Source organism: Scomber japonicus, chromosome 23 (assembly GCF_027409825.1).
Source record: "Scomber japonicus isolate fScoJap1 chromosome 23, fScoJap1.pri, whole genome shotgun sequence".
NCBI lineage: Eukaryota > Metazoa > Chordata > Actinopteri > Scombriformes > Scombridae > Scomber > Scomber japonicus.
Window position 1 is genome coordinate 13118638 of NC_070600.1, and position 72089 is coordinate 13190726.

At 39.7% G+C, this 72089-nt stretch overlaps 1 protein-coding gene across 1 annotated transcript; it reads left to right on the plus strand.

Moving 5' to 3' along the window:
- Positions 1–23124: 23124 nt before the first annotated feature.
- gpr37b (G protein-coupled receptor 37b) lies at positions 23125–36173 on the plus strand. Its single transcript, XM_053314001.1, has 2 exons — positions 23125–24322; positions 35358–36173. The coding sequence occupies exons 1-2, from the start codon at positions 23273–23275 to the stop codon at positions 36171–36173; spliced, it is 1866 nt and encodes a 621-aa protein (XP_053169976.1). The 5' UTR covers positions 23125–23272.
- The last annotated feature ends 35916 nt before the right edge of the window (positions 36174–72089 follow it).

Sequence of the window (72089 nt, forward strand, 5' to 3'; positions counted from 1 at the left end):
AAGGAGAGGGGATAATCATTCAGTATGATGACTGCTAAGGCCCATACATCAAACTCACGTGCAGCCGTCCTCTCAGGAGGATTTGAGTCAGTTAGGCTGCAACGTTTTCTCCCTCACATCTATTTCTAGAGCTCTTGTAGAGAATGACAAATGGTAATGTGTGATAAAAGCTACACTAAATGCTCATCTTGCTGACATTGCTCCATTATCTCTGTGGCAGACAGGGTTAAATGTTGGATGACAACACCTCTGAATGCCCTCAAGGCAGCAAAGCCCTGAACTAGCTCTACCCACTTACCCCTAAATGTCCAACCACGAATCTGACCTTTTAGAAAACCATTTCACAACCCTGTACCAGATGTTACGAGCCACTCTCACATTTTCTCAATGTCTGAGAATGATGATGTCCCTATCATCTTGTTTCTTACTCTAATTGCCCCCCTTTTTCGTGTCTTATCATCACCTATCCTGTTTGTCTGTTGTCTGTGATTCCATCCACTTTTTCTCCTTCATTTTTCTCCACCACCTCAATCTTTCCTTGTCTTTTCCCTTTCTTTCTTCACTTCAAATGCCTCAAGCATCTTCTTTTCATTTTACTGACATCCAATTGTCTGACGAGGACTTGTTCAAAATGGCCAATTTCACCTTATTTTGGCTTAAAGGAGGAAATGGCTTACTCAGTTACTCCTGTCTCTTTTCCTTCTCCTGTGTCTGTGTGTGTGTAGTTGTAAAAACTGCTGTTTTACAAGGCAGAGGTACACTTTACCCTGTCATTCCAACACATATGCAAAGCAGAAATCTAACTTTCGGCTGCTGTTCCTCTCAAACTCCAGCAAATATGGCTGGGCATTTAATGTTGAGTATTGATTTGCTCATAGAAAGGTGTGAAAAGTTTCTGATATACAGAAACTATTTAAAATACTAGTGGAGTTGCTGGATTACTGAGCAAGCCATGGCCTTATGATGATACTATTGGCAGTTTACCCTCAGCAGATACTATATGAGACAGGTTTTGCCAGAGGGTATCTGCTCTCTGCTTGGATGAGAGTAGGATTTAAAGGCACCTTAAAGGAAAGTTAAGTTATGGCTAGAGAAGTTTTAGCATATTTTAATGTATATTGATAACTGTAAGGATGTAAATTAGACTGCATGGTCCAGAAAACCACACATGCAACAACCTTATATCAAAAAGGGTTCCAGTGTTATTAAATACTCATTGTTCTGGTCATAATGTTCAACAGATATACAGAATGTGCTAATGTCTAGTTTCAACAAAAGCCTTTCACTATCTTTCACTTTGAACCCACACACTAATACTCTAATCAACAAATGCACATTACACTCCTTTTTCTTCTTCTTTCTTTCTCTTTCCTCATCCTTTCTTCTTCAATGCAGACTTAATTCTCTTTGTGAATTAATAGGTCAGATTCCATGAAACCTTTTTCGCCCTGTCATTTCTGTTTCAGTGTTGCTCTTTCTTTTGCTTGACACCTAACCCAGACCTTTGATCCATTTCAGAACTTAGCTCAGTAAAAGCTATAGAGCTTTAACCTCTTTCCTCCATCTCCTCTACCCTCTTCTTTTTATGTATTTTCATCTCCTGACCCTTAAACCTGACCTCTGCGATGTATAAAACACGTTACCGTTGTGGCCGATGAAAGCTCTTCACCTTTCCGTCCATCTCCCTCTCATCCTTCTCTCTCTCTCTCATTCTGTCTTTTGTCCCTTTCCACAATGCTCCTTTCATGTTCAGACCAGTAAACCTGACCTCTACTCCATTTTAAATGTGTATGTTCGCATTTTGTCTTTATGAAAGTGCTTCATTCTTGACTTCCCTTTACTCTCTCTCTCATCCTTTCACTCCCCTACCGCCTACACTGAGCTTTTTTCCTGACAATCTCACGCTGTGTTTCCTCACGTATATCTCCCTCCCCATCTATCTTCTTGCAGTGTACTCCTTATATTTCCTGGCCTCAGATACTGATATTTTCACTGATATTTTGTATTTCATGGCCTTAGATATTGTCTATAGGCTTCCCACCTCTGCACCTCAGTTTTTACGCTATTTATCTCAACAAAATAAATTCTCTCCACATAGAGACAAAAAAAAAAAATCATTTTGCCTTCCAACAGCCGCTGCAATGCGGTAACAGATGTTTCACAGAGGAGTGAAGGTTACCTACAGCCGAAGCACATTCAGTTATTCTGACTGGTGTGTATGTGTGTGGGTTGGTTGGATGCTGGGGATTAACAAAGTGACTAAGTGCCCAGTGTCTTGTTTTACTAAATATTTGAATAGCAGCCAAGCTTTCCACAGGGCTGTTTTTTTAGGGGGGACATTTTAAGAGCTTGATTGTCTTTTTTTTCTCTTTCCTCACACTCACATTCATTCTTCTTTTAACTCTTTTAACATGACAGACATTTATTTTTTTTCCTGTTTTATCTAATTATCACATTCCACCATGTCTGAATGTCCTCTCTCCCCCTATCTCACTGCCTTCCTCTCTCATTACCAGATGGCCTGTACAGAGCAGCGTACCACTTGATAAGCGTTTCTGCAGACAGGGAGAATTGGGAATTTCAATACGGTGTAGTAAACAAAACACAAACTGGAACAAGGTAAAAAAAAAACTGTTTGTCAGAACGTACTTTTTGGATGTGATTAGGTAAAATGTAAACAATACTTTGTGCCATCAAAATTACAAGTCGGAGAGTTATGCATCCAACTTCCTGAAAAATGTACCCAGCTATCTATTAAAAAGTTGGTTGTTTAACAAAATCTACCACTGTTTGAAGTAGCAGAAACAATCTGGATAAAAATGTTTTTACCCATTTCCCAAGATGCACACACAAAGATGGTAACTGGAAATGACATATCTCCTTACTCAGTTTGTACAATATGAACAAAACATTTTTTTTTAATATTACAGAGTATTTGTGTATAGTTATTTGATGCTGTATAATATTTTTGTATTATCATTTCAGGTTACATGATAAGAAACACTCCTTGAGAAAAAGTAGTTGTATTTATTTATTTTTATTGTGCAGCAGATAGAATATATTTTTTTCTCCAGATGATCAGGAGTCTTTAAGAATTATGGAAATACCTTCAGAGTAGAGGTATGTGTTGTTAAACGACCTTTAAAAAATCAGACGCCCTGTGACTCAAATGTAATGCTAAACACTTGAGAGGCAAAAAGCTGGGACCAGTATTTGTAAATGTGTGTGCAGAAGGTTTTTGCATATTCACATGTAGCACGGTGTGTGTCAAAAGCAACTTGACCATTCATTCATCATTCCGCTGTTTCCCATCAGTCCACTACAATCATCAACCATTATACTGTAAGTGAAATCGCTCATGTTGGGTTCAGGACCCAATTTCTAAATTATTTAAGAAAAGTACTGTTTTGTTGTGCCTTCAGGCTATGATTCATGTCTAACCAGAAATGATTTGTTGATGTGTTTTTTCCTTTTTCTTTCTTTTAGTTTCAAATCGATCTCAAGCTCTGCAAGGAAGCAGCTTCACCAGGAGCCGATTTCCTAAGGCTTCAGCACAGAGAGATCGGTGATGTGACAGAGAGAGAGAGTGAAGCAAAGGGAGATAATGAGAAAAGTTTGGGGTAAAAAAAAAAAGATGAATAGAAATAGAATAGATGGAAGCATATATAACAAAAGATAAGAAAAAACTAATTAAAAGACAGGAGAGTCTCAGATGAGCAAGAAAAACAAAAACAAAGCAGCTAGGCTAGTTACTGTAGAACTGTACAATGGCTTTATCAGACAATGTGCACTTTCCTTATAATCTTATCTGTTTTATTTATGCACTCACAGAAAGTGTTAACAGTCCATTTAAAAATGGCTACAAACTTGTTGACATCAGTACAAACTCTAATCCTCATGCATACATTAAAAGAGTGTGCTACTACCCAAATTTCATTCATATTTCATTATCTTTGTTTCTCATTTCCCATGGAATACAGTACCAACCCTGAGCTCAAGTCTGGTCTCAGACAAAAGTTCATGTTTGTGTTGGGTTTTTTTTGACCACCTTAACTATATTTCACTATATTACATAGTAAAGTTGCCATGCACAAATGCAGTTTAGTTTAGTCACCATTTATCAACATGGGTCAGAGAAATTACACTCACAGACATGCAATCATTTCCCATTCAGGCTCTTTTTAACCCCTAACCCTAATCCTACTGAATGCGTGTTAGCTATACTGTATTACCAGACATCCCAACTCTGCCGGAAGTTCCAGGAGTCTTCCGCATATTGATAGTGGCTCCCTGATGCCCGCAAATGATTATGATTATGATTATAAATGCAGCGCGTGTGAGAGTAAAGCGTCCGTATAGCTCTGTGTTGCTGCTAGACCATCACCGATCACACCCCTCCCCTAGACAGACACCACGTGTAACAACCTCCACAACCCCCACCCCCCGGAACGAACCTCTCTGAAATGACTTTTTGCAGGTGGGATGTCTGTATTACAAACACTGCATACCTGCTGTCCATGAAGCTAAGTTGGGTCCTTCTCTTCCACAACACAGTCCTGTAACTTGTTCACTTTTGTCTTCTTAAAGACTTGATTTCTTCCGGTTTGGCAGCTTATAAAAACTTCTGGTTCTGGTTTCATCACCCTGTTGGTAGTGCATCCCACCATACAGCAGCTTTTTGCCATTTTTCTGTTTGCTAGCAGACAGAAGTGACAAGGAGGCACCTTCACGCAATACAAAGTTAATGGTGAGCAATAAATTGTTTTTCGCTCTGTGTCTATGGAAACATGTGAGCTGTCGGATCAGGTGCATTGTCAGACGATGGCTGAGGTTAGTGATGACTACTGGACAGGGTGGGAACAGTAGGGAAACAGCCTTAATCACTAGAGCTGGAAATAGGGCGAAGGAGAAGAGAAAATAGCTCTTTTTGACTAAATCTTCAGTCGCACTATTTAGAAGCCTCAAGAACTAAACATCAGGAGCATATTGGTTAAAAAATAGCCTGAGACATTTTATAACTACTCCTCTGATCTATTGCAAGCTATTATTTAATGATCTGTTGTTCTCACTTTACAATGTAGACACGTTTCAATTTAGACAATTAAACTTTTAAAGAAAGTCTAGATTTTATGATTGAGTAGGTAAAAAGAAAGATGTAGCAGGCATTTGTTGACAGGCATCGTGTGAAATGGGGAAAACATGAAGCAACCATGTGTTCAGATATGGATGAAAACTGACACCATTTTGTCTGTGAGTCTCACGAGGCAACGTTTCCTTTTTCTCCCATCTTTGAAAAGTGCCAAAAGAGCATACAATCATCTGAGGAGATCTTGACAGGTTGGAGCTGTGTTTGTGTGAGTTAACAGCCTGCAATGAGCACTTTTGTATGAAGTAAATAATTGGGTTTCCACTGTGGGAATTTGGATGTCATTATATCTTTTGAATTCTTGTCATAGCCTGTTTGCTTGCATGATTTGTGTGTGTGTGTGTGTCTTTTAAAGCATGTCTTTGTCACCATTCTTGAATATGTGTGCATTTATGCTTCTAGGTTATGCATGTGTATATGTGTCCAGTTATCATCTTAAAATACACTTAACACAGCATATAATCTCCTCTCTGTCATGAATACGATGGAGCTTTTGCCTCTGAGCAGCTTTTGTTCACCTATCAAATCTTATTCTTTGCTGACATGCATCTGCAAATTGCTGTGTAATATTAGCATGTGCAATTTATAGTGTGTGTGTGTGTGTGTGTGTGTGTGTGTGTGTGTGTGTGTGTGTGTGTGTGTGTATGCACGCATGTTTAAGAGAGTTTTGCCTTTTGTTGGTTTGTGCTTAATTCTGTTCATTTGTATATATATGCATTTTCAGTTACTTGCTTGCCCGATTATGATGTGCATGTGCGTTTCAGGACTCCCACGTTTTCTGTCTGTTTTTCCCACTTCTGCCCTCATTCCAACGCATTGACAAAATACAATCCATTCTCCTGAGCTGTGTGTTGACGTGTTTGTTGGTGGCAAATTGCTTTCTTACTGCGTTGCTCACAAGGTTTCTGTTGTGACAAATCTGACAATCTGACTGAACAGCTGAATGCTTTGCTGACTATTTGCCTGTCATTTGACTGGGTGACTGACTGATTCATGGAAGGCTGAATGTCTGGCTAGCTGCTAGATAGGTTGGCAGATGGATTGACGATCTGCTTTGTTGACAGAGTGATTGACTGGATGTAAATCTGACCGACTGTTGGTCTGTCTGAGTCACTATTGACTGGTTGTCTAGCAGGCTGAGTAACTTCCTGGTAAGTGGTAATTTTACAGAGTGGCTAGCTGGCTGTGTGACTCAACTGGTTTACCTGAAAGTGTATAACTGATTAGCTTGATTAACTATATATCCAACATTTTTTGTAATTGAATCAACTTATATATATATGTGTGTGTGGGATGTTTTGGATTATGGAGGTGAGCTTAATAAAATTGTAAAGGCAATAAGTAAGATCTGTCTGGAGTGTCATAATTTCTGAGAGTGAAAAAAGAAACCTGAAATACCAGCTCAAATCCAAGCATTATGTGAATAGCTCACAAAGACGGAGGTAAGTAAGTAAATGTTGATAGTATAAATTATAATATTAAATCTCAAATATGAAATAACCAAAACTAAGCAAATTTATCAAACTTTCTCAGAAGTTCACTCGGTTACAGCTTTTCAGCTTTGGCACATCAGGATGAGTTTGATTAAGTTTCCTTGTTGACCAGTACTGGATTTGTGTCAAACTATTGTCATAAATGTTAAATTTATACATGTTAATTTTGCCCTATAAGAATTCAAAATCTCAACAAAAGCCAGTGGTGTCTAAAAACAGTAGAAATTAACTGGGGCACTACAGCCACTGCAGCTGCAAGGTATGTCATTTTTGAGGGGTATAAGGCCAAACAGAGGGGGCACAGTGAACACTGACCTCCTAGCCTCTGTGAAATTCCTGCACTGGCAGGATCTCGTTATGCATAGTAAGAACCTGATTGAGACCAAGTGTGCTGTTGGTCTTTCTGTTTGTGGTTTGTGCTTGTGGTCTGTTTGGCCTGGCCTGATAATTTCTCTTAAGCAAGAGAACGAAAGCAATCAACCGCATCATCTCCTCTCACCTCTACAGTCAATGTCAAGGTGCTTCTCCCCAGCATCTCACCTCTTTATCCTTCCCTTCACTCATCCTGTTCTCCTCTCCTTCTTTCTATGCCATCCTAAAAAAGCCCTACCTTCCTGACTCTTTTTACAGCAACCCCCTCCCTATCCCTTATTTTTGTCTACACTTTGCCTCCTTTTAGACTACTGAATCTTTTATTTACACATCACTCCCTCTCTGTCAGTTTAATTAAATTCAGAAGGGCTTTACTGTCAATGGGAAATAAATGTTTACATTGCGAAACCAAGTGTGAAAAACCCAACAACTGTACATAATGTACATAAACAGAAGAACTCTGATTTTGCTGTTACAAATATATAATGATAATAAATATTGGTATGTAAAATAGAAAAATCTATAATTGCAGAAATATAAATACAAATGAGTGAAAACAATAAAGACTACAATGTTGTTCCTTTGACAGTTTTTCCTCAATTAGTTTGGCTCAAGGTGCATTTGTCAGAATAGCTTACGTAATACATCACAAATAAGTTAATGCCATCAAAATGAAAAGTTCTTTTGACAGTGGTGGTCAAAATGTTAAGATGTTTTGTCAGTATGACAATGAACTCTGGAGGTGTTCCTTAAATCCACATTTTATTAATTTCCCACGTTTTCATTGACCCTGAATGCTTACAGTGTACTGTTATAGAATGTCATTTCTATGTAGTGAACTGGATGTTGTATCAAACTGAATACAACTCTGAGAGCAATTTCAATACTACAAGGTTTTACATAGTTTCAATGTAGTTTATTTTAACTGTCAATGTCTTACAACACAGTAAGCAGAAACAGAACACTTACACAGCACAGTACAGCACAAAAATACATCAGAAAAAAATAAAATAAAAAAATGTTGTGCTGTGGAAACCCAAATATTATTGTACAGTTACACAGTAAAGCTGTAGTGCTACACTAAAGACTCCATTCATCTCACTGGATGTCCTGTCGCACCCGTTTTTCTGGCCGCAGATTTGCCGAATGTCTTCAGTATCACACCTATTTTCCTTTGCGATGCAATGGGAGAAAATCTTCTTGCATGCCACAACCACCCCCTTCAATCTTCTGCTGTGATGTCACAAGCAGCATCTATTACAGCAAGCAGAGACATCTCATCTTGGGGCTATTGATCATATACTTTCCACCTCCATGAAGAAATGAATTCCTCAGTTGGATGCAGGAATGGGGAATATGGTGGAATGAACTCCATCACCATCCATTGGTTGGCAAGCCATTCCCTGACGACATTTGAATGGTGTAAACCCCCACAATTACGAAATTTGGCAATATGTCTTATCAAACCTTATCATTTACAGGTATAGGATCTCTGTAGAGGAAGTCCAAGAAGGTCAGGAGATGCTGGGTGTTTCACGAGCCAATAATGGGAATATATGTACTTACACCATTCTCAGATATTGCAGCACACATTTTTTATTGCACCCGCCCCATGTTAACATGGCGTATCCATTCTGGCTCAGTGGACAATAATGTTTTGACCTTGACCATGTCTCCTACCTTTCATCAGACTCAAACCAGCCTCATCCATGACCACTTCCTTTCAGTTCCATTATTCTCTCTAACACAGTAAACAAAATACCAAATCAATTTTACTGTAGAATCATATAGCATACAGTTAATGTGTTCTGTGTTCTTCTCTGCATCATCAGTAAGTACATACATGCCTTTATACTGTAAATATATACAGACCATAATGAAGAAAAAACCCAAAACAGTACAATATACTACTGTGTAGTGCACACCACAGCTTTACTTGTACATACTGGTATGGCAGTTTTGTCACTCCATCACAGTTTCTCTCAAATGGTACTCTGTAGAGATATTTCATGGTCAACTGATGTCTTTTCAACACTCTGTCTTTTGTAGAGGTGCTGACAGAGTTGATATTATTTTTGTAAGACACCATTGTCCTTTGAAATTACACTGTGGATCTCTTTCAGTCTAATGGCATTATTTGCTGTCACCATGCTGCAGATCTCTTGCTCTTGCTGAGATAGAAGAACTCACCCACCAGTAGAGTTAGCTGTCTAGTTTAACATGTTAGAATTAAGAAATAGATCATATGTATATTTTACTGTAAAGCGCCGTACTGTGTGCCTCATGTATTTCTTACATCATGAGTTTCAGATATGCACTGACTTTTAGTTACTGTATTGCTGTAACTGGAATATTGTCACATGAATAACAGTATTGATTGAGTACATACCTGTTTTCTGTGCAGAATGTTTGGATAATTGAAGACACTGTAGACGGGTTAACAGCTGCACATGGGGATCAGCCTCTTCCATTGTAAGGTCACGGTTAATTACATGGTCCACCATCATGGCCCTTATTTAATCTGGGACAGCTCTATGGTTTTGTACTCTTCCGCCTCTTCCTCTGTTTTGCCCTCTTCCCCTCATTACTCCTCTTTCTCCTCCTCTTCCATGAACAGGCATTTGCCTCTGTTTGTTTACCTCAGCAGACTCCTTCTTGTTCAGAAATTGTAGTGACTGTTGCAGTAAAACTTTATAAATGTGTCTGACAATATCCATACTCATTAATAGCACTAACAGGATGTGTGATTGGTTGATGTTAGATTTTAGAAATTCCCCATTGTTAATGATGTTACTAACCCTAACCCTAACCCTAATCCAATTTACCAATTTAGCAGATGTTACAAAATTTCCATATTGATGCAAGTTGTAGAGTATTTTTTGAAAATGGAATGGACTATTATGCATGTGATGACTTACACATTGAAAAAACTCCTATTCAGCAACTATTCAACTAGAGAAGCAACATAATTAGTTTTGATCAGCAAGACATATGCATTTAGTAACTGGGCACATTTCTGAAAATAATGTACTTCATTCATTTGCATAGATGTACACATACATATAAGCAATTTGTCTAAAAGAAAGAGAAACTCAAATCTGTAAACAAGAGACAGCAGTGTGGAGGTTTTAACATGTTGCTGTGAAAATATTCATTATAATTTGATAATTGGGCCAAAGCAACTAAGAAAAACTGTAAATGAATGTATTTAAGGATATTTGTTCTGTGTGTATGTACAGTAAGTAGCCTATGTATCAGCATAGTGTAAATGTTCAGCGCAGGAGTACACAGGTTATTGACTTCATGGCAGTTATTTTCCATTGGAAGCCATTTTTCCGATCACAACAGCACACAACAAGCTGCTGTCTTTGGACATTGCTGTATTTGGCCCAGCAGATGGTGGTTATAATTTGTGGGAGGTATATGTCTCTGATGTCTTGGTACAGTTGGCAGGTGTGGAGCCAGGTCTGACTATGGTGGCCTCTCTTCATGGTGATGCTGTGCTCAGTGACTCTGTACAAGGTCGAGGATTTCCTTAGTTTTAGATCAGACACAGGTAATCAGGTAATCTGCCACTGAATATTGTGAATATGTTTAGGGCCAAGTAGCATTCCAGTTTGCTGTGGTTTTCAGTTGATTCTTTCTCTCTTTCTTTAGTTGATTTGTCAAATAATTTTCTTTTTGTTTTCTCACTATTGGGTTTAGTCTAATGGGGTTTCTGTCTGGGGTCTCTGCTTGTGAACAGAGCCTCAGAATCAGCTGGCTAAGGGTGCTTCTCTCAAGGGTCTCTCTGTGGTCGAGGTTTTTGTTATGGAGAATGTCAGTGTCACTTTCTTTTAGATGATTACAAAATGTCAATGCTCTCTTTTGAATTTCTATAATCAGTGGGTATCGTCCTAACTCTGCTCTGCATGCATTATTTGGAGTTTGCTGTTGGACACAGAGAACAGATTTGTAGAATTCTGCATTCAGAGTATCAATTTGGTGTTTTCCCATTTTGTAAAATCTTGGAGAGAAAGTGGACCCCAGACCTCACTATAATAAAGGGATATAGGTTCTGTAATAGAGTCCAACATTTTAAGCCAGATTTGAACTGGGAAGTCCACTTGACATTCCTTTTGATAGAATAAAAAGCCCTTGTTGAAGTTATCTGTGGTGCTGATGTTTAGGTCGAGATAGTTATATTATTTGTATGTTGTAGGGTCTCGAGACCAAGACCATTGGACCATTAAGGCCATTTTTTGAGGTTCTTGGTTTTGTCTCGGTCTCAGGTTTTTTTAACGAGACCGGTCAAGACCACCGCTGATGACTTACTGATAAGAGTGAAAAAGGACCCTCTCAAAAACAGCTGCTACCTGCCAGGTGTCAGTGTGTCATCATGTAGTTCTTACTGTAGCGAGTTCTTAAAGTCTTTTATGGGTGACTCGAAACATTGTAGTTAAACTTGTATGTGTTTTTGCACTTTATTATTCTCCAAAGATACCCATACATCTCCATTTGAGATGGGTGAATGTTTTTGTTTGCTTAGATTTTTTCCAGTTTTCCCAGAGGTGCTTTGTTTTTATGGATTCCTCAATTTCTATCTTCCCTCCTCACTCTCTCCCATTCCTACTCAATTTATTTATTTTTGGCCATCATCCTCCTCGTTTTCTCTCACTCTCTTATTCAGTAGGTTTTAGCGGAGGAGTGGGATAAGTAGAGAAGGTCACTGCGGAGATAAGTGCAGCTTGTATCAGTCTGGCATCTCCTCCCCTCCAGATTGGTTTCCTCCTGCCCTCCAGTCACACTGATGCATAATTTAACTCTCCCTTTGTCTTTAATTGTGGATTTTTCTTTTTTACCTCCATCCTTTCATCACTTAATCATGTTGACTGTCCTCTCTTTGTCTCATCCTTTCTTTTTGTGTGCCCCTCTCTCTTTCTGTCTATCTTAACTTCCTTTCTTCTATTTTTCTGGTTCTTTTTTCTTGCTCAGTGTGAAAAGTTGGGAAGTTGTGGTTTTGCTGATAACAAATGAGACAGTGAAGTGAATATGCAGTGCTTTCGGAGAGAGATGGTATTTGTGTGTTCTCTTTCTCAGCCTGAATGTGTGTTCTTTTGCAATAATGTCATGTCTGCATGTCTGTCTCCCATGTTTATGAATGCCTGCTTATTTTTCTTTTGTGTGCATTTGTCTTCTTGTGCATGCGTTTGTGTGTGTGTGTGTGTGTGGCCTATCCCTGGATGTATTCCACATTGCAACATCATCATCATAACTCTCATCTACTGTTAACGCCCTAATTTTAAGCTTGACTCTGTTAATTGCAACCTAATGTTGGTTTTGTCATAAAAAATGACACTAGCACTTTCCCATCTGCAAAAGAAACTCTCTCTGTAGTTGTACAGTACACTATCACACACACACACACACACAAACACACACTCTCTCTCTCACACACACACACATAAGTGTTTATCTCCTGAATTGCTCCTAACAAATGAGGGTAAATAAGGCCATTTAGGCACAAGTATGGTACTTCATCATTTCTGCTGCAATAATTTTTGGACTCTTGTCTTTTTTGTTTTATTTGGCTTATTTCCACTCAGTGCAGAAACTGGTTGAATTATGCATGTTTGTTTGTTGGTTTCATTACAAAAGCAGATGTCTCAGCTGGAATAATGGAGGATTTTAGAGTGTTATGTTGTTGTTGTTTTTTTATTATTTTCTCACACTCTCTTGTTGAAGAGATGATGAGCACTTTGGGGTCCTCTGCCTCAATATGAATGAAATCTTCAGACACTGCTGCACACATTTGATTACAGTTAAATCTAGCAAGCAGTAGTGAAGGGGTCAGGGATGGGTTTGTCGTTGTGCTTGCAAATATGAATCCAGCCTCATTTCCGTGTTCCTGCTCTCTATTTCTCTGTGTCATATCATCAGCGAGCTTTCAGCCGTAATGTTGTTTCATCCGGAATTTATTATCTCTATTGTAGTCGTTATTTCTTTCACACAGATAAAACATACTGTACATTATGCAGCTCTGAATCACATAGATGCACACTATTTCAGTCATTATAAAAACAAACTATCCTCACACACAAATCATACAACTGCACTTACTGTATATAATCTGCAGTGGAAATGGAGTTTTAGACTTTGTCACTTTTTACTACCCGCAAACAGATTTTTCTCAGTTCTGTCCAACTTCCACAATAAGGCCTCAGTGAACTTCTAAATCCCACTCTTACCCCTTTAAACCCTGTAAAACTGTGGTTGTGTTGGGTGTATTGTTGTTTGCCATTCACAGCCAGGCAATGGGGACATTTGTATATAGCACACATAAATGGTCACTACACTGAATGCACAAAATCTGATTACATTGAACTGCAGCCCTGCATGCACTGTCCACCACCCAATGGACAGAAAGGATACAAATCCATCTCTAACCTTTGTGTTGGCTTCTGTTATCTCCATCCACACTGTGGTGATACTAAGTTCTGTCTCACTCCTCCTGCTACCAAGTTGCCTCGAGGCTTAAAAGACCTTCCTCAACAGGTCTCCTTGATCATCATCACCTGCCCTCAGGCCAAACTAAAGCCTGAAAATATGTTTGGGTTTTGCTTTATGCTTGATAATGTTACAAGGCACGTAATTTTGTAAACATATGCTTTAAATTTTCTCCAATAGTTAATAGTTTGCTTTAGGCGGTGCCACTGCAGATGCCTGAGTGAACTAAAATGTCTGATTTCTAAGTGGTACACAAAATAGGTGCACTTTGACGCATAAAAATAAATACAAATGTCAATACCATTTGCAACTTCTTTTTATTTTAAAAAGAAAAGTAACTATTCTGTCTGTTTTCATATCTCATGCCTCATTTAGACCAAACTCTTAAAGATACAATTTCAAACTTTCTGCCTATGTTGCTTGTCACCATGATAATTCTGTACCTTGAAATGACATCTAGCCTAAAGTGAAAGTGATCCTTACAGATATCACAGGTGTTAAAGAGGTTGGACGATCAACGTAGCTAGTGTGCAATGAGTTTACTGGGTTTTTCCATAGGTTTTGCCTCTTTACTGTGGTTTGGTGTTTGACTGCATTCTTCTATCAAGTGAGTCAACTGAATTTCAGCATAACCTAAATCTAACAGTGTAATATCCTAGAAGATACTACTTAACACATGAGGGAAAGTCATTTCTAAGAGATGTATCTATCATTAGGTGAAGCTATGAGAGCTATATTTAAAATATACTGTGTTATAACTACCCCTCAAAGCCAGCGTGTGAACACAGAGTACAGTAGCTGTTTGAAGCTGTCAGGCAGTGGACAGTATGCCCAGTGGGACCCGGGCAGAGTTGGCTTCTCCTTCCCAGCATCTCCCTTCATGTCTGGGTCACGGACTTCTCCTCCTCCTTTTCTATCGTTGGAGGCCACGAGACTCCCTGGTGGTCTGTAATGAGCTGCGGAGTCAGCACCGACTGCACGCACGAGCACAGAAATGAGTACACACTTTGACACGCGCCCACGACAGGCATACATCAGCATGAAAAGACGTGCAACGCAATGTGTGTATGTATATGTTTGGGCACACACTTTAGGAAGAGCAGCCCTTTGGAAGCAGGATTAATGAAGCAGTAAACAAGGCCACACTGAGCCACAGCTTTTCTTCCCTTTTAACTTAGCTCGTTTCACCCTCTGTTACAGGAGCTGCTGTCAGACTGAAGTGGAAGGATTGTAGAGTGGATTGTTGGAGCTTTTCGTACAACAGTATCTCAGGAAACCCTGGACATTACAATATATTAAATTGATGGATGGATGGATGGATGGATGGATGGATGGATAGATGGATAGATGGATAGATAGATAGATAGATAGATAGATAGATAGATAGATAGATAGATAGATAGATAGATAGATAGATAGGTCTTTTCTTACTACATTTTCTCATAAACACAGTATAATTTAAGACTGCTGGTATCTGCTAATTAGCAGATTCCCTGTGGCCAAGATTAAACTTGAGGATATTAGGATTCCTTCCTCTAGACACTGGTAATTATGAAACTATAGGGAACACACACACATAGAGACACACAAGCACCCAGTCAGCACAGTGCAAGGATGAACATGAACAGAAACACAAAGGCGAGAATGGAAAACAAAAAACATATATGCACTGAGACACTTAGACAGGCAGCACATGATTGGAAATATTCAACAGTTTGTAAAATGGCAGCACATAATTAATCATTTCCTTTGTAGTCATGGCTGTATCTTCCATCACCTACAAGGGAAGACAGCAAAAATGAGCCGCCCACAATATCATTTAAAAAACATAAGTTAGTGTACAAAACCTGATAAATGACATTTTGTGCTGATTATGTAGAAAACAGATAACAAGGAAGCTGAAAATAATTGTGGTGCATCTCTCTCTCTCTCTCTCTCTCTCTCTCTCTCTCTCTCTCTCTCTCTCTCTCTCTCTCTCTCTCTCTCTCGCTCTCTCTCTCCCTCTGTGACACAGTGGCACCTGCTGACCAACTGAGGAACAGTTAAAGCAAACAGCACTCAAAGATAGACTAGTCTAGCAATTTCCTCACATGTAGATATACACATGAACACACATACCACACACACATACCTCACACTTCCTCAAAATGTCAACACCAATTCCAAGAAAAAAAAAAGTTAAATGCTGCAGACAAAAATTGGTTTGCTGTTGGTGCTTTTGTTTACTTTCTTCGCCTGAGCAGGAAATGGTACTCCCACTGTGTTTGAATAGTCAGAGCATGAAATCTCAACCATCTGTGTTTTATTGGATTATAACAGAAAAAGTGCTGTGCTCCGTCAGTGTGAAGCAGACCTGTGGGCGACGGTGCAGGGAGGATGAAAAAACAATGGATGGAGCATTAGGTGGGTGGCATGGTGCCTTAGTGACCTGAGGTGAATGAAATGTCACTTTAAAAACAGTGGTATTCATTGTAGAAAAGCACTAAATACTTTCATGCATATATATAAACACATGATATCATTCTGTCGTGAACCACACTCCACTTCTGATGGAGTAAGATTTGGCTTTCAAGGCAGATGTTACATAGAGCCACAGCTAAAAATAGCAGACACAAATGAATTGAAATGACAAGTGTAGCCCAGTGTTGTGATCATATCTTGGTCATCACAGGAATAAAGTCTGAGATCAAATAAGAATTTCAGTCTTGGGAAGAGATTTGCTATTTAAACAATATATATTCTGAGTTGTGAAAAAACCCTCAGCCCACACTGCCAGAAAGAGCAAGCATGGCTCAAACCAAACAACAGGGGGTGCTATTGCTCTTCTTTACTAGTAGGGAAACCTACAATATGCTGCTGTGGTGTGAAGTGCTTCATGCTTCTTACATGTTTTATACTCACTAATATTTAAAACTAATACTCTGGAAAAATGAGAATTAGAATTTAAAGCTACCCTTACCTTTGTTACATTTTTACACATTTTTTTGTTTAGGTTAAATTGCTATTAATAAGGTAATGGCACTCTAAAATATTCCACCAGGCCATAGAAACTCATCATTATTCCATTCTCATAATATTCTGTGAAAACTATCGTTCGGTCCGACACTAGCGACTGACAGTGATCGACAAAAGCCGCTCCCACAGGGAAAAAAAGAAACCACCACATAATCTTGCATTCACTGTATATGATGGTCAGCTGAAAACAATATTTGCATGTCTGTTCTTTTTGTTTTATGTGAAAATGGACAAAATGTTTACAAAAAAAGTGTCTTTGTTTCTGGGTCACTGCTAAATCGAGAAATCGTCAGTGGGAAGAAAATAAACCAATTCAGATACAGTTTAAATACTATTAAATGCAAACCAAATGAACCAAATGCAAATACTGCTACTCTGACTAAGTAATAATAATACAATAATAATATGGGACTGTTAAACTTCATAGTTAGATACAACATATTACATTTTAAAAAGACAACCAAAAAGAGAACGGAAAGTAGAAATAACTTTGCATCTAATTGAAATTTAGTTTTAACGTATTTCAACCACCTGTCACCAAACTTCTGTAGTTTACTTTCAAGAGACGATGGAGTGGTCTGTCTCCTACATTCACTTCTTACACAACACTTAGACTCTCCTTATGAACAGACCACTTTTTATTGATTTCAGCTCAGCTTTCAAATCAGGTCAGTGGCATCAGATGATAAAGAAGCCCCTTAAAGCACTTTAAAGTTCTCAGTAGTTTCCTTTAACAGACCTTTAAAGACTGATAACAGACTGTCAACCACCAGTGACACTGTCATTACTCAGAACTCTGCACCCAGCACATTTATTTTCACTCTCTACACAAAAGATCGTCACACTGCATTGAATACTTATCAACAGTCAATATCTTACTTTGTCAAATGTCAACGGTGCAATTTAGTTCTAACGTCAGTGTCTTCGCACTGCTTTCTTCATCGGTATACTTAACCAAACAAAACTCGGAAAAAGTTTGATCACAAACTTTTTTCTGTCTCTCGAGGCCCCACCTTAGATATGTTCAAGAAGCAACTCCTCCTGTGATCCTAGTTCACACCAACAACACTCTTAACCACGAGAAAACTAGTCACAAAAAAGTATGGTTTATATTAATCTTATTAGCTGTGGTCATAATCCATCCATTTATATTTCTATAATGCACAGATTCATCCAGGATGTATGACTGGAAGCAGGTAACTGAAAGCAAATTTCTCTCTCAAAAGTAAGAACATCTGCTAGAACAACAACTGCTGATGAGGCACCATCTCCAAGTCCTTTCCTCTCACGGACTGCCAAGATTGCAAACTGTCCTGACTCCACCATGTTGTCTTTTGGTTGTATTAGATTTTACTTGAGCTTAGATAAAAGGATGAGCTTAGGAGGACTAAAAATATTCTTGGCAGTATGTCTGTGCTGTACATACACAGTCTGTCACCCACTGCTTTACACTTCCACTAATATGTTACTATTGTTACTTAATTAGATAAATGTCAGGTTCAAAAAGTCAAGTGTTTCTGTGTCTGCACTCTCCAGGAGAATAATTCATCCACTTAAGCAAACCCCCATGAGACACATTTACTGTAATTGTGCCTCCTTCTAGGGTCATTGGCTGCAATGATATTGTCGTTTTAGTATAGATATAATGCAGCGGCATGCAGTGCAAAGAAAATATATACCCTCTTATACCACTGGATGACTTTCAATGATTCTAAGTTTTTTTTTTTCCTGTTTTCCCTCAACAGTGGAATGTGTCATTTACCAGTAGCATTCAAAGTACTGTACTGTACTTTACTGTATGTCGCCTTCATTTTTTGGTCAAATATTCACTTTGCATGCTAAATAAGATCACCTCCATACCTTTTGATCGAGGAGTAATTGAATTAATTATAAGTAGAATGAGAGAAGTGGGCAACAGGAGAGTAATCAAAAAGGTGAAAGCCGATTACAAAGAGTAAAGACATTAAGGTGAGTTTCTCAAAATAAGAAATGATATGTTAATTTGTCTGCTGCTGCCTTGGGAAAAGAGTATGTGTGGGAGATAAAGTTGGGGGTGGGGGGTGGGTAAGACAATATAAGCAGTGAGAAAGAGTAAAGGGAAAAGTGTGGGCAGACAAAAACTAAAACCTTCAGTTCATTAATAGATAGCTATTATGGATTTCTGCAGCTGTTTTATTTAACAGCAGTATAAAAGACATTCCAAAATAAATGATCCTCTGAGTCTCTACTTTCTTTACAGTACATTCTCATACAGTCAAATTAACAGATAGGAACTTGGCGTTTTTGATAATATCTAAACAATTATTTCTTCGTATTTCCTCTTCATCTTTGTTTGTGCATGTTTTCAAAATGGAATAAATGTGGATAAATGTGAGGTGATATTTTTTCCAAATCAAGTCTTTTGGGAGCTTTTTCAGATGTTGTTATTCCATAAAAACACCAGCAGATGGCGGCATGTACCCACTTTATGTGGACCTGAGTCCAGCCACATGAGTGATGTGTTTATCATGACTACAGCCAAGCAGAAATCGACACTAAGAGCCTCCGGGAGATGTGCTGACACTATTGAGAGATAATGTTATTCATTATAGAGGGCGCTTAAAGGACGGCAATGTCTCCAGTGAAAAGCTCTCAGAACAATAGCCCCATGTGTTAGATTATAAGCAGTTTGATAAAAGCCTTAAAGGATAGGTTGACATTGTTTGTAGTCTGTTTTAAAAGAATAGTCAGGTGCCCAAATGAATGTTGGAACAGGTTTTGCTGCAATTCATAGAAGATCTCCTCCAAACGCCCTTACAATGTAAATGATGGGGTACTTGTGTTGTATTTAAAATGCATTTAAAAGTTTATATAAAGACAATGTCAGGCTTCTACCATCTGGGTTAATTGAATAAAGTGGATATATCCCATAGTTACAGTCCTTTTTGTAAAACAAATCCCTTTTCGTGCCATGTGGACAGTATTTTCCTGTTCAGCTGCAGTGGAAAGATCATAATAAAAAGGGAATCTGACACTCGTAAGTCAGAAACTAAAGAATTAAAGATATTGACTTGATTTGACTAATCTGTACATCTAAAGCTTCAAAGCAGACTTGAAAAATTGTGAACCTTTCCAACGTGCTCTATAGTAAACAAGGTCATCTTATCCTACAACAGCAGGAACATAAATCTACCTACAATGTCAAATGCTGAAGAAACTTAATGGCTATGAAAATCTGAGTGTTTCTGATTGCCAGTAAATCACTCTTAACTCTCTCACACATATCACACATAGTTTATGAAGACAATTTCACAGTGACATGGTCTTACAAATTGCTGCTGCAAACTTACTGAGTAATACAAATTTACACCCCTTCATTTATTTATTTAGAAAAAATAACTTTTCCAAACAAGACCACAGGGAGGTGGAAGTGTAAATAATTTAGATGAGTAAAAAGATGAAAACTTCCCCCAACTGGAGCTTCCTGCACTGTAATCAAACTAAATCAAACTGAATGCTTCTACAGTATAATTAATTGAAGCCACCATGTACTGTAGGCTTGTGAGTGGGCCTGTTGTCTGTTTTTGTTCAGCATGTATGAATGCCTGAGTCGTGGGGTGCCTGTGCATATGTCTCTCTGCAGAGTTTGTGTGTGTATAATTTATTTTCATCACATCACATAAAAAGTGAAATCCATGAAATCTTCATGGCCCTGGCATGTTCTTTCCAACTGCATGTCCTACTAAACTCAACTTTTTACTCTGTCTGTGTGTGTGTGTGTGTGTGTGCACTTACCCCCTTATTTGTGATTCGTGCGTGCCCTTGATGTCCCTCTGTGTCTGAACCTTTAAGTGTTTCCATGCATGAGTACATCAGCGAGAGAACCTCTCTTCCTTTATCTACACCCACACATGCCGACTAACAGCGTCTCCGTGGACCACCCGCACAATAGACATGATAATTACATGTGAAGTGTTGCCCTGTGCCTTCCAGCTCATTAGAAATGGTACCGTGGGTTCTTCTGGTGGTATTTTCAAGGTCACACACAAACGGTGTAATGTGAAAGATTTAACCTGTGAAAGAAGTGAATTCACTAAGTGATTAGCTCTGGCAGCGTTTACTCTTATTTTGAGGATTTATTTTAAAATCAAAGGGTGATATCGAAGGTTACTGTGTGTGGAACTCTGCAAGGAAAAGTTTGGATGTAAAAAGTGAATCCTCTCTCCTCCTTCAGCAGCTACTGTATGCCTTTGAGCAAACCAAATCTCCAAATTGCTCCAATATATATTACCTTTCTTGCTAACAGCATCATTAAAGTTTCATTCATTCCAAAATACCCAAATAAATCAATAGACTTTTCTCGGTACCATTTTACATGTAGAACTTGTTTCTTTTAAGTCAGATCAAGGTCAGATCTAGATATTGGCGGGAGCAACTTGAGTAATCTTCAGTAGTTTCCTCCCTGTGTGAAACTTGGCTGTGCGAGCATGTGTGTGTGCTCCCCTGGTTAGAATTGGCTCCAATCACCTTTGATGTAGAAGGTCAGCAGCTACATGTCCACTGTGTCTGCCAATTCGCTCTCTCCTCTCCGTCTCTTCCAATACCTGCATATGTTTTTGAAAAACAAACCCACAAGTGAGCATGCCTGCAAATACCTTCTCTATAAAGTCACGTGTATAGACCCCCATTTGTGTTTGTCCAGTACATGTGCACATACCTCTATTTCTACAGTCTGTACATTTTGTCTGCATACCTGTGCACATTTCAACATGCATTGTGTGTGAACATTCTCATGTGTTCCTTTTTTTCCCAATGTGGTGAAGACTTCAGTTTGTGGAGACTTAGACTCAGTGTAAAAGCTCCACTTACAGTACTTAGAGCACTTGAGACATAATGTGCTCAATTCATTTAGGGGAATGTGAGAGTCTCTTGAATTATTGACTCAGCTTGACATGCAGTACTGTACTTAGTCACAGGTTGTGGGTTGGGTATGTACATGCAAAACAATGTATTTAATCATTGCAGCAACACATCATCAAATACCCTGGAGACTTAAGGTATATGCATGTCATTAGCTCAAACTGAAGAAATTACAGTAAGCTACTGAGACAGACTGACTGACAGACAGGTGAAGTCAACGTCTACTTAATGTGCATTACCACGTCAAGGGATTTCACTTTGAAATAATTAAAACCCACCCATAAGTGTTCCTCTAAGTTCAACCTTTCAGAAAATGATTACAGGTCTTACTAAAGCCTACAACATTTAATCAAATATTAAATGACCTCAAGCACCTTTTCTAATGGAAGAGCATTTTTTATGGATATATGTGGTGCAGTTATTGATGCACACAGCAGTAGAACACGCTGCAATCAATGTCCATATTCCTTACAGTTAGGTTAGATCAATCCAGAAACCAGATGAAGATCACTTTTCAGACTTGGTGATGTTTGCAGCCCTGCTTGTTACTGATGACCCCAAATGAGCAAGGTCCTTGGAGTGTGAATAATTCAGACAGAAAAGCTGACAGAACTGTTGTTGGGCTGTTTTATAGTGTTTACTACTTGCAGCAGTAAAATAATGAATACCATTAATTATGAATCTACATTTAGCTACTATCAAGGCTCTGAATCTGAAAATGTTGGTTTTCCTAATACAAATAAAAACATGCAAAGAGGAGGGGGGGGGGTGTAAATATCTTATTATGCAGTTTCACTTGTATTATCAGATTCCCTTCCAGATATGTTCAACTAGGCAGAATAATCACGCATCAGCACAGTTATCTTAGATGAAAACGATTTATTTTCAGAGTGTAGCTAACTATCTGGTTTATCATTATTTTATCAAAATCACATTCCAAGATTGATATGCATTTTAACTAAGTGCGCTGGTATCACAGCGCCGCCTGTGCGTAAAAATTAAAAACTGAGTAATATATTTATTAGCAGGTCTGTCGGGCGTGGCATGGCTTGTCTGCCGGGGGGCTGTAGCCGTATACTGCTCGGGGCTGCTGCTGAATGCTCCATGATGGATGAAGAGTGACAGATCGGGGTTAGCCGCCAGGGGAGTCCATTTTCTTCCAGTGCACTGTCCTACACGAGGAGAAAGCAGAGGAGGAGGAGAGACTCTGACTGGACGCAGGAGGAGGAAGGGACGAGAAACAGAGAGAGAGGAGCGACCGATTTCCACCCCTCCTCTCTTTCCTTCTCTCTCTCTCTCTCTCTCTCTCTCTCTCTCTCTTGTGCATCACAGCCTAGTGGGCTTTACCCGATCTGCACTGCATTGACGCTGCTGCTGCTGCTGCTGCCAGGCGACCCAACCCACTGAACTAACACACCAACACACACACATGCACACACACAAGGAGAGAACCGCTCCTTTTTGGTTGCTATTACACACAGCGGGGAAGTGACGGTTGTGCATATTCTGTGCGTATTGCATGGATATGCAACAAATCCCTCTCTACCTCTCTTTATCTCTCTCTCACTGGATTCGCTGTCCGGCTCGGTAATGTCAAGACTTTGGGAGCGGGAGTGACTCGGATAGGAGGTGGTGGCTTGGAGATTATTGCAGCTCTAGTACACCGTGCACAGCAAGAATTTTGGATACAAGTTTGCACGGCTCGCGTCATGAATGTAGCTGTTTGATTGAGACCGTGAGCTCCCACCTTCCTGTGCTGCGTCCAACATGGGTGTTGACTGAATGGAAGTGTCCCCACGCTGCCACAAAGGTATGAGGATGTACTTGTGAGGACTAAACGGCGCTCAGAGATTTTTGGACCATGCATATTCTGCAGCCTAGGACGTTATTCGTGTTACTGGCCCACGCACATGTATTGTTATCTTTGAGAAATAATGGAGAAGTACGAACTAAGGAGGTCAGCAACACAAGCGTGTACTCTGCCAGGACTTTCCATGGGTCACTCCGGGAGAGTCATCAAAACAAAGCCCGAGACCGTGCGCTCTCGGCTGGATACGCCACAGGTGCGTCCTCGGCGGAGCGCGCAATTGTCAGGGGGACTATTAACTCCACTCACCCTTGGAAGAGGGTAATTGCAGGAGGAACGAGGCGATTTGGACACAACAAACGCGACATCAATAGGACAGTGACACCCGTGGAGGACCCTAACGCTGTCTCACATTGGGACCCGACGCGCCACCATAATAGGAGGATAAAGTTGAATGGCGGTCTTAGTAGTACGGGGACGCCAGCAGGTGGACACTACAATGCGGCTAAGCCCTCTTCAATGGGCCGGGGAGACGGAGGAGGGGGACTCGAGGAGGGTGACAGGCACAAGAGAGGCACAAAAGACGAGCAGAAGAAAGCGTGGAAGAGGGGGAGAAACAGGCTGAACAAAAGCGCAGGGGTTTTGGCTCAGCCTCACGCGTCACCGTGGGAACCCATCCCGAAGCCGGTGGCCCTCACCTCCACCGACCTGCCCTTTGACCTCTTCACCAGGAGGCCCGAGTTATTCACTTTCAGAGAGGAGAACCCCTGGGACGCCACTCCGATCACCCCTCCAAGCTCGCAGGACTTCGGGGACGAAATCAAGAACCCCTTTTACCCGGTGACAAGTGAGACTTATGGCGCTTACGCCATCACTTGCGTCTCAGGGGTTATTTTCTTGGTGGGGATAGCGGGTAACATCGCCATCCTGTGCATCGTGTGCCAGAACTACTACATGAAGAGCATCTCCAACTCATTGTTGGCAAATCTAGCTGTGTGGGATTTTGTGCTCATCTTCTTCTGCCTGCCCATGGTGGTTTTCCATGAACTGACCAAGTCCTGGCTGCTGGGAGAGTTCACCTGCAAAGTGGTACCCTATGTGGAGGTAATTAGATTATACTCTTCTTGTTTTCCGTGATAATTGTGTATCTTGCTCTCAATGTCTCAAGGAAAATGATATCATATTGGAGTGGTGATCACGTTTTGAGGCAATGCCTACAGGCAGGATCCCCCTCTGCAGGGATGACAGATGGTAAATGGGGCTCAACCAGTGTCATTATATCACCCGCCTTGTCTGACAGCGTTAACACCTCCATAGTTACATCATCTGTGTGACTTTGGGGCATGAAAATGAAGTTTCACACTCTTGTTGCCTGACCAATGCACTTAAAGAATTGAGTTTCTGTTTTTAAGCCCTTACTGTTAAGAAAGTACACAGTATAGGATGTCACCTCAGCCAGTAACAAGGGTGCTCTGTTTGTCACTTGTGGTCCTGTTACTGGTGAGAGAGCCTCACCTACCCCTCAGGCATGTAGACACACCCATAAATTTACACCAGGATGTAAGGCCACAGCTCACTGTGACATACATACAGTATAACACTCTTACTCCTGTTGCTTGAGCTACACATATGGCACAATTTATATGTCCTTGTCCTTGTTCTCTGTTCTTCTTTTACACACACAGACACACACCTGTGTTCACTAGTGGTGGAGGGTTGCTAGACAGGTTGTTTACACCATGTTGATACCTTTCCTTTGTGTGCTTACTGCAATTACACCAGTGTCAGATTCACCTGAAAGGTTAACAGAGCAGGGGGTTTCCAGCTCAAGGTCTGGAAGGGCAAGAAAGGAGACATGGTTGATGATTTAATTTGACCCAAATACAACATAAATGAAAGTACTGTACAACAAACCGATTTGGAACAGATGAAGCAGTGGGCGTTATTAGTGTCAGAGGCGAAGGAAAAGGAGGAGAGCACATGAAACCAAACCCAGAAGAAACCAGATTGCAGCAGAGAGAGAAAGAGGCTGACACCAGTTTCTGTAGGCACACCGCAAGCCAGAACAGGTGACCAGACTCCACCCTCCAGAGATGCAGAAGAGCATGCAGATGGAGAGGCCAGTTGCATCAAGAGGTGATAATATGAGCAGGTGAACCCACAGTTGTTTCAGAAAAAGGCCCAAAAAGAACATAGTTTAGGTTACAGACAACATTTTGACATATTTTTGAAGCATTGATATCTTTGATTGAAAAGGGACTTACAGAATGATGTGAAAAACTGTTTGTGGAGCTAAATCATATTAGTTATTCAATTCAGTGTGAAATGGACTTGTTTGTGGTCTTTTGCAATGCAGTTTTGCTGCCTCTCATTTTAAGTATGACACCTCTAGTAGTTCGGCAAAAAAAGTAGACCATTCTAGTGAAATATGAATCTGCTTTAGAGTCACAGTCTAACCTGCATCAGGCATTCGTTACAGTTATCTCTTTGTTGGAGTTAGAAGCTATAACTGGCAGTTTTCCATGCATACATTTAATTGCAGCATGATTTCTACAAAAAGCAAGCAGATATTGCTTACAGTATGTTGCATTTGCACCATCCTCTCTCCTATTTGCCACCATTGTCCTCATTGATCACATACTGTAAAATCATAATGCAGCATCTCATTTGCAAACACCTTGTGTGGATATATTTTAATTAATGGGGTATCACAGGGAAACAGACCCCCTCCTTGTGTTACTGCATATGAGCTATCCAAGGACCACAGGATATTATTGAATAACTTTAATAATGCACGCCCAGTGCACAGACCAAATGGTTACTGTTAATATAGAGAACCCCTGTGTGTTTATTATTACACTTGTATATGCATTTTCGTGCATATCTATCAGGACATGTGCACTGGACTGGACCTGTATGTCTTCACAGTGCTTTCAGTGTGTGTATGTGTGTGTGTGTTTGTGCAGAGCCGCATGCGTGTGTCAAAACAGGCCGTGAATAATGCAGCCTTGGGCTCACTCTCTCCCTGTGGAACATTCAGTGAAACACACACACATATTCACCCTATGGAGTGACTTTATTCTTCACTTAACCCAAATTCAGTCACACGGGATATCAACATTTGGCCTAAAATAAAGACATGCATACTCAGTCACACACGTTTGCATATATATGCAACATGTAACCCAACTGCACGTGAGTATGCATGCATAATCAGAAAGCAGTATAGATCATGTATTGTCAGTGTCTACTGAAAGAGGAGCCTCCCATGGTGCAGCCTGCAGTAAACCTGATTTTATTCAGAATGTCCCAAGTCTAAATGAGAAAGCAATTTTTTCTGTAAAATGTGAGAAAATATAGCAGGAAAATAGAGATGTTGGCAACAGCCACCCTGCATTATTTCAGATACACTCCTTTTTCATGCTCCTGTCATTGCAGATGACCCCTCTGGGCAGTGATGCACATTGCAACAAATTTAGGCAAAACTAATGGGCAATAATTGAGTTTTGCACCTGGCAGTTGATTAGGATGAGACTTTAAAGCAGACAAAAATAACAGATAACCAGTGCAGTAAGCATTGTGTTAGCCATAGGGAATAACTGAGTCATTTGTCAAGGCTCATTTAGAGCTATGCTGCTGCCGAGATTTTGAAAACTTTTTGTCTCATTACATCTACAATAAATATAGAAACACGTAGGCATCACCAACTGAGAAAGCATCATATGGTGAGATGTAATAGCAATAATACTGTATGAGTAGTGCTTTCAAGCAGCATTACATGATTTGTTTATTGATGGGTGTTTAATAGAAAGAAAAAAAAACAGTTGTTTACAAGATTATACTGTATAAAATGTGTACATTTAGGTCTAAATGTATGTATATGAACAGAACCAGAGCCAAGCATCCGTGGTTACTTTGTCAGATTTATAAATAAAATATTTTGCCCATTAGGTTATTATTTTGAAACCTTTGCAGCAGCCTAATGACTATTCGCATTAGAAGATGTGTTCACACCTCTTTCTTAACTTGATTTACAGCTAATTGCCAATCATCATCATGGAACATAAATCTAGCGGCTCCCTAAAGGCTCATTCTCTCCTTAGACACATATTGGCAATTCCATTACCAGTTCTGCCCTATCACCATAACCATATGGTAGATAGTGTAGTTTGAGCCACAGTGGCTTGTATTGGTAGATTGTAAAAACATAAGCAATACTATTGTGTCCATATCTACATCTCAGACTTAATTGAGTCCCTATTTTACTCAAATTCTATATTTTGTACTGTTTTATTTACTAATACTAGCATATTATGCTTAAAATGCTCTATGTATTTCTTTAGTTTGTATGCCTCATTCATACATCTGACCTCTGTTGTACAATACTCTGTCGTCAGAAACTGTAGGCTGTCTTTGCTATGGTACAGTTGGCCTTAGCAGGCAAAAGACAGAGAAACAGACTATTGAAGCAGAGCAAGAAATAGGCTGAGGAAAGAGAAAGAGAGATTGGAGGAGGGAAAGTGAGAGAAGTAGGGAGAGGCTGCATGGAGCCACAGAGCTAGAGACACTATTGTGCAGAAATTGGCGGTAATGGCAGGACATACATCAGCTTGACACATTCACATTCACTGACAATACGTTGTTTCAACTCACACATGCACACACAGGAACACACACTTTGAAGAAACTAAATCAGAATTACAAATTCAGTTTCAGGAATATGAGGCCATTTCACAGGACCAGAAGGGGCCCACATACACTTGTTATTTTCTTTCTAGTGTGACGGGACGACACATTAAGTTAATTTAAAGACTGTATAAAGTGAATTCAGACATTTTCTTCTAAACACATTAAATAGGTCATAAATGTATTTCTAAAAAAGGTGTAAAAAGCATTTCAACCATTTAGATTTGAATTGTAGAGCTAGTCTTCACAAACTGTGTTTCAAGATTTCTGTGTTCAGGATTTAGTGGGCGGGTCTGAATCAACCCGCCCCTGCTGCTGTAGAGGTATAAATACATTCAGCACACACTACTACTACTACAGTCTACAGTTAGCCAGTTAGCTGAGTTAGCCGCTGAGTTAGCAGCCGAGTTAGCCGCTGAGCTAGCAGCAGAAAGCTCTCAAACGTAGCGTCCATGTTTCGGGTAGAGGTGGTGTCTTTGATTGACAGGTGACACTTGATAGGGGGCGGGGTTTCAGCGGACTCGACGGGCACTCCCACAGTGTTTGGTAGCAGAGAAAAAGGCTGAGTTTTACACAACTTAGAAGCCTAATTTCATATATTTGGCAATTTTTTTTTTAATAATTCAAATTTGGCAGAGTGGTTAACAACACACTTTTCTGTGGTATGTCGAACTCAGAACACATATTTATTATTACTTTACACAGACTTTAATTCATAGTAATTTTTTTTTTTGCAAAATGTGTAAAATATCTATTGTGAAACGTCAAGTTATTACAATGTGCACAAAAAGCTTATTTTCACAAAAAGCAACGTAGATGCTAGCTGACTGCAATAGCTTTGAACCAAAGCAGTCTCATGAGCTGTGACACTACAAGTTCACCTGCTGCAGTTTACTGCCGTAACTATCTGGTAGCTAGCTGTCTCTGGCTATCTCATAATGAATTTAACTGTATCTATGAGAACGACTGACTGAAAATGAGTGAAATCCCTTGTGTGGATTCCACTTAGTCTGTCTCTACCTGCCAGTTAGCTAACCCTAGCAAGCAGCAGTCTGCAGATACCAGTCTCATGTCTTGTAATGAAACACAAACCGCAGCAGATCAATTAGTGAGCAGCCTTCTCTGCTCTGTCTGTGCTGAAACTGATTATCAAACTGGATGTGAACTACTTAGTTGAAGCATCTGGTACTGGCAGCAACAGCAGTGAGGATAGCCTGTATTTTATGTATAATGACAGCCATGCAGGTGGTGCATATCTTTTATTATTCTTGCACAATTGTCTAAAAATGTTTCAATCACTAATATTTCAATCCTGTATTCTGCATGCAAACAAAAAATGCTAAGCTGAAAGTAAAATTTTGATGTTTTTTTGTCCATATCACCCAGCCCTAGTTCCTTAATTCAAGAATCACCAAATATGGTTATTATCATCGGATCTTTATGGGAAGCATTGTTTCCACTCCTTTCGTATATCAAGAAAATAGGTAGGTAAGTCCAGATTCCAGCCATCCCCATCTGTCTATTTGTCTCTGTCTATCTATCTAGCTAACAATCTAGCCTTCGCACACACGCACTCAAATGCACAAAGTCAGTGGGGTGTGCTGATCTTCCAGATGGGTGGGATGGCCTTCTCTCTACTGATCGCTGCCTACGGCTGTTCTCTCTCTCACTCCCTCTCTCTGCATCAGCTATCTGTGATTAGAAGTGAGCCACAGGGGGAACACACACTCACTCACACAGTGACACAGACACACTTAATACAGTATGAAAGCATTTGGGAACACGCACAATAGTGCATGTATTGTACCCTGAATGCGGACATACAGTTACTGAATACACAACACATGAACACAAGTTAAGTACACAGAGGAACACACTAGATGCCGTGCCCTCCGCTTGTCTATTAGGAGCACGCGTGATAGTTAATTGGAAGATACGTAAATTATTCAGGGCATATAATTAGTGGCTCTACATAATGCATGATGGTGAGTCCATTCAGTCAGCTCTTTGTCCGTGGATGAGTAGATATTGTGTTTGGTATGATGAGACAAGTCCACACAACATAACGAAGCGAAGATTAGGCTTGCTGTTGAATGTAATTAACCAAACTTATAATTACCCATGTAGATATGCAGTATTCATTCAGTGATTAGCATTATGAATTAGGTATGGTGGTGATACGAAATAGTCCAGCGTATCAGTTTCAGATCAGCAAAGAACAGGCCAACATGCACAGTAGCTAGCCTTCATAGAGTGGAATAGGATAGAAATGAAAAGCTCCTGGGTTCGGCATTGCCTCCAACGTAACACTTGGAGACTGGGGTCAATGACCTGGAATGGGACTTTTCTTGCAGCCGCTGCACACTGAGAGACAAATACTTTTTCTAATGTCCAGGGGAATTCTGCCACAAGTCAGGATATAATTTAATAGAAGAGAAATTTATTGTCTGGAAGAAATTGCCTCAGACACACACAGTAAATGCAGAGACAGAAAGCAACAGCTAAGGGTAGAATAATGGACGGTTGCTATTAATTTAATTAAAGAAAAGAAAGAAGCAAGAAGAACATTAGAGGGTGTACTGCTCACTCCACTTATGTGTGACTTCTATGGATCTTTGTTCCAGGCTGGCAGCCCCCTGAAGGACAATTTAATATAAAAGTTACAATTAGAGCCTGTTCTTGCCTTTGTTTTGTCTCAGAATAGAATAGAATAGTTGAGTGTGTAGATTCATTCTTGACCTGGAAACAAAACATTCTTATCACATGGCCATCTTACAGTACTTGGTGTTTCATAAGCTTTCGACCACACCACAATTAATCTGCTAGTTATTTTTCCGATAAATCATTTTGTGTATTTTGCCAGAAGAAGACATTGAAGAACACAGAAAAGCTTGAAATCCTAGCATTCGAGAAGCTGCAACCAGCTTTTAAGCATTTTAGCTCAATTATTTGATTATCAAAATACATAGTTGCCTATGCATATGATATCAACATCATGTGATTAAAAACTAAATAATTTCCATGACAACTTAGAACAATAGAATAGAATAGATGGATTCAGTGATGAGTCTGTAAGTCATAATCCCACACACACAGTCATATGTGTGCATCATCCAAAACTTGTACTCAGCATCAACAAAATACTCATTTTGATAATTCTGCATATATGTGGACGTGCACAGACACAAACAAATTCACAAATGGGTGTTCATGCTCACCTACATCCCTCTCTCTCTCTCAGACACACAGCCCAGCTGTTAGACGGATGGTGGCTGTCAGCGGCAGGGTCTCTCTGGTTAGAGTTATGGTCTGGTGAAGCCTGCACTGGGTCACACACACACACAGGCAGACACACACTCGCACATACACACTCAATCTAGAAAAAATACTGCAGCTGGATTAACCCTTTGTCTCCCTGGCTCATAAGACTGTGTGTGTCTGTCTCCATATTAGGTCATTCATCACCTGATAACACCCATTACCTCTGACAGTGGCTGCAGTCACAGTATGACCACACAGGCTCCACCAGTCCTTGTTAAGAGCCAATTAATAACGCAAGGCCTTTGTGCCACCAGCTCACAGGACCTTTAATCAGGAAGTTAATGGGCCGTTATTAAAAACAGCACCAGGGGAAAATGTCTCTCTCACCTGCTGTGCTGATAGACGGCCAGAACACCCCAAAAACATGTGTTCTGGATGAAAGGCCTTTTCATGTGGATTTTGTTTGAGCCCTTGAAGGCAAAGGTTGGGACTAAATAGATTATATTAAGTGAAATGATATGAAGTGACTATTGCTTTATAAACTGTATATTGTCACTTAATTACAAGTGATTTCGTAATGACTTGTTGGATTAACTACATTTCATTACACTTCTCCTTTACTGCCCCTAAAAAGTCAAACTTTTCACCCATCCATTAAAATATCTCAACAGCTACTGGATTGATTGGGACAGAACTTTGTACAGACAATCATGGTTCCCAAAGGATGCCTGTTTAAAGGCTTTGGTGATCCTGTGGCACCACCATGATGTTCACATCTATAGTTCTAAGTGACTTTATAACTATATGATTGATTGGCATGAATTTTGGTGCACACATTAATGCCACTCTCAGAATGAATTCTAATCATCAATCTGGCCATTTTCTGTTAAAAATGTCAGTTTGTCCAGTACTTTTTATAACCAGATGTTTCATGCTACTTAGCCAATATGAGCGTGCTAACACTAACTTTTTGAGGCAAATCATCCACATTAGCAAAGACCTGTGATCTTGTTTGCTCTGTTTTCTTGAAACTGCATTACGGTTTTAAATAAGCAATAAGACTTTAGAGGTACCATTTCCAGCCCCAAGGCTAGCAGGCCTGTCATCTTGCCGGCAGGTAAAGTGAACATGACAAGGCCAAGGCTGGTTGGTAGAAATGCCACAATAACATAGTTAATCATTCTAAAGATTTCTCTTCCTCTAACCTTATACTGTCTCACTCACTGATGTCTTCCCCTGCAAGTGTTCTCTATTCACAATCTCTCATTTCTTTCTTTCATTCTCTCATTCTTAGTTTCCCCCACTCTTTCCATTCTTCTTCTGTCCTTGTTTTTCATTCCCTCATTAGCATAACCCCCTTCCACACAAACACACACAGCTTCATCACCCCACCAGGGCTGACTCTTGGACTCTCTCTCTCTCTCATCTCCCCTCAAGTACAAAGCTATGCTTGTTCGCCCTGCCCTTGCTCTCCGCCCCAACACACTGATCAAAGCTGGGTTTCCTGGTCCTCCATGACAGCCTTTAAAGCCATTCCAACCCTGTTGTTCAAGCCATGAAATATTCACTCTCTGCAAGCACCTGTGTACTGGATGGGTTATTTTTTGTGTGTTCACTACAATATGAGAATGTAGGTATGCATATGTTTATGGAGGAATGCTTCTTCATCTGTTAGAATTAAAAAAACATTGATATATGGGGATGTAGGACCAAACAATATATAGAGGTAGTATGCAGCCTGATGTCCATTTAAAAAATTCAAATTTATTCCAGCATTACAGTGTGTAAACTGTGGATTGGGCTGGAGGGAAAAAAAGCAAAGCATTTCAGTGAATGATATCCACACTTACCAATGACACATGAAAATGTTAAAGGAGTCTTCTGATGTAAGGTACATTTCCTTGCAATCACTGTGCAGTCAGTTCATGGGGACATTTGAAACTTAAATCCACCAAGTATATGACCGGTGGAGCTGTCAAATGCTAGTGATGGTAAAATAAGTGTGTTTACTGTGAGGCATACATGCATTATTGCCTATACTAATGTCATCATTAATGCATGTTCTACTACTCACTTTTTTATACAGTTTCAACAACCAGTCACGCTGCTATAGACATTTTGGTGGCAAGTGCAGTAAAAACAAATCCTGCCCCTGCAATGATATGTGAACATGATGGACTTTTCTGAGCTCTTTAAAATGTTGTTTATACCAGTCAGAAACACCTGAAGACATTGATGTAAAAGAGCTCAGTCTCCTGCTTATTAAATTGTTTGCACTTGGCTCTCCACACATTGATCAGTACCTATAAGATGACAACTTCTGCCAAGTGCACTTACATTTTGACTGGCATTTTTGTCACCTCACCAAATCAACTAAAGGATTAATCTACCCAAATAAACATGCTTAGTTTAAATCCCCCTCAAGTTGCTTTTGAAAAAAGCTGTCACTTAAAGGTGTACTATATAGGATTTGTCAGTTGGTACTTGTAAACACAACAGTCAACAATGGCCCCTCCTCCCTGGCCTCCTCAACACCAGAGAGGAAGAGAGAGCAGCAGTGAATTAAGAGAATGAGCAGCACTGGCGAGAACAAAGCCGTGAATCAGATTTTTTCAACAACTACTTTTGATTGTTTCAAGGCAGTTACATTGTTAAGCACAAAAAAAACATCCCCACACCTCTGCATGCCTCATCCTGTCTGCTGTGGCCTGAGTGTGTGAGGTCAAACAGACATAGACACAGAGCATAGGAGAGACACAGAGACAGTAGTGTAACCTGGCCTCTACACTACCCGACCTCACACCCTGCACACTGTTATTGGCTGGGGCCTACACACCTATTCATTGTTTTTTAGGAAAATATTGTGTACTATGCCTTTAAATATGTACCAAACAATTATTCAGGCTAAATTTCAAAACAATTCAGTACATGATTGTAGTGTCACAGCTGCGTTCCTGGTTCAGAACGCAGTCACGTTGATCACAGTTACTATTTAGAGTGCTGTATTCTGCTGGCGGTTTGTCTACCCCACTTACTTCTCGCTGTTCCGTATGGTCACCCTTCATTAGCCTGGTTAGGATGTGTGTCAGAGGGTCAGTGTGTGTGTGTGTGTGTGTGTGTGTGTGTGTGTGTGTGTGTGTGTGTGTGTGTGTGTGTGTGCGAGGCCTACACACACACAGGACATCTTGCAGTGTGTGTGTATATCTATATCTGTCCAGGAAGTATGTGTTTAGAGCACTAAAGCCGAGGCTCACTGGGGCCATCTGGGGAGCTGGCTGTTGTAATTAAATTTGATATGACAGGAGGAATGAAGGGAGGAAAGGAAGAGGGGATGTTTAAAGGGAAACAGGGTGAGACACACTCTCCAGATGCAGAGGAATATTCTGCAGGGTACCCACTGTGCCAAAATGATAATCCAACAGATGCTTTCAAATGCTGAGGAAATTTGTGCACTCTGACAATTCTGTGCAACAAGAGTGTGAAGCCAAACATCTCCTAGTTAACATAAAAACACTGGAATGAGAGGTTTGTTCATTGATAAGATTGTCATTGAAAATACATTTAAACAAATGAATGCAGCAATGACGGCTTTTAATCCACCTTAACACTCTCTTTCTTTCCCCTCACACATACATGTATGTTTCAGAGAAGGATACTACACTGTGTTAATAGCACTGTTTATACTTACACTAGTGTCAGGTGTATTAAAAGCCCAATACCATTAATGTGTTTTGTGCTTTATTTAAATGGTGGAGGCTGACTTGTCAACTGGTAGAAAGGCCTCTGTTTGTGTGTGTATTACCAACAGCCCTTTAAGATTATGCATGACAACAGTTTAACAGACTTGATTACACATGAGATAATTTTGTCAGTTCCTTGTTATTCTCCTATTCAATGAAGAATGGGGACTGAACAATCTTCACTATAAGTTCAGTGTTGCATGCAGCTGAGCCCATCTGTCAGTTGAAATGATTTTAAATTGTTGCATGCATGAGGCTACTGTCAGCTTAAGCTCTGAGGCTCTCTTGTTTCTCCCCTTCCTTGCAGACATGTGCGGTTTCATGGATAGTGTTTCGATATATTGAGGAACTATGATACTATTGAGGAGTGAGCCTGTACAAGTCAACAACATTTGTCACAAGTCACATTTAATGTTTTCAGTGACCAATGTGATTTCTGTTTGTTTCCTCAGGTTGCCTCCCTTGGTGTGACCACTTTCACCCTGTGCGCTCTGTGCATCGACCGCTTCCGTGCGGCCACCAATGTCCAGATGTACTACGAGATGATTGAGAACTGCACCTCCACTACAGCAAAGCTAGCAGTCATCTGGATTGGAGCTCTGCTATTGGCTCTCCCAGAGCTCCTCATACGACAGCTGGTAGCTGAAGACACAGGAATGCCAGACGAGCCTCCTGTTGAACGCTGCATCATCAGGATATCCACCTCACTACCTGACATGCTCTACGTCCTAGGATTGACCTATGAGGGCGCTCGGCTGTGGTGGTGCTTTGGTTGCTACTTTTGCCTCCCCACCCTCTTTACCATTGGTTGCTCATTGGTGACGGCACGCAAGATCCGGCGTGCAGAGCAGGCCAGTGTCCGCAGCAACAAGAAGCAGATCCGACTGGAGAGCCAGATGAACTGCACAGTTGTGGCTCTGGCAATTGTCTATGGTGCCTGTGTGGTGCCTGAGAACATCTGCAACATAGTTTCTGCATACATGGCGGCTGGTGTTCCTGAGCACACCATGTCTGTCCTCCATCTTCTCTCTCAGCTGCTTCTCTTCTGTCGGGCCGCCGTGACGCCTGCGCTGCTGCTTCTCCTGTGTCGTCCACTGGGCAGGGCCTTTCTGGAATGCTGCTGTTGCTGCTGCTGTAACCACGCACCCTCCTCAGCCACGGCTAGTGACGATAACGAACACGAGTGCACCACAGAGCTAGAGCTGTCGCCGTTCAGCACCATCCGCAGGGAGCTGAGTAACTACACACCTGCTGGCTCCAACTGCTAAACGGACATTCCTCACCAGGGATGGAGATCTCACTAGCCTGCAATTAGTTTGTGGCTGGTATTTCTCAGACTTTTCTAGGAGAGATTTGCCTTACCTAGTCTAGTCATATTTTCAAATGGGTGCATGAATGAACTTGGACACTGAATAATCACATTCAGTCAGTGTCCTAAATCCTCAACTTTCATTCCTTATATTAATACTGTACATTTACAGTAACTGCATAATTGTTATTTTTCAAAGAAGCTAACAAAAAACAAACTGTTTGTTCCACTCATGCCCTGGGGTGCTTGTAAAACAGGGTCAGTACATATTTATACAGGAACTACACACTGGTCATCTTCAAATGTTAGCAATCCTGCCCGAAACCTTTAAAACGTACAAACCTCCCTACTGTAGACCTTGTATGCCTAAATATCATGCTTGGACACCTGGAATGGCCACTTGTTATCTGGCTGATGTCAATTTCCTCAAAAAATGTTTGAATCAGGTTAGAAAGAAAAAAAAATCATGCTATGTGTGTATGGGAACATAAATATTTATACTGTACAATAGAAATGGGGTATGTTTGTACAGAATACATGTCACAGTAGGTACTGTTTGTATTGAGTCTTGCTGATAAATGTGTTGACCACCAGAAGAAGTATTTATGTATGGGGAAACTGTACTGTACATCCCAGGGGAGAAATAATCAATGCCAATCACCTTCCAAATGGTTCACTGGTGAAATTATGGGGACTAAGCTAATTAATCACAGAGCAGTCATGTATAATAATTAAAATACTGCCTATAGAGGTACAGGACAGTTTATCAGCTGTAAATGTACAGTTCAGATATTGGTGCACACATTTATAGTCTTTGTGGCTGGGGTACTCGGCTTATGATAAGTAAACTAGCAGGGGGGTGTCTCTTTGCAGTAATGGCAGTTTGCAAGAAGAAAAAAAAGAGCGGAGATTGCGTTGGAGAATCCAAATATACACAACACTTACACTGTACATCGGAGAGAACCATGACTCTGACTGCGTTAAACATAACTGGGCTGGTCTCAGAGAAACATAAACACGGACTCGAGTGGAATGAAAAAGTTTGGAGTGGACTAATGGTAATCAAATTAAAGTTGAATGGAGTGGAATCGAATCGAATGAAATGCCACAATTAAATTGAATGGAGTGAATATAAATAGAGTGGAAAGTAATGGAACATAACACCCGTGGAATATAATTGAAAGGGATGGACTCGGCACAGACTGGACTGAAAATAAATAAATGCACTACACTGTTGTATCATGTTACGCCTTACACTTTGGGCTGTATATATACTGTACACTTTCTTCGGTGCTCTTATGATGAATGCGCTGTAAACAACAAATCCATCGGTTCAACTTAGAATTGCAAGAAAATTGAGCTGCGCACTTTGTTTCTGTTGAAGAAGACAGATTGCAGTTAGTCAATCTGTGACTTTGGAATAATACACCAATAATAAAAGTGTGGTAAAGAAAGAAAATCAATGTAGAGTTCCACAGTGGCCACAGCTACTGTTTAGAGAGATCGCCTGAATCTTGGAGCATAAATACTGCATTTATTTCAAGTGACAGTTGTTTGACAGTTGAATTACAAGTATGGTAGCATTTATTTTACAGTACAGTAATGAGGTCACTTATACTTGTAAATATTTATAAATGAAAAGATAATTACTTGTAGTTATACTGTAATAGATGCAATAATTAACTAGTGTCTACATACTTTTATTTTTACATTGGTACAGAAATATAATTACATCTGATTATGTAAAATAGTAGCAGGCACAGTAGTTAGTAATCAATTACTTGGCAATTACACCATGTTATTAAATTATTATTACAAAAAAGTGCCAATACTGCATAATTGCATTGTAAATACTAGGTAATTGATGGTCTGTAAATATATAGGGAATTATATATTTGTACCAATAATCACTGCAACGTTCAGGGCAAATACCAAGTAGCTGTTTTTATTTTTGTTCAACTCATTACTTTATAATTACTGAACTGTAAAACAAAGTGCTACCACAAGTATGTAAATCAGCTCAAACAGTGAGACAGCCATTTTAAAAGAGAAAAAACTTGATCTCTGATATCCTTTGCAATTTCAATACTTGAGTTTTTAAGGAGAACCAATGAAATGTTTTTCACAGTGTATAAATTTACACGTGTATTGTACTGTAAATCTGTTTTCTTAATCCTGCTAATCAGACCTGGGTCAATACAAAGTTCAAACCACTAAGGTATGTCACTTATTCCAATGCAGCCAATTAAAAAATACTTTGAAGCCCAAATAGTTCATGTTCACATTTAAAGGACTAGTATGTAGGATTTAGTGGCATCTAGCTGATAGATTACAAATTGCAACCTCATTAACCCTCCTTTCCCCTAAACTTGGTTTGTCCATTCTGGGCGACTGTAGAAACATGGCAATGCAACAGGGTGGGCTCTGTGGAAGGGGACCAGCTTCCTATGTAAATACTAAGGGCTCATTCTAAGGTAACTAAAACACTTCTGATTTTCGTGAAGTTATATACCAATTAAAACATAAGTATGATATTCGATTTCTGCCAAGTCCATTCCACTACATGCCACTAAATTCTTCACACTGCACCTTTAAAAATGGTTTTAGGGATTCTTATGGTGACCAAAATGACTCTAAAATGATCATCATTTGTAAGACTTGTTAAAAAAAATTAAATTACATTTTTTAAAACAATTATAATGGTGGTGAATTGTGTAATGACCCAGGTGTGATGTTCATTGGTATACTGTATATTGCGATGAATCTTTTGCATACGGTTCTGCACTGCCAAACACCTTCTCTCTGTTTGTCTCTTGTGCTCTTGTGGTAGTAGCACACTATCTCTGGGTGTCTCTCTCAGCACGGAGGTCAGTTTGCTCTCAGCTCCTATCAATACAGAAAGAAGAGTACCACTACATAACGAAAGCTTTAAAAAGCACCCAGGTTCAGTCATACTTAAAATACACACTTTTGCTATGGTGAGGTTTTTTTCCCTGCCACAGCTGGAGGCAACATCCCTTTGGCTCTAATGAACTCCAGTTTATGAGCACCAAGAGATCCAGGTGGATGTACCTTCTGCTTGGTACTGCCTGCAGTTCTTCAAGTTAATAGGGGAAATTGGCAAGAGCATAGCAGCTTTGTAACAGAGTACCCTGCAGCCTGTTAGTCATGCTATTACCATCACTATCAAGGTATTGTGGGGCCAATCTATAAACCTGTCCCGGGATCTTAGTTTATACTGTATGTCCTTGAACACTTTTTCCTAATCAACTTCATGACCTTGGGATAGGTATTTTCTATTTAAATGAAGTCTGAATTGACCTCTTGTTTTCCGTTGGGACTGAAAGTAAACTGATCTCCTAAACCTGATGATCTTATTCTGCATATTTCCGGGAGTATAGCTCATTCTAAATGGCTCAGTGTGTAGTGACGTGGTTCAAACTATTGATGAAGTGATTCTTGTAAATCAGTCAGTGAGACGTTTATTCTGAACTTTGTGAGTATCCTCTTCACTCTGAGCAAAATGTGTACGTATTTGATACCTGAAAATGTAAGCACACAACCACTGTTGTCTCTAAGTCTAGTCACTGGTTTCTAAATAGCTTTTTATATAGCCAAAAACTGTCCTTTTGTTTATCAAAGAACTTTATCTTGAAAACTGTATATTAAAACCCTAAATGTACTATTACTGTTGTGTTGATTTAGATTTTTTTTCTGTATTAAGGACACTGACAGACTTTGTTTGATCTTGACTGCCTTGATTTTTAGTCTTTCAGTGATTCACTTCACTACAGAACTCTTTCCAAAAAATACATCTACCAGTTTACTGAAAGCAAAGAAAAAATATCCTGCCTCCATGCCAAAGTGCTGTTGCCATGGATACAATCACTGTAAGGGATACTACAGCAAATTAATATTGCTCCTCCATAAAGTCTTTAGACTTGCAAGAGACAGAATCAATAAAATCAATGCAGTAGAGGCCGAGATATCTTGACTTTTCGTCTCCAGCGCGAGTCAAACTCCAAAAATATTGGATGCTACTATTCCCACAATACAACTTAATGGTGTTTTTTGTTTTTTTTAATTAGACCCTTGCTGACTGGTAAACGCCAAGGTTTTTCAACCTGCATGCCTCTAGGTTGTGACTAACAATAAATTCTGTAGCACTTAACCTCACTCAGAAGTTTATTTATCATCTCTAGTAGTCTGACTTCCAAAGAGGTATTAACAGAGCTAGATATTTCATTGGTGTAGAGACCACAACTTAATTTGCCATAAAAAACAAAGAGAGATTAGAAACAGACACATGTCACACTACCACATGAAGGGGGAATGGTTCTAGTGATTAGAAGACATATTGTTTACATTAGCCACTGAATTCTTAGTGTTACATATCTGTTTCATATTATCATCTGGTTGGTAGCACCCCATTTGCTTGGATGCAGATGAGCCCTTGGTGCATTTTTCATTAAATAAAGTGTAAAATGGAGTCTGATAATTCTAAAGAGATATGTTTTATCATGATGCATAAGTTTAACCACAGATATTTAAGTTTTGAAACATGAAGTAAAACAGTTGTTACTCTGTTCCTCCTTGGGAATAAAAATATGTCCTGGCGTCCTGGTTTCCTTGAGATCCTCCGACTACAGCAGATCCAAAGCGAAAAAAATGTCTTCATTTTTCTTCTTCCCTTTAAAATATTCATCAGCGATGTATCACTGTGCTCTACTCTCCTAACACATCCTACACACCCTCTCTCTCCCCTCTCTGTTGCCTTTTCTTTGTCTGCTGCATCCAAAGTGTTACACAATGATGACGTCCTGGGTCTGTGTGTGCGATAAGGATGCAGAACAGAACTGTTTATACCTCCTGAAACCGAATTAGCTGTCGGTCTGGAACACTGAGCAGATGCCAGAAAGCTTCCACCACCACTGAGTCGTCTTGCTCAGTCCCCCAGAGGACGCCACTCACTCCCACTGTTGAGGAGGAGGTGGTCTCTTTCCATTTCTCTCTATATATTTTCTCAATTTCCTATCAAGAAAGAAAGTGAGGATAGAAGAGATGTCATAAAGAAACATAGACCAGAGGAAAAATGGAAATGTCTTAGAATATGTTGACATTTGATTAAAAACAGTCCTTTTGTGCTGCAATTTTAACTTGCATTCAAAAGAATGACAGCAGAGAAAGCATAATTCACTATGAGTAACAATCACAGATTCAAATATGTAAATATGTACTTATTGAGGTGTGCTTGGGTTATCTTCCCCTACACCCTGAAGGCATCTAAATGTCACAGAAAGCACACAGAATCTAAAAATGCATTTGGGAAGTCTTATTTTTAGCCCATTATTCTCAAATCAACTGTTCACTATACACTTTGAATCTAATTCGCCAAGTAGCTGCCATTTATCTCACAGAAAATGAGAGCCCGACTGTGAAATATCTGTTGAAAAATGAGAAATTGTTCACTTTGAAATGCACCACAATTCTGGCTTTTATCTGTTGTCTCCCCTATCTCCTCCCTTCTGTCACAGAGGAAGTACTGCATGTGTGCGTGTGCGTGTGTGCGGGTGTTATAGGGCATCTCGTCCCAGAAAAGCTGACAAGCAATGTGCCACTCATCTTGGTAATTTCCCCCAAACAGTTGGCCTCCTGCCAGTGCACTCACTCACACTCAATCAGCCTCAATCAGCAACATACTCAATAAAGTGTCTGCAGCTTTAGTTGTGTGTGTGTGTGTGTGTGTGCAGGGATGAGTGTGTGTGTGTGTGTCTGTGTGTGCTTTTGTTATTTCATTATGTGATTTGTCTTCAGAAGCATTTCTTTCCAAATTCAACTTCTAATTCAAAGTCTTTTCATGATCAAACACTGAGAAGTTCTGATCCAGTCTTTTAATCTCCTATTGTACTTCTATTTTGGGCTCTGAAGGGACAATTCTATGGCTTGACTGTAGATATGCAACAGTATACAGATGTGTAGTTGCATTGTTAACACTGATAGGACAGCTGTTTCACAACTGGTGTTTGACTTGATTTCACTCAGACAAAAATCTTGATTTGCTTCCAGGAAGGTTTTGTGTCACTGATTCTGCTGCAGATGGATTATAAAGCAGACAAAAGCTATTCAGCATTTTAGACAAAGAATGTTGTTTATCATTGTGTCACTAATGCCATTAATTACTTTATACAGTCTGCTCCCATTATAGTTACTTAAGTTACTTCGGTGACATAGCAGATGACAACATCTCTTCATTTTGCAACTGACCTCTTTTCTTCCAGTAAGAGAAATGCTCAGTTTATTCTTGGTTGTGAATGACATCAGATGTTATTTGATCTGACTATCCTACCGAGATGAGATTGAGATGTACATCATTATGATTTCAATATATGGTGTATGACAATCAGTAGCTTACAGAGGAGATCCATGTACTAATATTACAGGTATTACAGGGGGGTTGACTGTGGCTGGTGCTCTGGAAAAAGAGATGAGATGTTTCTGACAGAACAAAGTTGTCAGATATCTTTGTGCAGAAAGTATTTTTGGTTGTACTCATCATAAAAAAAATGTTTTGTTTTTTTTCCTCTGTCCCACTGAATATGTCAGTATGGCAGGTGAAATTTGATTGTTTGGAATTCCAATCCAGAGAGAAAATGCACATTAAGGATCATTTCTAGACTGGTGTTGCAGACGTTTGACTGCAGGTTTTGGTGTTCAGACACACTCCCACCTTTCTGTTTTCCAAGTGTAACTGGGCATTCATCAAAAACAGGAAGTTCCAGCCAAGCAAACTGGCTGGGCTAAGGTTTTTCTGGCTGTGCTTTATGAATGGTTGCTAGGTAACCAGGGAGTTAAGTTACCATCTATCTAACTTTCTCCTATTTTCCTCTTGGTGTTGTGTATCTCGCATTGAAAAGGAACATCCATTCATGAAGCAGGCATTAGTAACCAATGTACGAAAGTAAAGTTAGCTCTTAGAATGACTCAGGTGCAAATACCAATACAATACTGTAGTGGTATTATAGTAGTAAAGTTGCATTAAGAAATATCTCTATAATAATGAAAGTTTAAATGAATTATTATTATTATCTTAAACATGTTGCTTGTAGTGGCAAAACAAAACATTTTGGAGTGTTTTAGTATATTTCAGGTTATTGTTTTACAGCCTGCAGCTTTATTGTGGTGGTTCATTCTCATGTATTTTATTTGAAGACACAGCAGGCTGATGTTTATAGGGGAAAAAACTCTAATAAACTCACTGCACGCCACATACCCAGCACCAAATACCAGGCATACAAAGTTAGTGACTAGCTGGTCAACAAAGGGGGCCAGCAGCTAGACAAGAAACCAAACCTCGCCAGGTAGCAAGCACACACACAGACACACACACACACACACACAGTCATTTTACACCAATATTACTTTTCAGTATTTACTGAGACTTTTCATTTTGGAGATTGCGTTATATTGCAAAAACATATTGAGATTCTCCATTGGGAACTGCTCAGTAATATCCCTCCCTCTCCATTTCTCTCATATTCTCCCTCTCCCTCTCTTTCTATAGGCTACCATTCTGTCTACTGCCTCTCCAACCATTCATTTCTCATCTTCTCTGAGCGCTATTCTGCCCTCTCATACATTTTAATGGCAGCAGTTTGATCTGGCTGGTCAAAAAACATTCAAATGTGTCCGCTCACATTGAATAAATACATAATTTAGCAACACAAGTCAACTTCTGTTCAGTGTTGTGGAAAAGACAAGATAAATATTTCACTTTCTGAAGAATGGGTAGAATGGGATTTACTCTAAGATGAGATGCTGAGTCGTGTGTGTTTCTGTTGGAGTCTTTATAGGTTCTTGGTCTTGTTTAGATGCAACAGAGCACTCCTTTTAGATGACTGTTCATCACAGGTCTCAGGCATACAATTTTACCAAGCAGGGGGGCCAAGAAAATTGATTTGAAAAACGAAAACATCAAGCATATCTGAGAACGATGCTATTCACTTACTAACAACACCGCCCAGATGTGTCAAAGGGCAGACAGGAAATAATCTTCCAAACAAACTATAATACACTCTGTCCATTTATTTGTTGTTCAAGGTCAGAGATGCAGCAGGCTAAGCAAGGTAGTCCTTCATCCTTACCTCATGTTCCGTCCTCTGCCCCTCTTCAGGGATCCCGAGGCATTCCCAGACCAGATGGGATATATAATTCTTTAATTGAGTTCTGGCTCTGCTTTGAGATCTCCTTAAATGTGCCTGGAATACCTCTACAGGGTAGTGTCCAGGAGATAGTCTGATCCAGAGCTGCAACAATCGATTAGTTGCCAACTAACAAATGAACTATCAATTATTTTGTACATCACTTATTCATTCTTTCTTTTAAATGTCCCTAACAAGCATATGTTCTGGTTTCTATAATAGTAAACTACATAGCTTTGCCTTGTGGACTATTAGGACGTTTGAGGATGTCATCTTGGGCTTTTGTAGAGTAAACAATTAATTAAAAATATTCCAACAGATGAATCGACAGTGAAAGTAATCGTTAGTTGCAGCCCTATGCTGATCAGATACACAAAACACCTCAAAAAGCTCCTTTCAAAGTGGATATCTAAGTTCTTCACCATGTACCTGGACACAAGCCCATGCTAGTGACGCGGCTCTATGAATAGCAATGTTTGCCGGCCATCTGTCAGTTTCTTAGTCACCAGTCTGTATTTTCTTAGCAACTATTGAATAGATTGCCATGAAATGTAGTACAGACATGACCAATGCTAACATGTGCAGCCTTAAAGAGCTGCTACATTAAAATGATTGTGCACTCTTACCTTTACGAACTAACCAAAGATAAATCAGGATCTTTACCTCCACACTCATCTCTGTCTTCACCCCAACATGCCCATATAACTGCGGACACCATGCCTAGAAGAACACAAGAAGAAAAAGAATGTACACATATCGTCCATCATGTTGTTTTGATGGAAGCAAGTTGCCATAAGTCCACTCAAAACAAAAGTACCGTTGACCGTCAGTGAGTCAGATGTATTCAGTGGAGCTCATCATTATTTCTCAACATGAAGAAAATTGTTCATGCATAACAAGTATTACTACACCTTGAGAGTGTGAGCTGAAGAGTACAGCAATACCCTTACACAGAGGGGCACATGCATAAAAACGGATTAGGTCACACATACTTTGCTGCTGATCATGTTTATGTATAAGACAGAACCAGTCGAGATGAGACTCAGTGGGTCGAAGCCTCATCTCCTGCCCATTTCCAGTCTCTGTGAGTCGATGTGCCACTTAGATGCATGTTAACACGGGTGAAAGTGAGGTCAAGGCGTGTCACTCTGAACACTGTGTCTTCTGATTGTCTCTTTCTTCCTGTCCTTTCAGTCTGGTCCTGAACTGAAAAATGCACTTTGAGGAGGAACATTAGTCCTTCAGTTTAAATGTCTTAATCATTCGCAATCTAAATGCACCAAGGATTTTATGTCCTTGCTGTTTTATTATTGCTGTGTACATTTCTCAGATTCATTTTTATTGAATGTTCAATAACAACTAGATTCTTTATAGTGTTTTAGACATTTATAATGATTTTTTATGAGAATTTGAATTATTTTCATTGCATTTCGACCACCAGCTACTTTGACAATGAATAGACTCTAAACCTAAAGAAAAGATATATAACAGAAGCCTGTGCTATAGCCATTAATAAAATAATGCATAGGGATCATAATCACCATACTTTTGTGTGCACAGCCACCTACCTCCTTTCCAGGGGCACCTGATTACTCTTGTTGCTATGGATACCATTCAACACTAAAACCACCACTTTTCATGGCAAAAAAGGTTATATTCAAGTTACCCCAACACACAGCAGGTTGCATCTTAGTTTAGTGTCTCTCACGGCTCAGTGCATTCAGCAGCCCTGATGAAGTATGAAATCAAACAAATATGTCAAAGAGGTCCTGATTTTTATGTAGCTTATGGGCTGATTATTTCTTCCTCTGTGTAGCTTAGTGTGGTTTAACTGTAACTCCAAAGCACATAGGACAGAAAAAAGGGCAAACACGTGGTTTAATTAAAGCTTCTTTTTTTTAAACTCTCTGTGCACATTTCCAGGTCTATATTTCTATTCTGGAGGCTCCACTGGAATAGCCTTGCATCATTCATAGCCCTCCTTCAAAAGATCTCACTCTGTTTTGATTGGTTAACTTCCAAAAGCTTCCACTGGCAGTGGTGACAACATAAAAAAGTAGTTTGATTTTGCTGTTTTATCTCATTCATTACTCAACATACAAACTACTCAAATACATCCATACATTTTTGAGCCTAAATCTAATTAGAAATATATGAGTGGACAACCTCATCAACAAAGGTTATGGAACCATTTGTGGTCATGCAGAAACTTTTACAATGTGTAACATAGAAATATCAAGCTATAACAGTATCAAAAACATGCTGTTTCTTAAAAAAAAAACCTCATTAGGTATACAGTATACATAGTGACCTTCATCAAACTTTCATCAGGTATATACTTGATAAGGTTTTTTCAACCAAAATGAATAAACTAGCTCTAAGCAAAAAAGTGTGCAAGATTGGACCAAGGTTAAAAGTATTAAACTTCTGGCTTGGATGCAGTAAGTTAATAAGTTGCTTTGGTATTATCCTTCAGTATGGAGCATGAGGCATCAGACCTTTCTGTATTGATGTATTTAAATTGGACTGAACTAGTTGAACCAAGTATGCATATTATTAGTGGGTTTCTTTTTATTTAAGGTATGTATGTATGTATGTCTTCAGAGGGTTCCATGACCTACGGAGCCTTTTTAAATACAATGTTTCTTAATATTTCTCTAAAAAACGTGTTTCTTATATACAAATTCTTTCCTTGATGACAGAATTCATGAACCAAAGGGAAAGGAGTGAGCTATTTTAGCTTTTGTTTTCCTTGTCATTCATTTCTAGGTCACTGGGAGAACTGAATGCTTGGCTGAGCTTGAGACGTGCTCAATGAAGGATCTCCACATCACCGTTCCCATGTGTGTGAGTGTGTGTGCAATGAAGCAAAGGACCTTCCACCCAAACCCAAAAGGCACACACAGATCTTTCTGATACATCTTCAGTTTTCATGTCACCAGCTCAACACACATGCCCACACAAGCGCACACACACATAGCCTATCAGCTTTTAGTGCAATAAAAAGGTCTTTCTTTACCTGCCATCTCTTTCCATCAGCAGTTTTGAGCTCCTACTTTGTAAGAGTGCTGTGGCTGATGGGGATCCGTTTCACTTCAAAAGGCCTTTTTTTATTCTGTCCTGCTCCAGAGCCGAATATAAACTGCAGGTCAGCACATCAAGAATGGTCTGTTAGAGAAATAGCATGGTGGAGGTTGACTGAAAGAGTCACAGTCAAATAAAACATAGACACTGGCATTGACATGGCATTGCATTTCACATATTAAGCACTGCAAACATATACATATTAATCATTAACTCTGACATTTGGTTGTGAAGTTATGCTGATGAAACTCTACATTTCCCCCAAATATTTCTGTCATATGTTCTAAACTTTTCTACAGTTACCAACAAAAGACAAAACTGATGATCAAATGGGGGAAATAAGGTAAACTCGTCCATGCTTAACTGACACAGGTAGAGCTGTTGATCAAACTCATCATCTCGCAATGATAACACTGTCAATACTGTGAATGTTAAAATGTATTTGAAAATGTATATTTGTGCATTTATCATTTTTTATATATTACTTTTCTGTTTCGTTTCTGTCCTTCCTGTTCTGCCATGCATTCATTATGGTTAGGTTGTAATACTTACACTAATACTGAATCCTAATGAGGTTTTCTCCCATAAAAAAATAAATAATAGAAAACTACTGAAAAAATATCTGATAATGTGATAATGAACTTTCAAACCAGTAATGACATAATTTTTCAGTTCTCCCATGCATTATTTATAAAATGGACATGTGCTGACTTCAGTCTACGATGTTTAAATAGGTCTTCTGTGCTATAGCTGAATACAGTATCACACATAAATTCTGTCTACAAATGATAGAGGGCCAGTGAGAAAGTTAAATATCAAACCCCTTCAGCAAAATACGGCTTACAGTGTCTGGATTTTTTTCTCAACTAAAATCTAATGGTATGATGGAGATATATACTGGATAACAAGAATACTTCTAAAAGCATATTGATAGTATACACTAAAAACAAATCTTGGAAGAATAGTAAAATTCTATGAATAAAAGCTATATTTTATGTACCATATTAGCCTGTGGGTTTTATCAGTTATATTCACTTTAAAGCTACACTGTGGGACTTTTGTCTTCCCCTACTGGCAGTGAGAGTAATTACAAAAACACTGTTGACATATGTTTACTTCATAGGCTTCACTGTAGTTTGATCCATCCCATGAATAGTTACACAACTATTACACAACCCCTGCAAAATGACAGAATTTAAAAGGCTAGAAGAGCGGTAAGACGAAATTATTCTATCCTCATTCAAGTTAGCAGAGGGCAAACCAGAAGTTAGCCCCTTGGTGGAAATCTCTGGTGTGCATTCTCTGCCTATAGAGGATGTACAGTATGCATTCATCTGGCCAGCACGGGAATACTAAACCAGACACCAAACTTATACTGTGAAATACAGAGATTTACCTGGCGCCCTTTTCTATTTCAATGATAACTTAACAACAACTTAAATTACACAGAGTAAAGACAATTCTCTACAAGCTAAAGTAAAACAAAAAGGCTTTAAATGTTCATTCCTTGTAATCCTTGTTCAATTGAGGTTAGGCACTATGAAAGCTTTGTCTGGTTTAGCTCCAATTAGGCTGTCCTATTCCAGATTAAGAGATCAGAAGATCAGAAACCCTCCCAATACCCCCCAGGTTTTATGTCCAAGGCTTTCTAAGTTTGTACACAAAGCCTCTCAAAACAAATGGGAAAGATGCCCATATAGTATAGTGTCAAGTTTTGTTCTGATCAGAGAAGCGCTGAATCAACACATTTTGGTCAATTCAGGTGTTGTAGTTCTATCATCTTATATTGTTCTTTCCATAGCAAATTTTACTGACACAACTAAATGGAACTGAGCCATAGTTAATGTTATGAGTTACACCTGTGCTTTCCCTGCTTTGACAACTCAAAGAGCTGTGAAAAGAGGCCTTTTTGGCAGCATGACTCCACCTGATGAGTCAACAACACACCACCTGCCACTTTATGAGCCAGTTCATCTTTGAGATAAAAGTTGCTCAAACAGCATTAGTACAGTAGAAAAACAGTTGCACTCGTTACCCTTCTTCCCAAAAGATGTGGTGTGTTGAAAAGAAAGTACTGTGTTTACCTCATTATCTCCACATTTAACTGCTGCACGCCAACAGCCACATTAGCAGCCAGCAGATGCTGTCAGACAACTTTTTTGCTTCACCATTAGAGAAAAATCTCTGGGGAAATCAATGGATTTAGTAACCATGCTTATACATAAATGAAATGCACTGTGTATACGATGGCAGAGCCTTGTTCACGTCTTTAGTGACAGTATTTTGTTGTCACTAGCATCTGGTTATCATCATCAAACACTGACATTATATGTATTGCAGCATTTGGAGATCAAAAGATAAAACTCTGCCTCAAGAACACACTCACAAACACACTGATGCTGTTGGCTTCATTACGTCTTAGGTAACAGAAATACAGATGGCTTTGTCAGCAATGACTAAACCATCTGTAAAGCTATTTTTCACAGTGTCTGGTAATCAGCATTAATGTTTGCTGGGCCCCAGCTGTTTCTTTACATGCTGATGTTCTGCAGCATGTGCTTTGCTTCTAACTGCATTGCTGGCAAGGAAAGGATCTCACAGGCATGCGCAGTAAAGTAGACATGCATGCATGAAAGCTCACTGAGATTACAAAGCAGAATGCACACACAAACACACAGAGACAGGCAGCACACACACAGAAGCACAGAGAGTCCCAGGAGTTACAATTACAAACACTGTCAGACTACAAATACTCGTCTCTGAAAGGTAATTACTTTACTCACCATAGTCATCTTACCCTCTGAGCCTTAATATAAAACTTCATAGTCTGACAAACTGCTGTATTTATTGTTTAAGGCATCCCAGCTCAGTCATATAGAGAGCTGTAGCTAAAATATATGGGAGGTTTGAGATTATGCTCAGCCCGTGCAATCATGTTGTGTCGGAAACTGAAAAATCGACTCATTGCTCACGTATGGAGATGCTAAATCATTCCTTACACGCGTTGTGCTAAAACATGACTTTTGTTCACGCTGCCACTGTAGAAGAATCCTCCTTTAGCTTTGTCCTTGGAGTAAATAAAATAACCACAGAGTGTCTCCAATGCTTGTTCATTTGAAGAAGAAAACTGATTATGTACTTTTATGTGGAGTCAAGGAAAACTAGCTGTTGAAATTTACTTAAGAGCAAATATCTATCTGTACTGTGAAAATCAAGCTGTTGTTTTTTTTCATGGTGTATATGCCGTAGAATCCATGAGAGGTTTGCCACAGAATAACTTGATTACATTGGTGAATTGTTCCCCTTAAATGAATTAAAGTTGATGCACGAGAGGAATTTAAGGACTGCTGTGCAAGCAATATGTCACACTTACCAAGTTCATAGTGGCTCATAAGATTTGCAGCATCTTTAATTGCACTTGCAGTCTATTCTATAGCTGTTAATACACACAGTTGGATATTGGTTTTATACTGTGTTTTAATAGTTTCTTCCTGGCTGTAATAGTTGCTGTTAAAAACAAACATTTCATTGAGTGTAACATGGTTATATAATGGCTAAAAATAATCAGAGAAAGGTTGTTTTAGATTGTGGGTGTTAGTGAAAAAACAAGTGGAGAAGTCTTCTTTTAATAGACACTATAAGTGGCTACAAAGCAACATGGAAGGTATTTCTTTTTATTGACGGTTGAGTTGAGTCAAATAACAAGAACGGTCTGATTTTGTCTGATATGAGCAGCTCACACCAAATATAAACTCTTCAACAATGGTTCAGAACAAAGAAACTCTGCAGATGTAATTGTGCTTTTCTCTTTAAATCTCAATCTTTTCAACAGCGCTATACTCCAAACAGAATCCCATTTGGCATAGCGTGCTGCTAGAAAATAGTCAAAGTAATTTTAGTTGTGTTCTTTAAATAACATTCAAACCAGATCAAGGTGCTTGAGTACACACAACTCAAAAGGTTCCCACAAAATAAAGAGTGAACACTAAAATTGTACAAAACTGATAGTATACTCATTATTTGGTGTGTTCTCAGAAGAACAAGAAGTCAGATGTCTCCTCAGATGTTTCTCAAAGCAAGAACTAAGCTGATATTCAACTATTGTACAAATGCCCAGATTTTGAGCATTCACTGCCGGCAGCAAGTATTTACCTCTTATACTGTTGTGTTGGATTGATAGTAGGATTCAGGTATGAATACATTTAGGCAACTAAATAGAGAGAGAGAGAGAGAGAGAGAGAGAGAGAGAGAGAGAGAGAGAGAGAGAGAGAGAGAGAGAGAGAGAGAGAGAGAGAGAGAGAGAGAGAGAGAGAGAGAGAGAGAAATATGACAACATTATTTTTTTATAGAACAAGACACAAACTTCAGACATGCCCATTCACTACACTCATGTCATTTTTAGGGATACTTGACTCATGTCTTTTAAGTGTAAATTAGATAGTGTTTCTAAATGTGGCACAGTTTCTGGTTGTAAACCAAAATTTTGCACTAACCACCTTTGAGTCATTCAACCCAGCAACCAAAATTTGATGCATGAGACAACATCAAATCAGCCGGAAACATTTTTCCTTTTTACATCAAGGAGGCAGAGTCAGCAGTCTTGAATCTGTTCACACAGCAGGACAATGTGCACCAACTACTGTGCAGCCATAATGAAGAATTGTGATGACCTAATAATACTATTGAAATTGGTTTTAACACTTTTACTGTATGTAATAAAACATTTTAGTCCAATTAGTTTTCCATATTTATTCACAAGTAAGATAAATACTTCATTTTAACTCATTTAGTAACTTTTTATTTCCCAAATGTATTAATTTATTGATGTCCCATACTCCATTTGATTGACTGTAGAGCCAACAAATGGAAACTCTCTTTTTGCAGTTTTTCCTCACACACACACACACACACACACACACACGTATATTGTCACTGTTCTCATCGCTCTCTGCTCTGAGATGGGATCCCAGATGATTTGGAAGATGTGTTTGTCAACATTATCCCTCCACCCTCACTCTTCTATTGGGTTGCATTTACTATTTCATACATAACAATGGGCATGCACAGGTTCATTACACTCACATGACAGCTCACTGATTGATTGATATTAATGTATGTGCTTTGTGTGTGTGTGTGTGTGTGTGTGTGTGTGTGTGTGTGTGTGTATGTGGGAGAGCCACAGACGGACACCTGCTGCTGACTACTTGATGGACCCTCTTTAACGAGCAGCACTTATTGCCATGGAAACCCTCCCTACACACACATGCACTCACACAGAGTGGAGCCTGCAGACTGATCATTAGAGTCTAGTGATCTTTCTCCTCTGTGTCCTCTTCTACCCCCACTGTCCTCCTTTGAGATCCAAGAAAATTGCACCCCTCCCTCTATCACGCCCTTCCTCTCTTCCTCTCCCTCCATTTTTGCTTCCCTTCATCAGGCCCTGTTTGTCAGTAATGGTCCTATATTCCTCCGTTCCACTTTTCATCTCATATACAATCTTATATGTCACATCTCTACCCGTCATATCCTTTTTTTTTTACAATCTCTCCCTTTATCGCTTCCTTTTTTTGCCACAACTTCAATCCATTTTATTTTTTGGACCTCTGCCTGTAGTCCATCCAACCCTCCCCACCCCCACCCCCCATCTACTATATCTCCTCCAATAATTACCCAGTTGGGGGTTTTAATTAGAAAGAGAGGAGGAGCTGTCTTGTGCAGCAGAGCCCTAATTGAAACCCCAATTAGTCTCCTCTGTGGTGGCTCCACTCTGCCAAAAATCAGATTTTCATCAAGAGGTAAATTTTTTGAAGTGATTACTTTGACTTTTAATAAAATATATTAGGGTGGTAAATCAAAATTGCAGACAAGAAACATCCAACGTTTATAATTATCTCAAGCAATCCACATCAATTTGCTGTGGAAATCAACAGCAGGAAGCAGCAATTGGGGGAGACAAACAAAACAACAAAAAAGTCACTAAGGTAACTTGTTGCCTTGGTGATTACCATAGTGATGGTAAAGTGGTGGGGATTTTGGGGAGGAGGAGAGTGTGGGATTGAAAATTGTGTGTACATTTGTGTTTGCTTGTGTGTGTGTGTGTGTGTGTGTGTGTGTGTGTGTGTGTGTGTGTGTGTGTGTGTGTGTGTGTGTGTGTGTGTGTGTCCATAACCTAATACACTCAGTATGGTTAGGGTTTACAATTAGTGATCTGGCTCAAAGCCTAAGTGGAGCAATTATACACAAAAACACGCATTCACTTATTCATTCTCTTGCTCTCTCTCAGTCATACAAATAATCACTGCATTCATTTTTGTGCATGTTCACACCCAGTCCCTCCCGAGCAGTGATTGTCCAATCATAGCATAGCAACTGTTACTAGATACAGCAGGCCCATCAAGCTTTGTACTTCTCTGCATGTCAACGTCATGTACACTGAGCACATGTAAGAGTTTAGTCTCTTTTTAGCCTTTCAAAAACAGAAAAGCAAAAGTGTAAAGAACGGATTGAACAATATGTGCACAATCATATCTGTAGTCAAGCATTTATATGTGCTTGAAAATGTGTGAGCAGGAAACCTTAATCAGGTGAAGACAACATTTTCATCCAACTCATTTAATGCAGTGAACATCAGCTAGCTAATAAAATCTACAAGCAACAATGATCATTTTAGGCAGTAAAACAGATGATTGCTGGTTAGGTATGAAAAGGCCTGCCTGTGACCCACTCTGTCTAAAATTATGATTTAATTGTTTTAAAAATGACTCAGAATTTCTACTGGTGAAGCTGCCACCATTATCATTATATGTGACATGCAAACATGGAGAACTTTACAGGTGTAGTAACAGTAACTAAGGAGCCTCTGCAAAAAGTAAATTCCCCATGTTGTAAAATACACACACATACACACACCCACAGTTCTGTCTCCATCTCACTCAAAAGTAGACACACATACTGTACTGTAGATTATCAAAGCCCTCCACACACACACGTTCTGCCTGATTGAAACAAAGACAAGCACACACTCTTCCCTCCACCCATCGCAGTGACATGCAGCAGCACACATTCGCATGAACGCTCTCATCCATCCACACGCACACTCTTGTTAAGCCTTCCCTCTTCTACCCCCTGTTGAGTCCAGCCCAGACAGACCCGGCTCAGTCCTATCTGCCTCTGGATTCGACTGCAGACAGCCGCAGAGCACAGCACAGCACATCCTGATAAGCTCCCATTGATTGGCTTCAGACTGGGCTGAAAGGCTGAACACATTGTCGCCTCTTTCCCTCTCTCTCTCTCTCTCTCTCTCTCTGTACACACATACACCAACATGCACACATACTCACTGGGAATAAGAGAAGAGGGGCACAAGGGGGAGAAAGAAAGGATGAGGGGAGAAGGGTGATGGAAAAGAAACTAAATTCACAATGACAAAAGCGGGACAAATCAAGAATAAGGGGGAGGCTGACTTGTTTGGGCAGATACTGCAGCTGGTATAGGCAGCAAAGAGAAAAGGAGAAGGAATCAAATCTGCAGGTAGATGTACAGTATATTCAAAAGGAGCTGAGAATAAGATAAGGATTTGACTGCAGCAGAGACAGAAAGAAGAGAAGGAAAGAGAGCAAACTGGATGATGGACAGCTAATCAGAGCCTACCAGGCAGGCAGACAGTCAGAGAATAGGAGTTGAAAAACCTATTAAACAGCAAGACTAAACATGTCAAGATTGGCTAATAATGCAGGCATATCTTCGACCAAGTCATGATGTCAGATTTTGAAACTGACAGGGTGGTGTAGCATTTACTGCTTTGAAAATGTTCACCAGTAATTATATCTCTCCTTTCAGACACCAGTCACCAGTCAACAGGCTATTTATCATATTGAATAAAACGCAAGCATTATTGAACGCTACAAGCCTGCTGGAAACCGAAATGAATAATCAAAACTAACAGATTAATGTAGTATTGCTGATTTTTCAGTGTCTGAGATGTAGGATATATAAAACAAGACAAGGTAAGATTCAAATCCTCAACCTTGCGAAAATGCAATCTGTGCTGTAACCCGCTGCGTCACAAGGACGCCTCTGAACCGAAAGATGGGGTTGTAATGGGGGGGGAGTGAGCCCCTTCTGTTCCTGAGGTGTGACTGCATGATTGTTCCACTCGGCTGCAAGCTGCGACAGACAGAGCTCTCCTGGGGAGACAGCAGCTGATGGAGGGACTAACCGCATTGTTGCACCAGTGGGAGAGAGACAAGGGGGAGAACATGGGAAGCGGGTGGGGAGTTTATTATTTTTGAAGGCTTCAAGATACCCGTGCAAATTACATGTATGTTGTTGCATCTTGTGTTATTAGTAAGTTAAGAACAGTTTGGTACCTTAAATGGTACAATCATAGTGGGTAGGCTCACAAGTCAGTCTAAACACTTGCCTAACAGAGACTGAAGACAAGTTCCCAAGTTTGATTGTAAAAACTGGGTGGAAACAATTGGAGAGTTTTAAAAAAGCCTGCAATGTAGAACCAATCCAAAGTCTTAAGGGTGACCCTTCATACTGGGGTAGTGACATGTAGTTCACTACGGAGGAGAATGGGGGGAGAGCATCATTTCTGGTCAGGCATGGTCTTGACAGATTGTAAGGGCTGTAGGTAGTCAGTGGCTGTTCCTACCGCTGTTCAAGCACCTACCATGCATATAGAAATCAGAAATTAGACTTGTAGGAAGAGATTGTCTAGTATTGCAAGACTATAAAGCAGGTCTGAGAAGTGAGAAGTGCAGGAGTGCTTTAATCCTGCATTTTTTCTAATGGGACGACTCCACTGACTCTAAAACGAAGTCTGTTTGTATAGCAGTGTATTTGAAAATGATCCTAGTTTGATTTATTGCCTAAGTAAGCACTTTCCTAATGAGTTTATGGTCTGTTCTTCAGTAGAGCATGGTATTCATGTTGTAAATCATGGCCCCATTTGGAGTAAAATGGATGATAAAGTAGGGCATGCTTTAGAGAATAGCTACCTGGTGATTGACAAGTCACTACCACAGTAGTGCTTCAGGTGCTTTAGTTGGACACTAGGGAGCTCCTCCCCTGCTCCATGCTCTCGTCCAATTATGGTCACTTCTCATCACTTCCATGCCAAACTCAAGGCTTCAAAACAGTCTGCACATCAACATTTTCCTTCCAGCAACAAAAAGCAGACAGAAAAACTGAACTTTAAAAAGGTATCAATATGGTTCTAAAAATGATTGGCAATTAGCTCATAGGTGGTTTTCTCTCAGTTCAACATGAGTTCAACAAATGTAACACACAAACATTGCTAATTATGGGCACTAACTACCCCTAGACCTCCAAATTCATTGATAACTATCAGCCTGCTAAAAAGAAAAGAAATGGGAATAATTTGAGCCTACTAATATGAGCCTGGAGTACTCCAGCTAGTATATTCAGTTTTCTTGAAAGCAGGATATGTTTCCATGTTACAACAACACATATCCAGGATACTAAAATAACATGATCATGAACGTGGATACCAGTGTATGTGTTATTGTTATGTATACCATTTTTCTATGACTGGTTTCAATCCTGACTGTAACATTCACTATTAGTATGAAAACTCACTATTGTGCTTTTTTTAACGCTAAATAATAGAGCTTACTGTAGCTTCCAGAGAAGGACTGTTCAAAGACGATGTTTGTATGTTTGTGTGTGTGTGTGTATGTGTGTGTGTGTGTGTGTGTGTGTGTGATAAAAAAAATCATACAGAGAGGAAATATAGCTGTGCCCTCTAGTCAGAGAGAAAGCAGCAGGGTACCTAAGCTTCACCTCTCTTCCTTGCTTTCTCTCTCTTCCCCATAAGACTTCCTCTCTCTTCTTCTTCCATATCTTCCAACCTTTATTTTTTTCCTCACTCTTTACGCACTATTTTACACACACACATAAACACACACTTTCTTCTTGTATTTCTTGGCACACGGTATCTCTTAAGAAAGGCTAACCTGCCAAAAGGTATGAAGAAAAAAGAATCACCAAACAACGCCAATACATCTGACAGACTCGCTGTGTCTCGCTGCGGTTGTAATTCTCTGCTTCACTGTACTGTGTTGCTTCTTTTTTCTCTCTCTTTGTCAGTTTGAGTAGTCACGGTCGGGGGGTTAGACTGTCCTTGACTGTTCTGCTCGACTGTCCCTGTTTTGCTTCCAGCACAGCCTACAGGGTTTTTAATTGCAAAGCTGGTTTATTAATACATTTATTTCTACTATTGTCATACACTGGTGATGTCACTCAAATACTTGTCTTTCAGACCTTTTACTCATTAATATATTTTATCAGGTTATTCCCAGAACCAGAATTACCTCAGGACTTTTTAGATTGCAGGTGTTGGAGAGAAAAAACCTTCCCATTGTTTTCAGACACATCTCAGAATGCCCTGCAGCACCCACACAGCACTATACATTGTACTGTAATACGCTATATGCAGGCAGTGTCATGCATCATAGGACATGAAGTATAATGCTCAACCTCAATTTAGATAAGTGCTTTTTAATCCACTAGAACACATAAATGCATCATAAAACTCAATATTTTGAGACGTTTGCTTTGACCCGGCCAAGTTTTTGCATCTTCTGTCCATATGACATTTCTATATGGAGGTGAATGTTATGTTCTGTTTCTTTGTTAAGGTGAATGTGACCCTCCACTTTCTAATTGCAGTGTTTTCTTTCATTTGTCTCTCTCCGTGGGTGATTCATCCATGGCAATATTGATGTCTTCTGTCTTGCAATGTAGCAATTTCCAGACATAATCATCTTTATTGACATCTGCTGGCGTCATTACAAAAGTTAGAGTGCACTGATAATGACAGGGATCTTTATTAGTCAGTCTGAATGGCTGTCAATATAACCCAATGGTGCCTAGACATTGGATGGCAACATTGATGGTATAATCGCTTTAGTTATAATCAATGTTGTAATGAACTGAGGACAGTCTATAGACTTCTCAGAATCAAGAAATATGTTTATTTTTTTTCAAATTCATGGAAAGAACTGATATAGAAAATGATTGCTGCTTTATTATTACTAGTTTCAATCAACACAGTATGAAATGGATAAAGAGCCAAATTAATCTGTGGGGTCAAAAGATGATTAAAGTGATATGAACATATAGAAGTCTAAGAGTATACAGAGTCTGTATGAGGCTTAGCTTATGTGTGTTAGGATGCTAACAGTTGCTAATTCTCACCAAACAACACAGAGCTGAGGCTGATGGTCATAAACCAAAGTAAGTGAAAGTTTAACCCACTGATTGGCATTAGATGAAAAGTTAAGGGATCGCTAAAGTAATTACCATTCATCCTGAGGGGACCATGAATTTAGAAACTTTAACAGAAGTTCATCCAACATATCAGTCCAGAGCAGATCAGTGGACAGACCGCCATTGCCTGTCATGCTATTAGCGTGGCTAAAAGCATTCGCTACACACAATTATGATTATTTTTCTGACTTTAGACAAGTCTCACTCTCACTCTCATGTCCACACACACACACACACACACACGCACACGCACACACACACACACACACACACACACACAAGTCTATAACTTGTAATAAGGTGACAAGCACATGCTGTTCTGTAGTACTTAATTTTATGGGATCACAAGCCAACCAGATTGGGAACCACTCCCTTCATTAGAACTACACTGATCTATCCTGCATTATACTCTAAGTATAGTATATAATATGACCTAGCTTTTCTAGACAATCCATGTCAAGGTGGAGCAACAGTAAACCCTACGACCATGAAGCTTTTCCAGTACAAGTGTATAACAGTGACATATTTCAGACAGCATGAATGTATTCTGATGTATCTTCTCACTCGATGCTCTTCGTCATTGCTCCCAGGCCTGCGTTTCACACAACTGTCTTCACATGCACACACCCACAAGGACACACGCATACACACTCCCCTTACACAAATGTCAGCCAATATTTCACATTCTCTTCCCCAAAATGTCAGTGCCTTGGACAAAGCTTGTGCGCCGTGCTGCCTCACTGGCTGTCTGCCTGCCTGCGTCCCACCTACAGCTGTTGTCACCGCCTGACATTTCACATGCCCGAGGTCACAGGACAAACATGCCGGCTGAATATTCCTCAGGTGTGTCACAAAAGGTTAGGCTGGAAAGACTAAGTCATGAAAGTAAAATACGCTGAATGCATAAAACATACAGACAGTACTTACTGTTTCCATGACGAGCAGTGATGTGGTTAATCCTTGATCCTTAACTGACACCCTTTTACTAAATCCATACTATTCACAAGAGGAGCAGCAGATTCTGGCAGAGGTGTTTGAAGATTTTTAAGCTTCGAGTTACAGTCAGTGAGATGGGGATTGTGTGTGGGATGAATGTTATTTCGTTATATTTCGAGACTTAACTCAACATGACAGGAAACACACCGACAACACGCTGATCTGGGCCAGAATTTACCTGAGAGGGCAGAAAATTAGACTTGGCTCCAGGCTGTGCAGGTTTTTGTGTCACAATTTGTTGAAGCTCAATTTCCTGAGGGATTACGCTCATATTGGATGATTCTGCAGTACCTAATTAAGGTCCAGTTCCAACATGCAGTGCAAGCCTAGGATATAGGGTGGTTATATACAATATGGTAAAAAGTACGGATGGGAGATTTAAATTTTGAAGGTATATACAAAAGCTCTTTTCACACACAGTAAAGAAAACATTGCTGGTTTCCTTTATCTGTTAAAATGATGGCTTTTTGTCATTCAGGCCTGGGTGCATTTTAGGCTAATGCTCCTTATCATTTTATTCAAACTTGACGGAAAATATATGAAACTACACAGAACTGAAAATGTTATCTCTGCTAGTCTTTAGAGCCATTCCTAAACAAACTACCACTGCTTTGACTGTAGTCTTTGTAGTGAAAGAATGTGTCTTTGGGTGACACAAAGGAATAAGATATATCAGACTTTGGACACACACACACAGCTTGCAAGTAGAAACAATGGAAAGTAATGAAACAAGGTGCACATGTGATCCAGTTAACAGGGATGCTTTTTGGTGTGAGCCCTGTTCAAGTAGACCTGTTTCCACTGCTCTACCAATCAGCGTAAAGGCCTTTATTGGATGAGAGCTGCATGGCTGCTGTGACAATATTGCAATAACAATATTGTGCATGCTGACTCACTCTAAGGCTACTTGTGATGCCAGCTTTGCTCAATTACCATCAAAGCAAAAATCTTAGTTCATTGTATGAGCTAGTCTACTTCCTTTATCATTATTATAAGTACCTCAATTATGTTTTGTCTATATAGTTAGACTTTAGCTTTATATTGAACAAAAACAGCTGTTCATCCCATAAGTCTGAAATATTTGAAAGTCATTCGCTTGATTGATTTTTCTCTCAGATCATGATGATGAATGGTTATTTTTGTTCTGGGCGCAGTCCTAAGATTTCATTGGTCTAGATGACTCAAAACTGTTGTGACAGAAAGAGGAGAAATTGTTCTATCCTCCCTTTTTCTCTCCATCTCTCTGTTCCATTCTCTCTTCCAGCCTCTCGATACCTCTCGCCCACATCCTTTCACTGAGCTGAGTTTTTCATCCTGATTTGGATGCTGATTTCTCGTCAAATACATCTGTGTTTGATATAAATTTAGCTGAAAGATGCATGACCTCCACTGATGTGCCTGCAGATGCTGTTTGGGATTCTACAAGCTTCTTTTTTTTTTTTTTTTTTTTTGCTGTTATCTTGTTTGTAAGATATTTCCACAATTTTAGGTGAGGCAATCAAACGACCAATCAAAAAAACATAAGCTGCAACATTGGGGAGAGTATATCTAAACCCTCATAGCTGTATTTTCAAACTAGTGATTTCTGATGAACATGTTTCAGTCCCGTGGCTGAACCTGAATTAACAGGAATTATGCAGGACAGGAAAACAATTTTTATTGGAAGTCCAATAAAAACTATGACCATAATTTTAGTGCCAATTATTTAAAGTAAGAAATTGTGCTTTGCCATAGTCCATAATAAAATAATTTTGATAGTCAGAGAACTTTTAATAGCCACTCAAATTATAAATCAACCCCTTTAGCCTGTGCCCGTGATAATTTGCCATCTTTGCAGAGCTGCAGCCAAAATAAATTAAACAGCATGAAAATAGGTTTTCACGAGAGGTCCAATGTGTGATTACAATATAAATGAAAAACACATTATTCACAGTTTGCTTCAGGTACACATAAGAGTGCCTAGTGTGCAGATACCTAATATAAAAGACAAGAGCAAACAGAGCATTAGCCAGAACAATACAAACACTGCAATTTACAGGCAAACAAAAAGAAACCAAAAAAATGCTGCATCTGTTATATCTCTGTGACAGTGCATCTTTAAATTGCCCCTTAAAAATTTTCTGACGATATAAATACTTTTACTATGCACTGCAACATAAAGTTCACAATATTGATTCATGATATGAACTGGAGCCAAACATGGATATCCCAGGGCCCAGCTTCATAACCGTACACGGACGAGATGGGAGAGGAAAGAGACTGCAGGGAAATAACAGAAAGAACAGGAGTCAGAGGCTGAACTTCCACAGACAAGGTCAATGAGTCTGTTGCGTGTACTTCACAGCTAATGTACAGTCAGTATTGTGGCTGTTTAGGACAAATAAACACAAACGGTCCCGCAGTCAACCTTGTGCCATTGACACAAGGTGAAAATTCGCTTCACTTTCTGAGTAAATCGATCATTTTTCTTTGCTCAAGAAGCAATATGGCAGCACTTTGTCCAATGTAAACATTGTGTCACATGTATGGCAATCCATCTATATCTTGGTACTCTACCATTTCTCATTTCAGACCCTTTTTAGAAAATCTCTATTAACCAGATGGTTTCAGCCTCATCCTAAATCTCTGTTTCATTCTCAGGTTTTCCCTCCACCTCTACCTTTAACTCACCATTTGAAGAGATTAGACTAATCCACACACTTGCACTCACTCACCAACCCACCACCAGCACCACTACACACATTTCAAAGCATCACACACACACACACAGACACAATGTTCACTCACACCCACTCATTAGTCTAATCTCCTGTTCATACCTGCCAATGACTCACACAAAATGGACCAGGGAATGAGGGACTTTCTTATTTCCTCAGTGGTTGGCCAATAAAAAAAAAGAAATGACTTCATAGCAACACACACACACACACATAGGCAGACACACACACACAAGCTCAGTCAAATGGCTATCCATTTTTAATGACGCACAGACAGCTTGACCTAGTATTCCTGGGCTCTGTGTGTGGTTCGTGTGTGTGGAGGGGGTGTTTTGTGGTAAGAAGAGGCAGTCTGAGGATACACAACTGTATATGAAAAGTGTATGTTCGTTTGTGTCTGTGTGTGTGTGTCTGTGTGTGTGTCTGTGTGTGTGTGTGTGTGTGTGTGTGTGTGTGTGTGTGTGTGTGTGTGTGTGTGTGTGTGTGTGGAGAATTGCATCCTACATAGCACATGCGGTTTGTAAAAGCCATACTAAAATGAGTCATTTCCTGTCAGCTCTAACAGTCAGATGATATCAAACACACACCAGTGGGCACACATTCCTAAGAAGCCCACCTTTCTGTGTGACAATCTATGCTTTTAGCCAGGTATCTTGCTACCTGCAACATGCAACATGCAACATGTCCCAATAGAGGTTATACTTTTGCTCTGTTTCTCACTTACAAGTAGATATTAGTCATTCATGCATGCACCTACGCAAACATACAGACTTTTTGTGTGTGTGCCCTCTGGTCGACCTCATTGACTGTCTTCCCTCTGGGCCAGCATTCGTCTGTCTCGCCCCCTCTCTGTAGTCCACATCCATGCCCGATGTTACAGTAGCAGAAGAGGTCTGCCATCATTACAAGGCTGCTTTCAATTTTAAATTTACTATTGTTATTAATTGTACTTCTTGTCAGCAGTCTAGTCAAGGATCCTGCACAATATTAGAATAGAATAGAATAGTCCTATAATAAGTAAAAAAATAAAGAAGGTGTTTGTAAAAAAAAATAACATAATTGAGTAATTAGTACTAAAACTATACTAAACTGACTAAAACACATAATATGCGTGCACACACACACACACACACACAAGACATTCCACTCACTACCATCAGCATTGCACTCAAAATTGCTGTTGCAGTTATTACAGGATCAGGTTTTTGGAGTATTTAGAACAGTTATTGCTTTAGAAGAGCAGTTATTGGTAACTATTTTCAGGCAACTTTCCCTCCAAGACTGATGACGTGAAGTTAAATGTGTCAACTTTAATTTTAATCCACTAAAAACATGACAGTATGTATCTGGTAGATGATGAATGGTTCATTTTGTTGAAGGAGCAACAATATACATGAAATATTACCAATTCAGATTGTGCCTGAGTAAAGCACATTTTGAGGAAATTGTAATGCCACTTAGATGCCTTTTAATGCCACTCACTTTGTTGCCAAGAGTTAGATAAAAACATCCATTCCATTCTCATGTGCGTTAAGTACCAAGCTAGAGCCAGGAGGAAATTATTTTAGCTTATCTTAGCTTCGCGTAAAGACTGGAAACAGGGAGAAACAGCTAACCTAGCTATGCCCAGAGGTTAAAAAATGCCAATCAGCATCTCAAAAGCTCACAAAGAAAGATTTATTTAACATTTATAATGTAATAACTATCTTATTTGTATATCTCAAACAGAAATGGAAAAAATGACAACTTTAAATTTATATGGAGTAACATGGTACAACTATTTCTTAGAATGCAGTCTGTCACCACTGTGACGTTGCCAGGCAACCAGTGGAGAAAGTATTCCTTTCAGGTTTAGCATCTTAAATCACTTGTTTAAGTTTACAAAAGACAGCAGTCGCAATTAAACAATACTATTTCAACACTGATGAACCTGAGATGGGTTGCAAACAGCAGTTATCCACCACCACAAACTCTAAGCTAATGGCATACTTTACTACTAAACTACACAATGTTATTCTTGAACATAACAAGACAGTACTGGATGATTGCTCAACTAGTTTAGTGTTATCAGTTATTACATCATTTATATATTTTAAGCTTTTGAAGAGAATCCAGGCATTAAGAGGTGAGAAAACTTAATGAATTAAAAAAAATCACACTGAACCCCTTTCATGTAAATGTCAGCTGCAGAGTGAATATGACTGGCATGTATTCACGTATCCTGACACACAGGAACACACACATGCATAACACACACCTTGTAAAATCCATCTGGATCTCAGATTCATGTAGGAGGACAGAAATGCTGCATTTTCAACTGTGTGTCAGCGTACAAGGTTATTTGGTTGTTCAGCCTCCTACAGTTTGCACATAAAAAGACTGTTATTTACACGAGCATTGTGGCCTGGCATGTGTGTGTGTGTGTGTGTGTGTGTGTGTGTATTCCTATAAGCCACAGGAAAAATGACTCACTGTTGTCATGGGGAAAGCAGAGCAGTGAGACTGGGGGGATTTACTGAACCATGTAATACACACAGTCAGACAAGTATAAACTGACACACATGTGCACAGTCACACAAAACTTAAATTGAGGGATTCTGGTACATATAAGACCACTGTACCACTGTAGCAAGGTAACTGCAATCTGCAAACATGCATGAATAAGATTGGAGGGGACAAAAAAGGAGAGTGAGTTCATGTGAATAAATATGCATAATCTCACTCACACACACATATGCAAACACACACTGAGCATCAGTGCTAGGTTGTTTGGGAACAGCAGTGAGCAGATCATAGACGCGGATCTCCTCAACACAAACTAAACAAACCAAAATAACACACACAAGAGCATCCAGAGGACAATTCTCTCCTCTGTCTCAACATGCATCAACACATCAGTAGTAATGATTTCAAAACTCCCATAACTTTGCGCTCTACAAAAACTCATATGCAGTGCATGGAGGAAGAAGACAGTCGGTGCTAGCTGCCAGAGACCCTATAAAAAGTGCTCAATAATTCAGCTTCTGTGGTGCTTTTCCGTACCTTATATGCATAGATTAAAAGACAAGAATAATTTAAAATAGAAACACAGCTAAAAGTCTCCAGTAAAGCACACAATAAATATGCCTTAAAATGGAATAACATATCTTAAAGATGGTGGGATATGGTGTATGAGAAATGGTGCATTATATCAACACTGAATTAATGATACTTTTTATATTTTGATTGTTGAGTATTAGCATTGGAATATTTGTTGTAATCTATGAATTTCATTTTCAGTGGCCAATAATCAATAAAGTTAACAGTCAAAACCTGTAGCTGCTGTAATAATATGATCACATCATCCAAGAACACCACTGTACAAATTGGCTTCATGCCATTTAAACATATATTCTTCTATTCTCCGTCGGTCATGTTCTCGTTAGTAGCTGCAGGGAGAGAGAGCCAGATAGATGGAGGCAGAAGCGGAGGCAACAGAGAGAATGTGTGGTCATGTGATCGGGTGTGAACATTGATTCAGAGTGGTAGATAACACATATGAGGGAATGAAAGTGGAGAAAGAGTTGTCAGCCATCTTGATCTGAACATAGATATCAAAAGGATAGGTGGATAATGAAGGGAAAAGAGAAAGGAGGCAGAGAGTTCTCAATGGACTTCTGAGCTAGAAACACACGTATTGCATACGTTGTAACATTTCAGTGAGGCTCTCTTGGCACCACATGTACACTTCCTGTCCCCCGTCATTCAGGAGAAACAATGCACACCGTCTCAGCCTTTTTTGTGTCCGATTTCAGCAACTAAGTAGTGTGTTTCAACATCATAATTCTCTGGATGTAGGACTCTGGGGACCGACACGCACATCGCCTGGAGCCTACAACAGGAAGGATGGAGCTGCACAGAGAGAGAGAGAGAGAGAGAGAGAGAGAGAGAGAGAGAGAGAGAGAGAGAGAGAGAGAGAGAGAGAGAGAGAGAGAGAGAGAGAGAGAGAGAGAGAGAGAGAGAGAGAGAGAGAGAGAGAGAGAGAGAGAGAGAGAGAGAGAGAGAAATGTGTGATGGTAGTCAGAGACAAAGCACTGCTGTACAATGCAGACATGCAGGCTTCTCTCCATCACAGAGCACTTATTGTACAGCTCTGTGTGAAGTGTTTGTGCTGAAAGACTAACTGGGGAAAGAAAAAGGGGTGGAGGGGGTCATCATTCTGGATAGAGAGAAATGAAAAGGGGGGGGGGGGGTGTTTGTGTTTAAGGCAGGGAGAGAGAATGGGAGGGTCACTGTTCGCTGACATCTCCCTGTTGCTTGTGTTAAGCAGTGTGTGTGTGTGTGTGTGTGTGTGTGTGTGTGTGTGTGTGTGTGTGTGTGTGTGTGTGTGTGGTACATGGTTAGACAGTGTGTGTGTGAATGGGCTGCTGGGTGAAAGAAAGAAAGAAAGAAAGAAAGAAAGAAAGAAAGAAAGAAAGAAAGAAAGAAAGAAAGAAAGAAAGAAAGGGTGTGGCCATGATGTATGTGTGTGTGTGTGTGTGTGTGTGTGTGTGTGTGTGTGTGTGTGTGTGTGTGTGTGTGTGTGTGTGTGTGTGTGTGTTGGTTTGAAGGGAAGAAAAGGATGGGTCACTCTGTGATGTGTTTCGGGATGTTCAGCACTGAATATAAAAAGCTAGCACAGCACTTAATCAACCCCCAGCAGAGACTTTTTGACTTTTCACTGATTCAGACTCTCTCACAAAGAGACAAAATGGACTCTGAAGTGCACAAAAGCTAACAGGCATTAACAGCTAGATGGAGCCTGAATTCAAAAATGTCATTTCGGAAGAGACCAAAAACAGAATAGAAGATGGAAAATGATGGAAAACCAGGAAAAACTAATTCCACTGTTTGAACTGTTTGCTTTTGTATGAACTGAGTTAAACAGAAACAAAAGAAATTGAACAAAAACAGCATTTTGAGCATAACAGTGAATAAGATGAAGAGTCTACAGCAGAGGTCTACAGAGCAACTTTTGAACTTTTGCATTCATGTCATATCAGAGTTTCCAGCTTAAAGTTAGCATTAACTACCAAGTTAACATTATGAGTGGGAAACTGATGTATCTTTTTCTCTGATATGTCCACCTTGCATTTGATAATTCCAAGCAAACATGGACACCTCACCACCTAAAATCTGTCATTCATTATAATGTTTCTGTATCAAGATTCACAGCAATGAGTCAAATAGTTGTGGAGACATCACACAAGTCAAAAGGATTTCAAAGATCGATATATAGGACTCATATTTCAATTCGGTTTGGAGATATTACTGCCTTGACCAAAGACTGACAAACCAACATTTTCATCCATCTCTGCTACACTGCCTTCATGACTGCAAATTGAAAGCATATATTAATGTAGAAAATTACTGAAATAAGAAAAATCCAGTATTGACCAGCTCATCTGTGATGCTGGCCTGAGCAGAGCTTCAGAACACACTGGCAGATGGAGATCAGAGCCTGGAAGTGAAGCAGGATCAGACTGTATGAACAGACAAATAGCACTTATTTGCTGCTCATATGCACATACACGTGCTGCAGGATGTGATTCTCTGGCATCGGTAGAGAGATCCACTCATACCATAGGAGAGATTTTAAATGTGCGTTTCTCTTTTTGAGATGACACATAAGTGACTCCATTCAACTACGTATTTGACACGCCATCATTGATTATGAATGCTGTAATTATCGCACTGTGCCATTCAGACATGATGTTATACACCCACTGAAAGCCAAAACATGGGCTTTCTGATGGTTTTCATGGGTTTCCTGAGAAAAACACAGTTATATTTTATACTGCCTCATGTTCTATAATGTGAGGGTTTAAGTCAAATGTATTACAGGAATGCCTGCCGCTGCCGGGTTTCTGAGACCTGCTGAATTCACACAACTGGTGACGTTTCTTAAAAGGTGGTGACAAAAAAAAAAGAAAAACGAAGGCGGCGGCATCATTTCCAGTCACATGGGCAAGTTGGAAGTTGGAACAATAGTTGGTGTGTGTGTATGTGTGTGTTAGTGTTGCCTCGGTAGGGTGATGGTGTGTGGGTGTGTGTGTGAATGTGTGTGTGTGGGATTGATGTAGATATTTAGATTAGACACTGTGCAGAATGCAGAGCAAAGGGGGACAAAGTGACGCAAATGCACATTCTGTGAATCAAAGTCTTTCTTGTTCAGTCTTTGGGCCTTTCTCTCTCTCTCTCTCTCACACACACACACACACACACACACATTCGCATTCACAAAGACAAACACAAACAGGAAGGAAGTTAGAGTTTTCAATGTAGGCTAGGCCGCCCCAAGACACTTTCTATTTAGTGTCCTGTGTGTGTGTATGTGTGTGTGTACTGCCTTGTGTCCTGTGTGTACGTCACTGTGAATGGATGGATGGAAGAGGTGCGGCCAAGGTCAAAGTGGGCGGCGTCTGACACATCTCTCTCTCTCTCTCTCTCTCCTCTCTCTCTCTCTCTCTCTCTCTCTCTCTCTCTCTCTCTCTCTCTCTCTCTCTCTCTCTCTCTCTCTCTCTCTCTCTCTCTCTCTCTCTCTCTCTCTCTCTCTCTCTCTGTGTGTGTGGGTTTTAAAATCACTACTCCTTGTCTTTAGCTTGTTCTTTTATTCATTTGTTCTTTCATTCTCTCTCCCTTTTGTTCTTATTCTTGCTCTCCCTCTTTCAGCAGGCTCGGTGGTCACACTGTTTCAGTCTGGATTTTTACTCCCACTGGGACTACAAAATGGCCAAAGTCTATTCCAGCAGTCATCCAAAGAAATGCCTGGAGCATACAAGCACCACTAGCACACTCACACAAAGGCTTTGCTCAGAGACTGTGCAGGTTCTTTGGCAGTTCCTAGTTTCATACAGGGATGAATAATTATCTAAATATATCTGCATAAGTGCTGATAGTCTTGGATGGAGTGAGAGTGAGTAATTCAGATGCATCAAACTGGAGGTGTAGGAACGCAAGGAAAGTGTATATAAGCGTTTATATAAATCCTATTATGTGTCAATTATACATATACATTTGCTGCCATATTGTTTTCACTCAGAATAAAACCAATATTATTATACCAATAGAAAAAAGGTTTTATTTTCCTCAAAAGAATTTCTCCATTAAAAGAAATTGTCTTTTGAAGAGGATTACTAGCATTCACACCTACAACATTCCTTCATCAAAACACCACAATACTATTTGCTGTTTGTAATGAAACTGCTTAATAATGACCCCGAGTTGAGCCGCTGCTTGAAAACACAATAGATTCTTCTTAATCTCCTGAAATAATAAAGCTTTCATGAAAAGAATACAACACTGTCACTCTGGTTAGCAGCCCCCGAACATGAGCTGCTTACTAATGCGAAAAGAGCAAACTGCAGAAAGTCCAGCAGATGTTATTCTGTACAGATGTAGCCAAGCATGGTTGTAGAACACTAAGAGTACACACACACACGCACACACACACACACACGCACAAACACACACTCCTTTCTTTGTGCACAATGATGCTAATTTGGCTACAGTACCTTTAGTTTCCTCTCTCATTAAACTAGTGGATGTGTGAAGACATATGGTCTTCCCAGATGGTCCCTCAGTCTCTCTTCAAGGTGAAAGACGGATGTTTAACACATATGTGGCAAGGCAAGTTTGATAATGGGAAATATTTGTTCCATTTCTACCAGTATTCAACCAATTTTACCACTGAATTCATTGTGAGAAGGCAGCAACTGTCATAACCACTAGCTATGGAGGAAACTAAAGTCATGTCCTTTGTAATATGTATGTAAATTTTGCAATGGCATTAAACTGAGTCTATGTTCTACTATAGCTCACATATCACAAATAGGTTTCTTGGACTAGTTTGGACTACATTACACATTCTAAAGCCAAAGAAAGTAAATAAATGTAAATACAATGAAAGAAATGTACTATTCTACACCAGACCATAAAGATTTACAGATAATATGACTAAATAAATAGTCTAATTACTTTTTGATTTTGATAAATATTCTCAAAGTTTACATTTTGGTTGGTAGCTAGTAAAACATTTTTGGTTGGGGGGAGTTCTTTTGGGAAACTTTGAACTTATAACTAGTAGTATTTCCAAAATCCTTGACTATAATACATCCGCATCCATTAGACTTTAATATTTTGGTAGTTTTACTTTAATTTCCACTTCTAAATAAGTGCTTTATATTTTCTGAGTTGAATTGCATCTATCCATTGCACAATCCATGCATATTTTTAAGGTTTTTTAAGGTTAAATCCATCACCTTCCTTTTACAGGAAGTCAGGTTAGTTAATTTCCCAGACAGACTGCATCATCCTGATGCCTTTCACATTCATTGTACCTCACAGGGGGGATGCTGCCAGGGACAAAGAACTATTTGCCTCAAGATCATCTCATTTTCAAATTAATTACAGGGATGCTTTTCAAGATGGATGACATCCCATCTCACGCGCTATCCAATCAACCCCTGGGCATCACCGGTTTTGTTCTACAGAGTGGCTCTTCAAGGTAAACAAAAGTTCTTCTGATGTGAGGCACTTTAAACGTTAATGCCCGATTCTAAATGAATGATTTCTGGCATGAAAATTAGAGAAATTAAGGGCTGCTGCTGAATACATGAGTCATCTTTTGACAGTTGAAAATTCAGTTTAAAGGGAAAGAGGACCTCGTAAAATAAGTGGAGCTTTTGCAATACAGTATAATCATGTATGTTTCAGGTGGCAAAATGACCCCTTTTATAAGCTTGTGACAGATTCCAACATACGTCACAATTCCAGCCATGTATTGTACCACACGATGAATAGCATTTCTCATCTGGGTCATGTGCTCAAAATGTCTAAAAGACCGGCTGAAGAGGTTTCACATGCCCTATTTGTATTACATCCCACTTGGGGAGGGAGGGGGGGCACCTATACACAACACAAGAAATGACTCCCAACTTCAATATATCTGTAAGCCCTGTCAGAAAAAGGCAAAGCACTGCCATATAGATGATTGATTTCTTTGCACCAGTGTCTCTTATAATAGTAACTGAGACAGGGTCCTCAACAATGCCAGCCACAGAGACAAAACCTACAATGATTTCAAAAGGTCATCTATTTCAGCTCTGGCTCGCTGTACTTTGAGAAATGAGTTTCGGTTCATTCAGGTGTTTCTGGGGAAAGTAATGGGAGAGATAAGAGCATTAGGTGTGTCAGTATAAAAGACAAATGTAGATAAAAGTTAAAAGAAGAACATCAGTAACTGTCAGAAACACTTGAAGGGTTTAAAAGTTTAGGAGGGTTAGGGTATGTTATGCACATTTTTATCTATATTTATATTCTGGGGCTCCACTGGTATCTTTACATGATTTACAGTTACAAAAACTCTCTATTTAACTTACACTGGCTCTTTATGCAGCACCTCAGTTCAGCATCTGTCTGAAACTGACTGGTCTTAGCTCCTGTCTCTTTAATGAGCCTACTCTGTTCTGATTGGCTGATTTCACTTCTTTTTCTTGTTCTTTACTCGAAACGGAACTTATGAAATACACGTTTGAGCAGGAATCCAGATATGTGAGTGAACCT

What these genes read in the sequence shown, in the direction of transcription:
- gpr37b (XM_053314001.1), top strand. Translation starts at nt 23,273, where the DNA reads ATGCATATTCTGCAGCCTAGGACGTTATTCGTGTTACTGGCCCACGCA. An exon ending in AAGTGGTACCCTATGTGGAG is followed by an intron (nt 24,323 to 35,357) that starts GTAATTAGATTA and finishes TTGTTTCCTCAG; the next exon opens with GTTGCCTCCCTTGGTGTGAC.